This window comes from Homo sapiens, chromosome 11 (genome assembly GCF_000001405.40).
Source record: "Homo sapiens chromosome 11, GRCh38.p14 Primary Assembly".
NCBI lineage: Eukaryota > Metazoa > Chordata > Mammalia > Primates > Hominidae > Homo > Homo sapiens.
The window spans coordinates 106,566,365-106,628,224 of record NC_000011.10 but is presented as its reverse complement, the minus strand read 5'-3'; the positions used below and the strand labels follow the sequence as shown (position 1 = coordinate 106,628,224).

The 61,860-nt window shown below is 36.7% G+C and overlaps 1 long non-coding RNA gene across 1 annotated transcript, besides 1 other annotated feature; it reads left to right on the top strand.

Moving 5' to 3' along the window:
• Nucleotides 1-23,829: 23,829 nt before the first annotated feature.
• Nucleotides 23,830-48,731, top strand: LOC124902744 (uncharacterized). The gene is made up of 2 exons (XR_007062874.1): nucleotides 23,830-24,052; nucleotides 48,578-48,731. It is a non-coding gene; the product is annotated as an uncharacterized LOC124902744 (long non-coding RNA).
• Nucleotides 49,563-50,762: an enhancer, noted in NCBI's record as "MED14-independent group 3 enhancer chr11:106448190-106449389 (GRCh37/hg19 assembly coordinates)". NCBI's record gives its function as "activates an origin of replication core promoter dependent on BRD2, BRD4, P300/CBP and CDK7 cofactors, and independent of MED14, by STARR-seq in HCT116 cells {active_cell/tissue: HCT116}" and the evidence as "EXISTENCE:reporter gene assay evidence [ECO:0000049][PMID:35650434]".

Here is a 61,860-nt window from a genome sequence, read left to right as displayed (position 1 = left end):
AAACATTCCAAGCCTGTGATAAGCCCACTCGCCCTGAACACTTAAATACTCTTAGTCTGTAAGAGAGAATGCTCCTGAAGCCCCTCTCAGGTTTATCCTCCAAAACAAACGTGTCTTTGACTGTTCAGCTACTTTTCATGTTTCTTTCCTCTTTAACTCTTACAACGTCCACCCGTAAAAAATGAAAGATTTGTATAAGAATGCTCACGGAAATTTAATTAGTACTAACCAAACACTAGAAACAGCTCAGGTGTCCAACAACCCAACGTTTGAACAAACTGTGGTATAATTACTCATACAAAGGATTATTATTGTGCAATAAGAAGGAACATGCTAATGATACGCACAACACAGATGAATCTCAAAAACATTATACTGAGTGGAACACACTTTGCACAAAGAGTATATATTGCATAATATCATTTATATAAATTCCTAGAGTAGCCCAAACTAATAGTCAAAAAAATATCAAGGCAGTGTTTGTCTCCGGGGCAGAACATAGAGAATGACTGGGCAGTGGAATGAGAGAATTTTCTGGAGTGACGAAAGGTTTTCTATCGTCATACAAGTCAAACAGGTATAGGCATTTGTCAAAATGTAGCTAATGTACATTTAAGATTTGTGCATTTTATTGTACATAAATGATACTACAAAAGATAAAATCGCATACAAATATTAAGCTCCGGGGAATAATATGAATGCTGATGTATGCAGTGAAAAGTCAAGAGATGCTTTCAATTTACTTTGTGATAGATAAAAAATAAAATTAATAGGTGGTTGGCTACAGTAATAGATGAATGGATGGATACATGATAAAGCAAGTTTAGGAAAATGTTAATAGTAATGTCTAGATGATGTTTATATGTGTGTTCACTTTAAAATTCTTTTAATTTTGCTGCTTGTTTCTAAAATTTTAGAAAAATTATTAGACACCCGTAGTTAAGGCCCTTTTTGTTAGCCATTTTGATTTTATTCCAGGCTCTTATCTGATATCCTTATCACAGATATCTATCTTCTATCTTCTCTGATCCATGTTCATATTGGTGCTAGAGTCTTCTAACTAAAAAGAAAATATGATCACGTCATTCATTTTAGCCTTCAAAATCTAACTCCTTTTAACTCCTAGGTTTGTCAAGTAGTCCTTACTCTACCCAGACACACACAATGTAGATCAGCCATGTTGAACTTCAACAATTTCAAAGCATTATCAAGATTCTAAGGACAACCTAAGAAAGTCCCTTACCCATCCAGGTGCACATCACCTTGGATGTAAAGCCTGTATAATTTTCCCAATAACTGCCTTACTGTGTTTCCATATCGCATATGCAACATCATTATTAAAACATTGATTACATTGTGTTGTAATATATTTCTATTTCTAGCTCACTTATGAGCCCAGTAGTCTCAAGCTACCATGCATTTGAATCACCTGAAGGACTTACTGAAACAAAAATGGCTGGGCTTTATCCCCAGAGTTTCTGACTCTGTAGGTCTTGAATGAGGTGCAGAATTTGCATTTTTCTTAACTTTTCAGGTGATGCTGATTAGTTCATTAAAAACCACTGCATTGAACAATACCTTCTTTTAAGATAGGTACTATGCCTGATTCACTTTTTTATCCTAGAATATAGGTCAATGTCTGAGAGTCAACATTTAATAAATTCATGTTGAGTTCCTGAATAGTTCTTTGTGCTTAAAAGATTTTGTTTAAAAAACATGATACTGCATATAGAATGTGCGGTGAGCTTTAGGATACATGAATTCTTTCTTGACAGCTCTGAGTGTTCAGCATGTAATATAGGCACTCAGGCTGTGCCTAGTTAAGAAAGTCTGCAATCTCTTTTGACAGACTTTTTTTTTTTTTGCTATCACCTCAGTTGTCTACAGAAGACATTCATTTTTGAATAGTCATACCCAACTCTTTCCAGGTTTTGCAGAGTAGAATAGGAGCAATCTCAAACCCCCTAGAAAATGTGACAAAGACAAATAAAACTTACAGATGGGAATTGCTGATTTAACTTTACAGGTTAAACTTTAGGTGACATTTCTTAGAAATAGCTCTTTCATTATGAGATTACAGAATGAATGGCGGTGGGGAAACACATGTGAACTGCTTCCATCTTCCCCTATATCAGTAATTACAGCACGTATTTGTTAGGAAGTGACTCAGGCCAAGGCATAAAATTGATAGACTTATAGTATTCTTATGTGATAGGCAGCATAATGGCTCTCGAAAGATGTTCACATCCTAATCCCTAGCATTTGTAAATATGCTATCTTTCATTACAGAATGGGGGATTTTGTGATTAAATTTAAGGTCTTGAGATGGGGAGATAATCTTGGATCATATAAGTGGGCACAAAGTAATCATAAGGTTCTTATAAGAGGAAGGCAGGAGGATGAGAGTCAGAGGAGAAAATGTGGCAGCAGCAGAAGAGACTGGAGTGATGCCAGGCCATAAGCTAAGGAATGCAGCGGGCCTCTAGGAGCTGGAAAAGCCAAGGGAATGGTTTCTCCCACAGACCTTCAAAATCTGCTGATTTTAGCCCACTGTAACTTATTTTAGGCTTTTTAACCACGAGAACGTCAAAAAATAATTTTTTTTTAATACACTGTGTTTGTGGTAACTTGTTACAGTAGCAACAGGAAACTAATATTCCTTGTTGGATAAAGCTGTTCATGGTACACTTTTCTTCTTAAGAGATTTAGTGACCATCACTGGTTTATACTTTGGCAGGTTTTAGAATCAATCCCAGGCCTGGGGCAAGCTACGAGGAATTCAAGCTTAAAATCCGGGAGTCTTCCGTATTTTTCATTCAAGCTATAAAACACATGTATGTAAAAAGAATCAATACGGGGTCATGGTAAGAGCTTGGAATAAGGTTCAGGTGAGAGAGAGCTCAGTTATACTCCTGGCTCTATCACTAACTTGTGTATTTGGGCAATTATGTTTCTTGACTTGTTTGGAAAATGTGGGGGTTAGATTACAAGTAAATTGTTTTTAATGGTAATTCCAGTACATTTCTTTCTTTATCAAAAATAAAACAGAGATTATTTGCCAATATTTATGTCAGCTGTTTGGAAGAATAATAAATGCCATATTTTATATAGCTCCTAGCTCTACAGCTCAATGAGAAATAAACTGTATAGAATTTAAAGTCCATGAGGAGTGGTAATAAGAGAAGATATTCATTATGCTACTCATTATTATTTTAATAAAAATAGAGTTACAGAATCTCAAGGAGAACAGTTAAATTAATTTGGACATTGCCACCAACATAATTAAAACTATCTTAGATGAAAGAAGAAAAAAAAATCAGACATTTCATTAGAATAAATCTCAATATGCACTGTCCTACATAATATAAATTATATACTTCTTCTGATGCTAGTTAAATCATTCCATCTGTGCTACACTATAGCTTAATTTTTCAAGTACAATCATGTGGAATATTAACCTAATTTTAGTTTGCTAGGTAAGGGAAGAATTACTCTTGCAGTTAATATAGCAAGCACAGAAATCTAATTGCAATGTAGATAACAATTTTTCTCCATTTAGTCTCATTCTTCTCCTTCATTGCTTTCACAGATGTGTAGTTGTTCTAAGTGGGATCCACTTCCAGGAGAAGCCAATTGTATCAGGTTACAGCAATGAAACCTGATACAACAGGAGAAACTCGTATTTTTTTTTTTTTTTTGTCAGCCTGGCCCCTTCCCTCTTTTAGTGTTTCCATTTCTGTGTTTCTGACGCATACAAATAGTAGTCGGAGAAATTTTTCCAGAAGAAGAAAATAAGTAGAAAAGGACAGAGGGATGTGTGAGGGTATAAAAAGGAAAGACAGGGGCATTTGAAAGACATTTAAGGCCGGGCATGGTGGCTCACGCCTGAAAATCCCAGCACTTTGGGAGGCCAAGGCGGGCAGATCACAAGGTCAGGAGTTCGAGACCAGCCTGACCAACATGGTGAAACCCCTTCTCTACTAAAAATACAAAAGTTAGGCGGACATCATGGCACACGCCTGCAATCCCAGCTACTCAGGAGGCTGAGGCAGGAGAGTCACTTGAACTCGGGAGGCAGAGGTTGCAGTGACCCAAGATAGCGCCAGTGCACTCCAGCCTGGGTGACACAGCAAGACTCAGTCTCAAAAAAACCCAAAAGATATTTACACATATTTATTGTGGTTGTTATGGGGAAACAGAATGAACATGACAGCACTGGGTCCATCTGCCCCCTGACTTCCAATAACTATAACAATGGCAAATGTGTCTTGATTAGAGACTGTGTCAGGTGCTTTGCCTGCCATGTGCACTGAGAAACTCTGACACACAGACCATTTATTCTGACTCTGTGAGCTAAGTATTAATATTTTCTACCTTTTACAGATTAGAATACCAAGGGCCAGAGGTAATATTAAGTAATTAATATTTCACAGTTACCTACTGCTTAACAATTCCAACCTGTGTCCATCTGACTCTGAAGTCAAAGCTCTTGCCACTACAAAGGTACCTCCAAACTGTTTCTCACAGGTGCACCACTTCACTCATTTCCAGAAGTTTCATGGATCTTTTAGCTTTTCCCATTCCCTCAATTCTAAACCTCTAGCATTTTCCTCATATTTCTATTGTACTAAAAGTGAAATATTTTAAATATTTGGCATGGATAGGTAATTGCCTATATTTGCCACAAATTGTTTCATATTCTCGCAACCAAAAGTTCAGAAAATTAAATGAACTGCATAGGTTATGACTCTCAGCACTCAAATTTATATTTACATTATCACTCATACTGCTTATTCCTGTTAGAATTATCTTTACAAGAACCAGGGCCAGCATGAGGCAGGTAAAGGGTGCAGTTCCATCTCTATCTGGCAGACTAAGTACTCTATTCTATTCTCTTTGACCATCCCTTTTCTTAACTGTGCTTCTGACTCATGGACAAATTGTTAGGGATTGATTGCAGATTAAATTGATGTTCAGAGAAGTCAATGAATGATGCAACTGCTAGACTTTCTCTTAAGACTGTGGAATAGAGGGTTTCCAGTTATCACATAGATGACCTACACAACCTAGGCATCACTGTGTATCAATCTATACAGGCAAAGAAGGGAAGAAGAAGGGAAAGGGTGGGAGCTAACATTGAGTAAGCAACCAAGATGTGCTAATGTTTCTTAGATACTCTATCATTGAATCCCCAAAACAATCTTGAGAGGTAAATATAATTTCTGGATTTATTGAAAATTATTTGTTGACTATATACTATATATCAGGCACTGTTCTATGTACTAGAGATAGAGCAATAAACAAGACAGATCAGATCCCACCTCTTCCAGATCTTATATTCTCGTAAGGTGGAGGCATACAATAGAAAAGCAAAAACAAAACCAAACAAAGGGATGGATGGTGATTTTGAGGAAGTAACATTTTAATCTCAAACTCAAATGACAAGGAGGGACTGGCCAGGAGCCAATCTTGGAACTGGATATTTTAGGCAGAGAGCAAAGGCCCTGAGCCTCTTGCATTCTCGGACAGAAGAAGAGCACACGCAGTGTAATGAATGAGAGGTTGAGTAGTTGAAGATGAAGTAAGACTCATGGGAAAGTTAGAAGGGCCTTTATAGGCCACTGCTTCTCAAACTTTAATGTACACATGAATTACATAAGGATATTGTTAAAAAAAAGCAATAACTGCCTCAGAAGGTCTGTAGAAGAGCCTGCAATTCTGCTTCCAGGTGATCCTGCAGATCACAGTTCGAATACTGAGGCTTTGGGTTTTGATATGATGTTTGTATAAAATTCTAGTGTTACTGAAGCCACAGAAGGGTCTTAAGTGGGCAGTGATGTGATTTGCTTTTGCTTTTCAAAAAATGTACTCTGAATGATGGATTTTACAAAGGGAAGAGTAAAGCATGAAACCGGTTAAAGATTGCAGAAGAAACTGATGTTTAGAGAAGTTCAATGATTTGCTAAAATCTTTCTGTAGATTCATAATGCATGTCCAGGCCTATCTGACCCAACGTCTGAGCTCCTTTATCCATCATTAGATAGATAAGAAAAAGCTTGTCTTAGAAGATGGACATTCTTGTGATAGAAATAGCCTAAGGCAAGACAAATGGATCACTGGCTTCACCATGAGTCTTTTAAAGGTGATCTGCAAAAAGCTACCATTTACTAGGTGCTAGGAGCATTGTTAATTCTGCAATTGTTAGTGACAAGCATATATTACTCACCAGGCAAGTTCGAGAGGAGGACAGCTTCCTTAACTTGGGAAGCCCACTCTTTTCATCTGTGTCTTGGTAGAGGTGAATCGTATTCCAACTCCCAAATGTGCCTTTGATAGCTGAGTTGTTTACTTCCAAGGGGAAATCAGTTTTATTGCATTATTACACAGCAGGAATGAACCCCAAACAGATCCAGAGAGTGCATTCGCAACTATCTAACAGCTGCATCAGGTAACAAGAGGCTTTGCTCAAGTACCCTCTGAGCAGCTGAGACATTAAAACAAGGAAACATCAACAGCTGTTGATGTTTATCACATGTGCCGTCACTAGAAATGAGCCCCATGTTTCTAGTGTAAAAGAGCCTCCCAGCTGTTTCACTTCTTGAGCAGCATAGTACATGGCTCATCACAAGGCCTGCTCATGGGCTACAAATCTAACCATTTATCCCAGGAATCCATCTTCAGGAAAATGCCACGCCTTTTCACAAGTAAAAGAACCTGGTAACTTTTTCAATTATGCCTATATTCTATTCCATTTTCCCTTCTTTTTAACTCTCTCACTGATATTTTTTCTCACCCCAAATACATCGATGGAGGGTAAAATAACATAACTTTTTTCATTCCAATTTGGGTTCCTCAAAATGGTCTTCCATCTGGGATGATTAATAGTTAACATGTATGTAGCTATCACTGTGTGCCAAGCACGGTGCTATATGCTCCACAGATCTTACTCGTGAATCATAATCGTGAGGTTAAACTTGTGTAGGTCCCATTGCTGTCCATTCTATAGCTGAGGAAGCCAAGATTCAGTAGAGTTCAATCAGCTACCCAAGTTCTCATAGATGGTTAGTGACAGGGTAAGGATCCAGATCTACTCTACTCCAAAGCTGCATTCCACTACTAGCCCAGTGATTCTCCAAGTGTGGTTCCTGCATACACAGCATCAGTATCAACTAGGAACTTGTTAAAAATGCAACTTTTCAGGCCCCATCCCAGACCTTCTGAATCAAAAGCTCTCTAAATGGCAATCTGTGTCAGAAAGCCCTCCAGGAAGCCCTTATGCATGCTGAAATTTGACAACCACTAGTGCAAGCCAGGGGTCTGCAAACCGCAAGCCGAGAGACAAATCCAGCCCACAACCTCTTACTGCCTGAATTAGTCCGCTTTCACGCTGCTGATAAAGACATACCCGAAACTGGGTAATTTATAAAGAAAAAGAGGTTTAATGGACTCACAGTTCCACGTGGCTGGGGAGGCCTCACAATCATGGTGAAAGGTGAAAGGTTCCTCTTACATGGTAGCAGGCAAGAGCGAAAACATGCGCAGGGGAACTGCCCTTTATAAAACCATCAGATCTCGTGAGACTTACTCACTAACAAAAGAACAGCACAGGAAAAACCTATCCCCATGATTCAATTACCTCCCACCGCATCACTCCCATGACACGTGGGGATTATTACAATTCAAGGTGAGTTTGGGTGGGGATACAGAGCCAAACCATATCACTGCCCCAAGCTAAGAATGGTTTTTACAACTTTAAAAAGTGGTCAAAATAAAAACAAGAAAAATATCTAACAGAGAACGTATGTGGACGGCAAAGCTTAAACTATTTATCATCTGGCCCTTCACAAACAAAGTTTTCTAAGCCCTACTCAAGACTATATTTCTTAAGGAACTGTGATAACTAGACTTGTTCCTATTGTTTATTCCTTACTGATTGATAACAAGTAATTATTATTTCCCCACACTGCCTGTTTCTTTCAAGATTTCTGCCTCAATATTTTTTCACCCTGATATTTTTAGCAAAGTATCAGCGCTCTGTTTTATACACGATTGCCCCTTTATATGGGCATATCTTTACAGAGCTGAGTTTGCAAAAAGTGCTTTAGGGCACTTTGTCTTCAAACACTAAAATCCCCCGGTGGCTCAGAATGCATTTTTGTGGCTCTCTCCCTTGTACATCCAAGCTCCCAGAGTACTCATTAGTATACTTATAAAATATATGCCTTTTTCTTTATGTGAATATATACCATTATAAATAAATTCTCTTTTCATTATTTTAAGACACATTTCTTTTCGGTTATGTTTATAAATCTCCAAAATAAGAATGCATCTTAAAATTTATGGTGCTTATAGTTGTTTTTGACCAGACAACAATCATGTCATATTTTTCATTCCTACATGAATGAGCTGGGTCATAGGTATTCATATTTCTGGCTTTTGTCATCATAGTCAATACTACCCTCGTTGAGTAGTGTGTAGCTATTTAAAATACATTAAAGATCACATGGCATTTCAGTGTAGAAACAAAAGTTTTTCTTTATGTGGAAAAACATAGAGACAGAAGAGAGGGAAGCAAATATTCATTGTTGTAAGGACAACCTAAATTCCATATTTTCTTGCAAAACACCCAAGTACTTTAGGAGATCAAAGAAAGGAAGATGCTTGTGAATATATAAGGCTCTGTTACATTCTATTTGTGCAGAATGTGTAAAGGGATTGCCTGACTCATGCTAGGCAACTCAATAAAAGTCAAGAGAAACTATCAAAATTCTTAAAATAGATGGATATAATTTCCAAGCAATAAGAGGCTTGTGTGAAAAATTCATACATAACACAACATTTTCTTTAATGCCTTGTGTCATATTTTATTTGGCAGAGTTTCTGTCTTTCTTAATGGTTTGTAAAATTATAATGGGTCTTGCAATCAATATTGTCTTACATTTTATGAGAGTCTTAAAAACTATTAATGAGTGTTGCTAAATATTATGTAATTATTGCTAATTAAAGTAACATGAATTTATTAATTTCTATATTTGAAATGCAATGTTCAGAGGCCACTTACTATATATGCATACTGATATAATCAAGGTTGTTCACAAGTACAGATGTGGTCCAAAGTTGCTTAATTAACTGCTTTTATCCTAGCTTAATTAGATGTTTTTTCTGAAATCCTAAATTGATGAAACAAAACTCAACTTTTTTTTCCTGAGATTAGAAAAAAAAAAAAAGGTGAAGATGCTCTTAGCCAGGCTTGTGTCAAACTTGCAGATTGCTTCTTGTTTTTGTTTTGTTTCACATCTTTTTTCAAGGAAGACTTCTAATGACCTGTCTACAATTCATCTGAAGAAAGGCTTATTTTTTCAGAGTAACCATTTTCAACTCCAGCTTCATCAGAGAAAGCAGAAACCAAAAAATAAAGAAGATAATTTACCATCATGAAAGCACTGGCTTACATCAATGCCCATGATTATTTATTTCAAATTAAATATAAAGGCAATTTCCCACTTTCACTGTCTGATATGGTTTGGCTTTGTGTCCCCACCCAAATCTCCTGTCTAATTGGAATCCCCACGTGTTGACAGTGGGGCCTAGTGGGAGGTGATTAAATCATTGGGGAGGTTTCTAATGGTTTAGCACCATCCCCCTAGCGCTGTCTCCTGATAAGAATTCTCATGAGATCTGGTGTTTAGAAGTGTGTGGCACTTCCCCCTGGTGCACCCTCTCTCTCTCTTTCCTAACACCATGTGAAGAAGGCCCATGCTTTGTCTTCCACCATGATTGTAAGTTTCCTGAGGTCTCTCAGTCATGCTTCCTGTTAAGCCGATGCAGCTGTGAATCAACTAAACATCTTTTCTTCATAAATTACCCAGTTTTGGGTAGTTATTTAAGGCGGTGTGAAAAGGGACTAATACACTGTCAATCTTCTTTGTTGAAAATACTTGCTTTCTTTTTCCATTTGATGCCTGTCCTCTTGCCAATCATAACATGATGGTCTCTGAAAGCTGCTTACCATTTTCTAAAAACCAAAACCAAAAAAAAAAAGATAGTCAAAACTGAATAATTTATTTATATTCAAATGAAGTATGCCTTTAAAAAAAATCATAGCGTATTTATCTTTGTAGAAAGAACAGTAAGATTTGAACTCTCTTTTATGCAGTCAACTTGAATAAAGAGAAACCCAAAATCTATTTCCTACTTGACCTCCTCACCAAATTACTATATAACAAATTGTACAGTTAATATGGATCAGTTATCATTTAAGATTCAAATGCTCTCTTGCCTGATAATAATCTAGTACCATGGGAGTGCTTCTAAGTGAGGGAAGATATATCCCTATGCTTGCAATTACAAAGACAAGTGGCACTTGAATTTTGTGAGCAGAAGATTGGCCCTGGCAAACCAACAGCATGTTAGGTTTAGCTCATTTCCCCTGAATTTCATTTGAGACTGCTTTGCAATAAAAGATGTCCTGATGAAATCATAACCTTCAGTACTAGTGATGCAAAAGCAGTAGCTTAACACTGCTTAAAGCATAGCTTGAGTGGAGAGAAATACAGCATTTCAATGTCAGCATCTCCATTATGAAAATAATAGAAAAATAAGTTTCTCCCTGATTAAGGTACCTCTTTACTGCCTAATAAAAGCTGTGTGAGGCAAGTCATTTTCTCTGTTTAGTTTCCTTGTTTCCTTAACAGGAACCCTATAATTTGGAAAAAAAAAATGTGACTTTTTGAGAATATGCCACTTTCTGAAATATGGGCATGAATCTACTTTACAATGGAAAAAAATCTTGAAATATTCTTTATTTTACTTACTGGATAAAATCAATAAACCAAGCATTTGTTCATTGCTTTAAAATATAATTTTAAGGTCTCTTTTACCAGGTTTTACTGAATAAGCTAAATTGACTGGTCAATAGGCCAGTAGGATTACGAATTTCCTCATGAGATCTTGTCTTATCATTTATTTATGTTTATGTAGCATTTCACACAACACACATGATAAAGTGCAGACAGGAAGACAGGCAGAAAGGGTAAGAAAGAAGAAATGGGAGAAAGAAAGAGGGGAAAGAGAAAAAGAAGAAAGAAAAAGGAGGGAGGAAAGGAAGAAAGAACATTTTTAAAGCAATGAACAAATATTTGGTGTATTGGTTTTATACAAGAAAGAAAGAATATTTCAAGATTTTTTTCTTCATTGTAAAGGAGATTCATGCCCATATTTCAGAGAGAGAAAAAGGGGGAAAGGGAGAAGGAAGGAAGGATAAAAGAAGGGAAGGTACTTCTGGAGGGTAAAAGAGCCTTTCAGTATAACTTTAAATAGAAGTTCTAACTTCAATTAATATTATGTTCCCTACTAGTAGGATGTTGAGTAGCCATCAAGAAGAATACATATCTTTGATTGATGGGGGTAAACTAAGCCCAAAATTATACATGAATTGAGGCTTAACTTATTTCACTCCTTGAGCAAGGTGTAAACTTAAATAAGGCTTGTTTTTTATTTGTCTCATGGGAAAGTCTGTGGGTGGAACAGGCCAGTAGAGGTAGGGCTGAAGAGACAGGCTTCTAAATGGAAAGGCTAGGTATTGGCCATGAGAGGCCAGCTCTGAGGGAGTGGTAGCACCAGCCATGAAGTGGACTGAACCCATCCAATGCCCTGCACCTCTGCTCCTCTCTATTAGTTTGGATAATTTCGCAGTGATTCAACCTGAGGACTTAGAGTTTGGGGAATGGCTTATTTATCATCACAGTTCTTTGAACTCTTTATTAAAAATACATCAGTTTAGTTACTTCTTTTCGATTTCTGAAGTCAAACACAGCAATCCTAGTAGTTACTTGCCATTTGAAATATGTAGAGCAGATTGCACCTCATTTGGCATAGTTTGATGTGTTTGAAAATGTTATGTTCTTTGCTTTCATGTAAAGCGCTCTTTGACTTCACCTAAAGGAGAACTGGTAAAAATTAAAACAAAAAGAAGAATAAAATGGTCAGTTAGAAGGCAGGTAATGCAGGGAGTATTGAGTTTAACAAAACATTGAGAACGTACTTTGATTTTTTATTGAATAAAAAGGCGTTTTTAAAAGAACACAAATTCTTTGTTGATTAAAATTCTAACTGAACTGTGAGGTATTCTGTATTTCACACACAGACCCACAAACATTGGGTAAAATTGGCCGTTTGGTAGAAATCTAAACATTAGATACTGCCCATTATTTGTAAATATCTAAATGGTGGCTCTACCAGTTTTTCCCTATTGAAAACCAGAAGCTTCACTGCATATGACATTCTTGCAATTTCTCAGTACTGATTCTGTCCATGTTATGCATTTTATTGCCAGATAATTTGGAAATCTATGAATATATTATAAGTTTCAAAATATCAGGGTTTTTTTCCATTTTAAATTACTGTGGTTCACATGAATGAGAATTAAAAATCACTAACATTTATGGAACATTCACTGTGTGAAAATGACATATGTTATCACCAGTCTTCATAATAACTCTTCAAAATAAGTTTCTTTAGTTTCATTTTACTGACAGAAAGGTTGCCACAGCACATAACTTGGAGTGAAGAGTGTGAGTTTTGTAGTCTCACAAACCTGGGTTCAAATCTCACAAACCTGGGTTCACATCCTCACAGACCTGGGTTCAAATGTATTCCCTACTGGCAATGTTGGGCAAATGATGTTTGCTTCTATCCCTTTCTGCATTTAGTTCTCATAAAATGGAATTATTAGTACTTATTTCAGGTGTGTATTATAAGAATCAAGTTAGGAATGCACTAGTATATACTAAATGCTCAGTACACCTTAGAGCTTATTAGTTTGGAGTCTCTTGCATGAGGCCATATAATAAGTAGCAGTTTCAGGAATCAGACCCAGCCTATCTAACCTCAAAGTGAAACTAGCATTTTCTAATATACTGAGACAAATCACAGTGATATTCCAAATACATCTAATGTGAGTAATAATACATAAATTCACTACATTTTGAGTATAAAGTCACAGAAAACAGAAGATTTTCTATAGCCAGTTAGTGTTTTGTTATTTAATAAAAAAAATAATATTTATAGCCAAAAGGATTTCAGATAGCTTACCATGAGTAATATTTATTAAAATTCAGGATTATCTTTAACTGAGCACCTAAAAAAATTATATTGAGTTTATGGAAGAGCAAAACTTGTCAGATAAAATTATGAAAAGATAAATTATTAAAATAATAATAAAATAAATCTAGCTTTCTTTCCCCTTTAAGGTCCTTAATTTCTGCATGACTTTATGCTAAGGCCTTTAAATACTATCTCTCAATGGAACTTCCAAGGAACACTCAGGAGGTAATTCACATACTCTTTTCAATTTGTGGTAGTACAGTGAAGGCTTGGATAAATCCTATAACCTAACCAAGTGACAAAACCAGGATCTGAGCCCAGATCGACCTGATGCCAACGCCTAGTTCTTAACCTTTAAAGCAAAAGTGAATTCAATGGGACATTTGAATTAGCACAGCAGAGGCCATTTACAGGAAATAATAGCTCTGGACAGAGCCAGACGTGAAAATATTTAGATATTCATCCCTAGAAATGTCCTTATAGGACAGAAGTTTTTAATTATCTGTGAAACTCTCAAAAGACAATTATTTTATTTAAGCACTCTTTTACCCTGGCTGCTTCTAGCCTCACAGCCACTGGGGCCCTCTCCCCCAGATGCTCTAAGCTTCTTTGTTGCCTGCTATGAAGCTGTAACAGGCCACTCACTTGGGCTGCACTGGTTTGAGCTGAAGGTCAACCTGCTCCCCAGCAACTTCCTATGCAAAGTTCCCTTCCGAGCCTGAGAATGATGACTAAACAACTTCCAGTCTACATATGGCTTAAAGGCAACCTAATATCTCATTTTGTGTCTCAGGCTACCTGAGACTTAAGCTCCCATGACGATCAACCACCTTGTGGCACTGTCGTTTACCAACATTGCCCAGGATGCCTGTCATTCTTCAACTCACTAAACACTGTGAGAGGTAACCATGATCTCATAATAGTCAAATCTCTTCCCAGGTCTCTGATGGCTGATCTTTCCTGTACTATTTCATACTGTTGCCTATTCAAACTTTCTTTCTTTTCCTTTTTTTTTTTTTTTTTTTTTTAAGACAGAGTCTTGCTCTGTCACCCAGGCTAGAGTACAGTGGTGTGATCTTGGCTCACTGCAACCTCCGCCTCCCAGGTTCAAGTGATTCTCCTGCCTCAGCCTCCCGAGTGGCTGGGATTACAGGTGTGCACCACCACACCTGGCTAATTTTTGTATTTCTAATAAAGACGGGGTTTCACCATGTTGGCCAGGCTGGTCTCGAACTCCTGACCTCAAGTGATCTGCCCGTCTTGGCCTTGCAAAGTGCTGGGATTACAGGTGTGAGCCACTGTGCCCGGCCTCAACCTTTCTCAAAAGTTTGTCTCAATTTCCTCACCATCATCTGCAATGACAAAGGTCATAGCACAATATTTAACACTCAACATGGTTCACTAAATTTTGTATTTGCTTATGATTACCTCTGTCATCAACTTTGCCGTGGATAAAGTTGATGAGATTGGGGCACAATCCCTGCATTGTGCCCCAGATATTTGGCTGACTAGAGTAGGTATAGAGGACCAGTTGCAGATCCTCTAACATTCTAAAATGTTTCATAGCTCTAGTTCTCTCTTCCTTGAGATGTTTGGCTTCCTTGCTCCCTTTCTTATCATCCAGTTTTCAAAACTTAGCTCATGTGTTACTTCCCCTTAAAAAGTTATTTCTGATCATTCCATATGAAAATGAACACTCCCTTCTTTATATCCTCGTCTAACTCTATGCTTATTTCTGTTATAGCACCTAGAATGCATTATTTCACTTATTTTTACTCATCTCCTTTGTAACTAGACTGAATTAATTAACCCTGTCATGGACCACCTATAAATGGTATTTAGTGAAATTAACTCAATCTCTCCTCCCTACCTCCAGTCCCAATTCTGCACTCCAGATGTAATCAGTAACAAGTTTGTGTGTGTGCTACCAGAAACTTTTTCTGTATACATTTAAATTTATAAAATTTAGAGTTTTATAAACATTTATACACTCGAAATAGTATACAAATTGGTCTGAAACTTGCTTTTTAATATATTTAAAACCATCATAAACATTTTACCATGTCAATAAATTGGTTTAAATAACATTATGATATTCTACAATATGCGTGTACCTGAATTGATTAAAACAGAGAGGATATATCTTTCTCATTCTACATCCCTTCTATGTAGTACGGTGTTTGGCATAGAGGACACACATCATAAATGCTAGAGGAATAAATGTTATTATTCAAACGGAAACACACGGCCTTTCCAATTTCAAAGAGGTGGGCTTTGATTTGAAGGAAGTCAAAGCAATTTACCACTGTTCTCCCTCCGTGCTGCCTTTCAAATACTGACTTTTTCTGTGCATAGCTTTGGACTGAATAGCAATAACTGTATCCTAAGAATACCTGATATTGCTTGGATTTTTTTTAAGAGAAGCCCCACCTAAACACAAACAGAATGCCTTATTTAGAAACAGATCTTCAAGATGTTTTCATTCCAATTCTAGAGCCACTTCAGTGGTATTCCTCTGAAATTAGGACATGTCAGGCAGCAGCCAGCAAAATTAGCCTGATTCACATTTGTTCTACTCAGTTTGTAGCTCTAGTCAAAGAAATGAAGATTTTGACTTTGTGATTGTCTTAGTCAGCTTAGTCTTGGTCTGCCATAACAGAATGTACGGAATGGGTGCTCTGAACAACAGAAATGTATTTTCTCACATTTCTGGAAGCTGAAAGTCAAAGATCAAGATGCTGTCCTGACTTGGTTTCTGGTGAGGCCTCTCCTCCCAACTTGTAGACAGCTGCCTTTTCACTGTGTCACCATAAAGCCTGTTCTTTGTCACATATGGAGAGGAGGATCTCTGGTCTCTCTTCCTTTCCTTATAAGCACGCCAGTTCTATTGGATTACAATCCCACCCTTAAGAATTTCTACCTTTATGAACTCGTTTAATCTTACTTACCATTTTTAAACAGCTCTGTCTCCAAATATATTCACACTAAGTGGTAGGGCTTCAATATGTGAGTTTTGGGGGGATGCAATTCAGTCCATAACAGTGATACAACATCCCAGGGTAAGGGTTTGCTCTAATTTGCCCAAGACAGTTACAAATTATGTCTATTATCTGGTGTCCCATTGTTAGCAATTCCTTGCAGTCTCAATAAATTATATGGTTACCCTAAGCATCCTCTCTCTCCAACAGGCTTTGCTTTCTTACTATCCAGTTGGACAAGTCATAGCTTGAACTGCAGCAGAAGCATTATTGTGGCCCTGCTCAGCTGCCTTTCTGGTAGTAGGCTTATCATTGAAATCTATAAAAATGGCTTTTGTAGTACACATTTTAATGCTGTTGTCTATGCATGGCCTACTATCTCCCTTTGTTTCAGATGAACTTCCAATTAATTTTTACCCCTATGCCCTTTGGTCTTGAGAACTGGTGTGGCTTTTCAGTGTCTTTGTCAAGTCCCTCTCAAGAAGAGATCTTTGGTGTAACAACATGTACAAGTGGGTCTTTGTGAGTCCTAGGAATTGAACCAAGAGTAGGATAAGAAGTCTGGCTTCTTTTCAGATTCTTCCAGCCCCTGATCACTAACATCTCTGTTAAAAGTTTGCTTCTGGCTTGGACTACTCATTTGCTGATACTGTCTCCTGGTCTTCTGAGGGGGCTGGCTTGCTCTCTCTCTCTCTCTCTCTCTCTCTCTCTCTCTCTCTCTGATGGCATATTTGCTTTCTAAGCTTGAGCAATGCTTCCCCCTTTCCCTCACTCCAAACGCTCTCTCAGCCCTTCGTTTTTGGTCTAAACACTGGACTGACCCCTAGGTCTTCTTTCCTCACTGTGTTCTTCTTGACCTTTGCTTTATATGAATTGCCTTGAGGTTTTCCTCTACTTTTACCACTGAATCTGAGCCTGACTGTAAGGCAGAAATATGATTTCTGCTCTCAATGATAGAATTAGACACCTGCTAGGCAGACCCTTGCTATTATTCAATGTGTTCCTTTATCTGGACTATAAACTGACTCTATGGGCTGAAAGCAGCTACTCAAAATAGAGTTTCCTCAACACTGATAAAACTCAATGAAAAGAGAAAAATTCAACTAGATTCCGGGTCTCAATTCAATATAGACATGACCGTCCTAAGTTCAGTTCAGTACTGTCACACTAAGTACCATATATACCATATGAAACTAACCTTTTGCTTTGACCATGTGCTATCTCAAGAGTACATGTGGGAATGATACTATTTTGGAAACACTGGGTTAAATAAAATATATTATAAAAAATAATTTCATCTTTTTTTAACATTTAAAAACGTGGCTATACCCCTACATACCTATTAAAATGGCAAACAAGTGAAAACTGACCATACCAAATGCTGGCAACAATGAGAAGCAACTGGAACCTTCATACACTACTGGTGAGACTTTAACATGGTAGAGCCATTTTGGAAAATAGTTTGACAATTTCTCATGAAGTTAAATACAATACTTTCCTTATGAGCCACGAATCCTACTCTAGGTATTTACCTAAGAAGAATTAAAAGTTGTGTTTACATTAAAACTTGTACAAGAATATCTATAGCAACTTTATTAATGACATCTGAACTGAAAATAACCCAATGTCCATCAACAGATGAGTAAGTAACTGTAATGTATCCATACAGTGGAATACTTCTTAATAAAGGAGCACTCCTGATACTCACCACTACACTCATGAATCACAAATGCATTGTGCTAGTTAAAGTAGCTATATTCAAAAGGCTACATGCTGCCATTGACTACCTGGAACCACAAAAGAGAATATTCAGAATAGGAGAATAGGCAAATCTGTAGAGACAGAAAATAGATTAGTGATTGCCTAGGGCTGGGCAAGACATTGGGAGGTAAGTGGGGAATGACTGCTAAATGGCAAAGAGTTTCTTTTTGGTATAATAAAAATGTTCCAAAATTGACTGCAGTGATAGTTGCACAACTCTGCAAACATACTAGAAACCATTAAATTGTACACTTTAAATAAATTATATGACAATTGTCTCAATAAAGCTGATAAAAATAAAACAATATAGTGAATAAAAAAGTGAATATAAAATGATTTATTTAAAAATGTGACTACTAGATAATTTAAAATCACAGATGTGGCTTGCATTATGTTGCTATTGGACAGAGCTCTCCTCATACTGACTTAGTACTAGAGTGAAGTAGTGAGTGTGGAAGTAGTGGGAAGAAGGCAAGGATACAATGTGGCACTTGTTTCTGAGTTTCTGGGAGGACTTGATCATATTACTTATTCTTTCATCAGTGCTCTTCCCTATATTGTATTTTAGGGAATGTGATTTTTCTTCAGTCCAGAAGGGCCACTTGGATTAACTAACTAAATGGCCAATGAGCTATGTGTAAAGATTATTTTCTCCTATTTGCAAAAACAGACAAACAAACAAAAACAGTTAAGCCACAAAACAATCAAAGGGCAGACTGTTGTTTAGTGTTATAGACTGCTTAAAGTTATTAATTTCTAAAATAAAGTAAGGAAAACAGTTTTAAAAATCATTTGTATTAATTAGACTTCAACAGGCTTAAAATATTCATGGACAATATTTCATTTTGTATTTTCAGCAACCCAAAAGGTAGGGATATTATCTCCTTCCTCCAGGAAAAGGATCCTGGGCTTAGAGAACTAAATATGACCAAGGACTCATAGCTGTTAGGTAGTACGAATGGTCTTCACATCCACATCTCTTATTCCAAGAGGTTGAGCTCTTAAACACCATACATATAGCCCATAGATGGCATGGATGCCAGGTGGCCAAAAGAGGGCAAATGCCAACTAATGAGACATAATTCAGGAAGTCAAGTTGTCATCATGGAGGTTTAGAGTATGCAGAAAACAAGTTCCTGAAGGTGATATAAAATCCATATACAGAAATTCTGGAAGCTGATAAGAGACAAAGAGGTAGAGAGGCAGGTGGGCTGCTCTGAGAGTCTGAAAGTAAGTAACAAACCCAAATACAGTAGGTGGGATTCAGGGCCACAGGCAAATTCCTGGAGGGACTGTGGAGAACATATCAAAGGATTCCATTTTCAAAGAAATGAAAATGTAGACAACCCTGGCCATAGCTATGAAGTTCATTTTTTTGGAAAACCTAACCCTAAAATGAGTATCTCAGAAGTAATTTTTCCATAAGAGGTGGTAGTGAGAAACTTTGTTGTATCATTTATAGAGTACTAAGTATATAGGCATGTTCATTGCCTAAGGAGCAACTGTGACTCATCCTAGGCCAGAACCAGGGGAGTCATTAGCACACATTAGATTCAATTACCTTCCTATTACTTTGCTTCCTGCAACCGTCAAATATCACACATGCACACACACACGCACACACACGTCTCTAAAAGATGCCTCCCCTTCTTTACCTTTAATTCAGTCTTTGACCCAAATATGGATTCTACTATACCACTACACAAACACTGTTTTCCCAAAGCTCACTACTCTCATATTGCCAAATCCACTAGAAGCTTCTTTATCTTCTTCTTATTGTTTCAGTAATATTCAGCATATTTGACTAGTACTCTTCTGCTTTCTTGTCTTGACTTCCCAAACACCACAAACTCCTGATAATAAATCTCTCACCTTCTCAATTTACTTGGCTGGCTACTTTTCTAGTAGCAAACTATAATGGAAGGAGTCCTCAGGATCTGGTTCTTGCTCTTTATCTACATATTTGCTTTAGATGATCTCATTCACTTGTAACTTCAAATGTCTTTTAAATAATAATATCTAGATTTTGGTTTGCCACCTAGACTGCACTCTGAGCTCCAGACCCATTATATCAATTAGTCCACATACGTTTCAAACTCTAAACATCCTCCAAAGCCCCTCTGTCTTAGTCAGCTAGGGCTACCATAACAAAATACTACAGGCTCAGTGGCTTCAACAACATAAATTTATTTCTCACAGTTCTGGAGGCCAGAAGTCCAAGACCAAGGTCCAGCCAATTTGGATTCAATGAGGGTTCTTTTTCTGGCTTGCAGGCAATTAGTTACCTTCTTGCTGTGTCCTCACATGGAAGAGAAAGAGACTGACCTCTCAAGTCTTCTTCTTGTAAGGGCACTGGTCCTATGGGATTAGGGCCCAACTCTTGTGACTTCATTTAATGTTTATCACCCCTTTGCAGGCCTTTCTCCAAATACAGTCACACTGGATGTTCAGGCTTCAACATACAATATTTTGGAAAGGAGGACAAAATCCAGCTCACAGCACCCTTTTACTTCAATCTTCCCCATCTTAGCAAAGGGGACTACCATCCACTCAACTGCTTAATTCCAAATCATGGGGCTCACTCTTATTACCTGAATGCCCATAAGTAAACAAACATGCTGTTAGATTGGGTATTTCTTCTCAAGATATCTTGAATCAACCCACTTTGCTTATTTCCACTGCCTCCATTCTAATTTAAAGTCATTTTACTGAATGTCTGTTTACTCTTGATCTCTGACCCTTTCCATTCCATTTCAGCATTATTTTTTAAATTAATGAGATAATTTCACCCTTGGCTCTGAACACATGGATGGTTTTCCATTGTACTTAGGATCAAGTCCCAATGGTTAACATTGATTATGAGCCCAGGATATTTTGACCTGTGTCCACAGCCCCAGTCTTATTTCGAGCCATTTTAGCTAGTGTTTTCTATGGGATAGGTGCTTTGACTTTTCTGTTCTCCAAATATAAAATTTTCCTCTGTGTCTCATAACCTTACTACCTGATTACCTCCTACGTAACGTTCATTTCTTTGCCTAAATGCTGTTTCTACATACAAAGGCATTCTTTGATCCACAATGTCAATTATTCTATCTTCCTATACTCTCTCACAGATCCTTGTAACCCTTCACAGAAAAATTATCTATGTGACTGTATTCCCTACTGACCTTAAGCAGGGATCATATCTCTTTTGTTTACTTCTTTATTCCCAGTCCTAGCAGAGTACTTGGTATATAGTAGCAGTTCAATAAACACTTGTTAAAAAAATAGTTGCTTAATTGGTTGAATGATTGAATCAATAAAATAGTAAATAAACCCACAGTCTGCTTCCAACTCAAAAAGGTAACCACTTTTACCAGTTGACATCTCCTCCACTGTTATCTCCCAAAGATATTCATCAAGTGACTGGTTGTCTTAGTCCACTTCCTACTGCTATAACAGAATACCACGGACAGTAACTTATAAGCAACAGAAGTTTATTTGGCTCACATTTATGGAGGCTGGGAACTCCAAGATCAAGGGGCTGCTTCTGTGTGCTTTCTCACTGTGTGATGCCCTCTGTGTCAAAACACAGCAGAAGTCATCACACGGTGAGAAAGCACACATGTGTATGTGAGAGAAAAAATCAGCTTGAACTCACTCCTTTCATCAGGAACCCACTGCTGCCATAACTAACCTGCTCCTGAGATAATAGTATTAACCTTTTCATGAAGACAGACCTAATCACTTCCTAAAGGTCCCATCTCTTAATACAGTTAAAATGGAAATTAAATTTCAACATGAGTTTTAGTGGGGACATTCAAACCATAGCATAGGTGTACTATGACTTAGCCAGGAGAAACAGTGGCCACAGTTACTGCTAGAAGGGCAAACTGCTTTCACGGCCAGAACTGAGTTAGCAGAGCTTGGCCACAGGTACCATCTTCTGGCTAGAGATTAAGTAACTGAAAGATCTTGCCACCTTCCTCCCTCATCCCAGATCATAAGTTTTGAGGCATAAGTCAAGCTGGTTAACAGCAAATAAATAAATGTCTATAATAAGTTTCATTACCACCCCTAGATGATGATAATTAAAACTTGAAAAATCTAAAAAACTTAAAAGGGAATTGTGTACATTAAGATATTGATAAAAGCACCCCAAGCTTTCAGATTCTTCATATTAACACCAAAAAATATGTCACATAAAAAGTAGTTTATTATTCCTGGAGATGGGTCAGATATGCCCTTTGTAATCTTCTAGCAGGAATAGTAGATTGCAATATGTAACTTTTGCAAAAACTCACTTTGAAGGGATTGAAACAAATAACCAATACTTATTTTCCTTTTAAGAGAAAATACACCAAATTGTCTAACTTTAGGGAACAAATTAGCTAAAATATGAGATCAAAACAATAGAAAATTAGGACAACAAAAGCTTGATTAAGATTTTACTCCATTGGTTCCTAAAATTTATTCTGAGAGGCTCAGGAGCACCTAAGTGTATCATCTTTTGAAAATCTTGGCATTTGCTAGGAAAATTAAACTATATTTTTATTATTAAAGTAATATTAAAAACAACTCTTCACTTTAGATGTAGAGGGTGAATATTAAACAGAAACGTGTTAGAAATGCATGAGTCTTCATTAAGAGAATGGCAAGAGGCCTTTTGAGGAAAGAAAGCCTTGGACTTTGAAAACATCATTCATTTGTGTGTGTGTGGGTGTGTGTGTGTGTGTGTGTGTGTGTGTGTGTGAATATATTTGCACTGCAGGACACTGAAGACTCTAACTGAATCTTTCACATTGTCATTTGAAATAACAATTGTCATTTGTGGGTTATCACTTTCCTAAATTTCATATTGACCTGGAAGACAAGGAAAGAAGGGCCAGCACTTTGGGCATCTATACACGGCTCCATCCAGGGTATAGCACATTTAAATAATTTGTATTAATTTATTATAGTGGACATTTTGGGATAACCCACCCAATCTATTCTGCCTTTCTGAGAATGTACCCCATTCACAGCCCCTCTGTAGGAAGCAACTCCTCACCACTAGCTGAGTCAGCTTGGGTTGAATGCCAACATAAGAAGCAACAGTGGGTAGACTGGGTTGAACTAATCGATTCTTTCTCTTGAGAAGTTGCCCTTGAGGGCACAGGGACTATTTGTTAGATGATAGTGGACAATTGAATTGAAAAGGAAAATATCAGGGCAAGTAGAGGAATGTGGAACCATGTGAAGCCAAACAAGAGAAAAAAGAAGGGGGCAAGGTGAGGAGGATACCTCATGCTTTAGAAGCACAGAAAGAATAATCTTATAACTGATTTTTCTGTCCTAGTGTCTGTCCCCATGTGGCTTGGCTTTATTTCATTTCTCATCCTTAAATGCTGGTGAGGTTGCTTTAGCCTAAAATAAATTCTCCTTAACTTAAGCTAGCTTAAACAGGCTTTTCTTCCTTACCACTTGATCCTGGGCTGATATATTATTTTATAAAAAGGTCTGTCTGGGCCAAGCGCAAGTGGCTCATGCCTGTAATCCCAGCACTTTGGGAGGCCAAGGTAGGTGGATCATCTGGGCTCAGGAGTTCAAGACCATCCTGGCCAACATGGTGCAACCCCCGCCTCTACTAAAAATATAAAAATTAGCCGGGTGTGGTGGCACGTGCCTATAATCCCAGCTAGTTGGGAGGCTGAGGAGGTAGGGGTTGCAGTGAGCCAAGATTGCACCACTGCACTCCAGCCTGGGAGACAGGGCAAGACTCTGTCTCAAAAAAAAAAAAAAAAAAAAAAAAATGTCTGTCTCAAGTTAACTCACTCTCCCTCCTCAAATCAGTCTGTACATGCAAACACAGCTTGTATGTGCATAAATTGACTCTTGGCACTTTAATCAAAAACATCATTTCTATTGGCCAGTGCTCACAATCTTAACTGGACAATGGCCACAAATGAGCAGCCTCTAGAGTCAAGCAAACTTTCTTACTATTTCCCCGTTACAGATAACAAAATTCAAGCAGCATCTTTCACCACCAGGAGGGAGTCATCGCATCTGAGGGTTCAGGTTCTCAATGCCAATTTCTCAGCAGTGGTAGGTCAGGTCTTTGAAGCTCCATCCTAAAATTGCAGGGCTCTAAATAACCCAGATGAAACCTATTGGGATGAATTCACAACTGTCTGCAAGAGAAAGCTCCCGCTGACGTCAATAGGAGTTTATCCTGAGGGCCTAAGAATTAGGTGAGTACTAATAAATTTTGCTGAGTTATTTCAATCTGATCTGAAGGCTTTAGCTTTTTCCTTTTCAAGAGTGGGTTGGAAAAGAGGGGGAGGTGACTATGTGGGAACACTTTGATGTTCCCAATGTTGTACTTGGAGATTTTACTTAGAAAGTTTAAGTTAGAAGAAACTTAACACCGATTTTTATTTCTTTTTGTGCGTTGACATCTCATCTCGCTTCTTAACCCCTTCTAGTCTCCTTGCAGTTCTCTTGCATGATGTCAATTTTCAATGATGATGAGAATTACTTCTGCAAATGACACTTAGATTTAAAAGCATGGGGCATTGGCTGTAGCCTATTAATTATTGTTTTGGGGTCTGGGCATAAATTTATGTCGTTTGTTCATTGTTCTTAAGAAATCAGCTTATTTTTTGACAGGGTGAGTATAAGCATGCAAAGTGATTAATTTTAGCAGAACCATTACATTAGGCAAAATCTTTTAGATCAAGAGAAAGGAAAAGAAGTTTGTAATACAAATGAAATGCTATGGCTTTGGAAATGCATAATATTTTTTCAAAACCATAAACATATGAAGAAGCCATTCTGCATTCACTCAGTTGGAAATTATTGTACAGACTAAAATTCATCATTGAAAAAATTTTTTTTCCAATAAAACTTACAACTCATTGTCTAAATGAGAACACTCTGACAATGAGAGGACACTATTAATAATTATACTGGAACAATATGTACAAACCAGTATACCTCACAAACAAGGCCCTAGTTATCACCATTTTCTCACAAAAGATCAAAATTGAAAATAGTTTTTCTCTAGTTTTCCAAACAAAATAATTAAAATGTTCCCCATTTACTTCATAGAATTGACTTCAAACATTACATTTCCCTTAATATAGACAACTTGAGATTCATCCGGTGTCAGCTTTGAAGTTAGTGTTTGATTCTCTGTAATATCTTCTAGTTACTTGGCCTTACTAATTTTATTGTTTTACGTTTGATTATTTTATGGTGAAATATTATAGATATATAAAAACATATGTAAAACAAGTCTATTTTAATTATTGTAAAGAAAACATCTATATAACAACCTCCTGGGTAAAGAGATGGAATACTCTTATTACCCCAATGACCCTGTGAGGCATTTCCCAATAGCAATATTTTCTCATCCCTGAAAGGAAACCACTACTCATATTAAGGGAATTTACTTAATTTTTAAACTAGACTTACCCCGAAGTATGAATTCCTAACCAATATGGTTTAGTCTTGCTCATTTTACTTAAAATTTATATAAGTGAAATCATATTGTATGTGTTTTGTGTATGTGTCTGGCTTTTTCTGTTCCATATTACGTTTTAAATAATCATCCATACTGTGTAGGCTGGGTGCGGTGACTCACGCCTGTAATCCCTGCACTTTGGGAGGCCGAGGCAGGTGGATCCCATGAGGTCAGGCATTCGAGACCCGCCTGACCAACATGGTGAAATCCTGTCTCCACTAAAAATACAAAAAACTAGCTGGGTGTGGTGGTGCACGCCTATAATCCCAGCTACTCGGAAGGCTGAGGCAGGAGAATCGCTTGAACCTGGGAGGTAGAGGTTGCAGTGAGCCGAGATGGTGCCACTGCACTCCAGCCTGGTCAACAGAGCCAGGCTCTTTCTCAAAAATAACTAAAATAAAATAAAATATAGAATCATCCATACTGTGTATATAGGTGTATTTATTCATTGTTATTGCTATATGTCATTTTATTGTCTGAACAAATTGTTTTTATTCTATTGCTGGTAGATATTTGGATTGTTTCCCGGTTGGGGTCATTAAAAATAATACTGCTAAGAAACATTCTTATCCATGTCTCCTGTTGCATTAAAACATGAATTCTGTAATAAATTTACTGAGCACATAAATTGCTAGGTAGGGTATGCATAACTTTAATTTTAGCACCTAAGGCTAAGGAGTTTTGCAAAGTGATCCTATGGAATGGTTCCCACACTTGTATTATCAGCTTCACCTGGGAACTTGTTAGAAATGCAAATCACCCTGCCAGCAGAATCAGAAACTCTGGGGGTGGAGCCTAGCAATCTGTGTTTTAATAAGCCTTCTAGATTATCCTGATGTAAGTTCAAGAGCAGTGGTTCCTAAACATTCCTGCACATTAGAATTATCTGGGGATCTTTTAAAAAATACCGATGCCTAGCTCCCTCGTTCCAGCTATTCTACTTTAATTGGTATGAGGTATGACCGGGGCATCAGGATTGAGAGAGTAGTTCTCAGTCTCAGTTGTTCAATTAAAATCACCTTGTGAGCCTTCAAAAGAAAAAATTAAACACCCTGCCCCTGACAAAGATTCAGATATAATTGTCCTTAGGGGATGAGGAGCTCAGGCATTGATCTTTGCTTGCTTGTTTGAGTTTGTTTTGTTTCCTATTAAAATAGTTCCCTAGGCAGTTTTAATATGCAACCAGGATGCATACCACTGCCTTAGAGTAGGGTAGCCAGATAATATCATTATAAATATCCTAGTCTTTTCCAATTATCTCTCTCCTCTCTACTCCCCTTTCATCAACCTCTATCACTTTCTTCAATACAGTTCAGTTCAGTTAAAGCAAAAGAGAGAGAAATATGATTCAACTAAATCATACAAATGTGTGAACAATGTATAGCCTCAGAGTCCCAGAGTTATTTCCTATTTCATACTGAATTGTTATTGAAAATGAATCTCTAATTGGCAGAATTTCAGGTAGAATAAAAAACAGGAATAAAGAATGATTTGCAGCAAAAAGAGCTATTCAGCACTACTTAAATGGCATAAAGCATGTTCAATTTGAGAATGTGATAACGTTTCTTTTTTCCTTTCAGGTCTCCAGTTCTAATTTGTTTTGTAATCTGGTAGACATTATTTTACCTCTCCGTTATCTATTTCCCACTGAAAGATGTCCCTATTCTCTGCAAAATGGCATTTGATGAAACATTTTGATAATGTTATAAAGTACTTTGGACATCTTAGTAGAAAAATTATATAAATTAAATCTATTTCAGAAAGATACATGAGTATCCATTTTTGCCATTTAAATCTTATTTCTGAGTAATTATTTAAAGAATGAATTAAAAGAAAAACAACCAGGCTGATTTTCAGAAAAGTCAAAAAATTGTTTTTACCTGTTACTTAGGGTATCTCTTAAATTCAAAATAGCTTATCCTATTTCTGACCACTCTGTGATCCGTGTAATGTCTGAAGCCAAAGATACAGAGTTCTATTTTCAGTATGTTTGTCCCAAGAACCTTCCATGTGTTCTACGTCACCTCACAGCAACGGTGAGAAATATATTCAATCATTTTTAAAATGCTTGTTTCACAGTCCCTGAATTAACCAGTACCTATCTACATGAGACAGCACCCAAGATTCTCAACCACATTAAACTAAGTAAGCAGGAGGTCATGAACTACAACCTAACTCAGTACATGAACAAACTGAAACCTAACTTCAGAGTTTATTTTGTGTAATGGATAGCAGGGTCTTAGACATTCACAAACAGCTTCAGCTAGTTACAGGCAGCCAACTGTTCAGAACATGTCCAAATGAGGCAAACAGCTAGCTGTAACCAATCAATCAAATTATTCCTGTACTTTACTTCTAGTGTTCAACCTATACTGTACTGTTCATGCTGAGGAGTGGAGGCTCTCTGAACCCCAATTTCTCTACATCCTTATTAACACATGCTATTCTGGTTTTATGTTTGTTGGTTGGTTTGTTTTTGATAATAGCTATCCTAATGGATGTGAAGTGGTTTTCATTTGCATTTTTCTAATGGCTAGCAATACTGGACATCTTTTCATGTATTTATTGGCCATTTGTATATCTCTTTTGAAGAAATGTCTACTCAAATTATCTACCCATTAAAAAATTGAGTTGCTTTTGTTGCTGAATTGTAAGACTTTTAGAAAATATATTCTACATATTAATTATTTGTCAAATACGTAATTTGCAAACATTTTCTCCCATTCCATGGTTGCCTTTTCACTCTGTTGGTTTTGTCGTTTGATGCACAGAAGTTATAAATTTTCGTGTAGTCCTATGTAATCATTTTTTGTCGTTGCCTATGCTTTTAGTGTTACATCCACCAAATCATTGCCAAATCTAATGTCACGAAGCCTTTCTCCTAGGTTTTCATCTAAGAGTTTTGCAGTTTTAGCTCTTACATTTAGGTATTAAATTCATTTTGAGTTAATGTTTATGTATCATGAAAGATAAGGGTCCAAATTCATTTTTTCACACGATTTTCAATACCCAGTTTTCCCAGAACCACTTTTTGAAAAGACTGCTTTACCCCCATTAAATGATCTTGGCATCGTCATTGAAAACTATTTGATTATATGTGCAAGGATTTATTTTTGGGCTTCCTATTTTATTCCATTTGCTTATATGTCAATACTTATGCCAGTATCACTACTTTAATTACTGTAGCTTTGTAGTTGTTGGAGTTCAAAAACACTATCCCAAAATGAAGGCCTCAGCAGTAGCCTCAGAAACAAAAGATTTTTATCTGACCTACCCCTACCCTCCTCTCAGTCCCATCCTCCCCCAAGGCTGGCCATAGAAACTAGAACCCCTCTTTTTCAAGCTGGGTTGTAGAAACCAGAACCCCTTTTCCTGAAAAGCAGCCATAAAACCTAAACATATTCCATGTAAAAATTGACCATAAAGAAATTATTTGACCTGCCTTGTTTGAATGTAGATCTTAAGACCCCCATTCCAGAGAGGACTCTGCCCTCACACCCAGAAGGAAGACATACATGCTCACAGAGGCCAAAAGAATCTAGATGGACAGGCTTTGCTGGATTTCCCCACTCAGTCTATTCACATTAAATCATGGACTTTTTGTCCAATCATAGTTCTACATGGCTGTCCATACTTTGTTGAATGTAAGCATAACAATGAACAATTTCCCCTGTATCTTTATGTCTTCATTCTGAAGACACCTGTGTATGCACATTAAATAAATCTGTATGCCTTTTCTCCTACTAATCAATCTGTTTCATGTCAGCGATTTTCAGTGAACCTTTAGTGGAACAAGGGCCTTGGTGCCCACATAGTAGATACAGATATCAGAAAGTGTGAGCCCTCTGACTTTCTTCTTTCTCAATATTGTTTTAGCTATTTGGGATCCCTTGAGATCACATATGACTTTGAGGATAAGTTTATCTACTTATGCCAAAAACATTGTTGGAATTTTGATAGGGATTACTTTGAATTTGTGGATCTCCTTGGGTAGTATTGACAGCTTAACAATATTAAGTCTTCCAATATATGAACATGAGATACCTTTCCATTTATTTATGTCTTTAATTTCTTTCAGCAGTATTTTGTAGTTTTTGGCGTATAACCCTGGTGCCCCCTTAGTTAAGTTTATTCCTATTTTATTCTTTTTGATGCTAGTGTAAATGTAATTGTTTTCTTAATTTTCTTTTTGGATTGTTCATTGTCTGTGTATAGAAATAAAACTAATTTTTGTGTGTTGAGTTTGCATCCTGAACTTTCCTAAATTCATGCATTATTTCTAACAGTTTTGCTAACTGTTTTTGTGTCTATGTCAAATATTTAAGGTTGACTACATGTAGGATTTTGTTCTCTGTGAATGTAGATAACTTCCCTTCTTTCTTTCCAATTTGGGTGAATTTTGTTTATTTTTCTTGCCTAATTGCTGTGGTTAGAACTTTCAATATTAGGTTACATAGAAGTGGCAAAAGCAGGCATCTGTATCTTATTCCTAATTTTAGTGGAAACGTTTTTAGTCTTACACCATTAAGCATGATGCTGTATGAGTAGCGTCAGAAAACGTAAAACACACAAGTAAATTTAACAAAATGCATGAAAAGTTGCAAAACATTTTTGAGAGAAATTTTAAAAGACACAAACAAATGTAGAGCCATATCATGGTCATGGATTGAAAGACATTTAAAACTTTTGTATTTCAAGTTTATATCAAAAGAGAATGTAAACAGATACTGAGCTCTAATTAATGGTATACATACCAAAGTATTTAGAGGGCTGTATAGTAATGTCTGCAATTTACTTTGAAATGCATTAAAAAAGAGAGATGATTAAAGAAATAGTGCTATGGCTTGGATATAGTTTGTCCCCACCAAAACTCATGTTGAAATTACATCCCCAATGTGGTCATATTAGAAGGTGGCATCTAGTGGGAGGTGTTTGGGTCATGGGGCAGATCCCTCACGAATGGCTTGGTAGTGAGTTCTCACTCTCATGAGACTGGATTAGTTCTTGAGGGAATGTTTCCCCGGAGAGTTGGTTGTTAAAAAGCCAAGACACTCCTGGGATTTTGTCTCTTTACATGTGTCACTTTCCTTTCGAACTTCTCTGCCATGTTCTGATGCACCATAGAAGCCCTCTCCAGAAGCTAGTGCCATGCCTCCGAACTTTCCAACCTGCAGAACCAGAGCCAAATAAACCTCTTCTCTTTATAAATTACCCAGTCTCAAGTATTCTGTTACAGCAGCACAAAATGGTCCAAGACAGGTGGATAAATAGATAGATAAATGCTAAAACAAGTACTATTAAATGTTAGTGGTAGAATCGAAGTGGTGAGTATATGGATGTTTACTGTAAAATGCATTCAACATTACCACATATTTGAAAGTTTTCATAATAAAATGTTTTATATGCATGAGCATATAAGTTAATTTATGCTTGAATATGCGTAGAATATCTTTGGAAGGATATCTGAAAAACCACTAACTGTGGTTGCCTCCTAGGGATATACTGGGTGGCTGGAATGCCAGGGTTGCACACACGGGCTTCTTTTAAACTGTATACCTCTTTGTACTTCTGAATATATACCACATGTAAGTGTGACATGTATAAATGGAAGAAAGAATATCTCTGAGACCTCTGTACCCTCACACACTCTTTCTTCTACCCTATATTTTCTTCATTTATGAAATTCTACTATATAGAGAATTCTACTATATATATAGAATTCTATATATAGTAGAATTCTACTGTATTTTACATATATGTTAGAATTTCATATATTACTTTTTCTTCATAATATATGAAATTCTATATACTATATATAAAATCTATAATATATAAAAATAATATAGTCGAAATAATATATGAAATACTATAGTATCTATATTTTATATATATACACATATATATATAGAGAGAGAGAGACAGAGAGAGAGAGGGGGTCATTTTTCACTGTAAGTTTTGTGAAGGCAGGGACTTTGTCTTGTTCACCATTGTATCATCAGTCTTGAGTACAGGGTATGGAGGAGCTCAGTTATAACAAAAAACAAAACCAAAACTTGACCAGTTGGGATTCTCAGGCAGGCAGGAGGAAGTATGCAGTCACTGAGTGGGCAGGCCAAGGCAGGGCAGCCAAAGGGTACTGGCCATCAGGGTGACTGTTGAAATGCGAGAGAGGGCCATGGAGGAGGAAAGTGAGAAGAAAACAAACATAGGATGGTGTATTAGTCTGTTCTCACGCTGCTAATAAAGATATACCAGAGACTGGGTAATTTATAAAGGAAAGAGGTTTAATTGACTCACAGTTCCACATGGCTGGGGAGGCTTCACAGTCATGGCGGAAAGTGAAAAGCGCATATTACATGGCGGCCAGCAAAGAAGAGAAATGAGAGCCAAGTGAAAGGGGTTTCCCCTTAAAACTCATCAGATCTCGTAAGACTTAGTAACTAACAGGAGCACAGTATGGAGGAAACTTCCCCCATGATTCATTTATCTCCCACTGGGTCCCTCCAACAACACAAGGGAATTATGGGAGCTACAATTTAAGATGAGATTTGGGTGGGGGCACCGCCACATTATATTAGATGGTTTTACTATCTCTAAAGTTAGAATTCAATTTTTATTTCCTTTTGATCTTCACATTATGTCTACATTAGGGCACATATTGAGCATAGCTTGAGATCCTAAATATCCTACTGAGGGCTTTGGCATTTTTTTCTCCCTCAGAACTCAGATCACTATTGATGCTCATTATCACATGTTAACTCTCTGGGCTGCTGACAAAGCTACATTTAAAATCTGCACAATGGAAATCTTGGGGTTCAGAAAACGACAGCCCCAAATATAATGCTTTGACATGCTGAACTGAAGAAGCAGCCTCAAGCTCTCTCGCCAACATTTCCCTGCCTCCCTGTCTCTCTGATTCTCTTTCTTGAAGCACTGAGAGGAAATCTACCTGGAATTTCTTTATCTGAGAAAGTTCCTTTCCAAAAGAAATACAATTGGCTTAGGACCCCCTCCCTAAGATCTCATTCAATAACCGGGAAAGATTAACCACTGGAGAACTGGAGAACAGAAGTTCTCCAAGAGTTGTCACCTTGCCTAGATAGGCTTTTTATCTATTCTTCTGAGAGATTCTTCTCAGAGACTATTCTAATCTCTGCAAGATTACCAGGGAGGATTTATCTGCATAATAAGATAATTTTTGTTCACAGTAAAGTTATGCACTGCCCCTGCCCCCGCCACCTTTCTTCCACCTCCCCCAGAGCACAGAAGAACTTTGTCCCAGGCCATTATTCTTTGGGCTCATTAATTTCCTACATCCCCATCCCCCACCCCTCTACAAAAAAAGGGTATATAAACATCTGGAACTCATTTGAGTTATTGGGTAGCCATTCTACTGAAATTCCCTCCATGCTATGTACCTTAAATTTGGTATGCCTTTTTTCTCCTATTAACCTGTCTGTTGTCAGTTCACTTTCCATGAACCTTCAGAGTGAAAGAGAAGCTTTCCCTTGGCCACTACAGATAGTATTCCCTTAGGATTCCTATCTCGGGCCTCAGTTGAAATAGTCAAATAATTTTTCTCCTTCTTTCCTACAGGACGTTTTTGAGTTGAATATAGCCAAAATCCAAAGTTCTTTTTGCTTCACAGTTTCATTCATTCCAACCCCATACTGCCCTCAAAATCTGGGATTACTTCAAGCAGCTCCACAGCCCATGGGTGGGAAGACTCTTGTTCTCTTGCTGGCTAAGCGTGAAGGCAAAGTTTTGATTTCTTTGACAACCTGAGTTTATTTTTAGAGATATCAGGATGACTCACCTGTCTTGACATTTGTTTCTATAAAAACTAACTTTAAAATATCACATTTCCAACTCTGCACAAAGAGCAAGAGGAAAGCTATAAAAGCAATTGAACCTGAAGAAGACTCCACTTGAGAGTTGCTTTCATCCTGCCTTGTCTGTCCTCCCGCCCTTTCACATCCTGAGATTGATATGCCTTTTCTGACCACCCCCCACAGAGCCACATCCTGCAGGTGTTTGTGTATGTGTGATCTGACAACAGACATCTAGGGGAGGGAGACCAGTTACATAAGCCGAAGTAAAAGAAACTAGTGTTTGCATTGCCGCCTCCACCCATGAATTGGTGGCTACAATATTAGTAACAGTTAAATTACACAAATAATGTATAAAATACCAAAGAAATATTAAAAATACTTCTTTCAAGGATATACAATACAGAAAAAATAATATTTCTAATATAATATTTAGTACACCATACCTTCTTTTTATTTCATTTAATCTTCTCAGGGGAAGTTGACAGGTTCAAAACAAAGAGGATAACATAAAGAATATGAGGTAACTGATAAGCATATGATAACTGATTTCTATATGAAGCAGAAGAAGAAAAATGCAGGCTCCAAAGTGAATTGTCCAGATTGTGTGCATTTGGACAGAAATGTACAAAAATGCCAACATATTTACAAAATGTGAAGTTTATTGTGAAGTTGGGATTATAAGGATTTTCTTTTCTCTGTCAAACATTTATAATTTCCATGTATTTAAAAAAATTAAAAAGTACAATAATCTTGAAAAATGCTATTTTATTAGTATTCTTTAAATGAATATGTGTTTGGGTATATATATTTAAGATGTATTTACTTTTAAAGTTTCAGAATTCCTATATTGGTTGCATTAAAGGACACAAGGCAGCCAATAACCCAAATGGTATAAATAGAAATCCACCAGCAGGGATAAGTGTGCCAAAGTGATATTATAGGACCCATTTGGGGGAGCACAAGAATGGGTTCTGGCTGGCAGACAAATGCAATAAGTCTATAACTGCTGAGAAAGATCTCTTCATATATACAAATTAACTAGAGAATAAGAGGAATAACTCAACTAGAATTCTAATCTGGGAACAATGACCCCACGGGAACCAGCCAATATGTTTGAAATATGTACCAAGCATTTATCACGCACTAAGTATGCATGTCTGAGCTAAGTTCAATGTGAGAAACACACCAGACATAATAAAATGTGCCAGTCTTTAAGAAATAATACAGATAGCCACTCTTCACATTTTAAAAGATGTGAGGCAATCGTATATGCTAATGGAGCTCAGATAAAGGGAAACCAGCAGGGAACTTGAAAAACTCTAGATGAAAGAAGGACTTGGACTGAATCTTGAGTGATGAGCAAAAGAAGGAAGAGTATGAGAAGTGAGAAGGTCAATCTGTCTTGTTACAGATGAACAGCCAGAGGCTTTGAAGTAAATTGCATTTTAGTGTATTTTAATGTTTCCAAAGAATATTCACAAATTCTCAAAAAATGTTATAAATGAATGGATGAATAAGTGAGTGAGTGAACAGGTACATTTTGAAGTGAATTGTGTGCATTTAACATGGTGGTGAGGGTTTGAAACGTGTGGACCCTCTGCTTCTGACACTACTTACTTCCAGAAGGGTCAAGTCATGAGTATTAAAGTTTATCACTCTATCTACTCTTAGGATCAGAAATTTTTAAAGTCCCAGTTCTTCAGCATCTGATTCTAAAGATCTTTTCCCAGGTTGCTTTTATTCTTTATTTTAATTGCCTCCTTATCTTTCTATTCTTTCTCTATTCCTGCTTGGTTGGGTAACTCATTTTCAGTTTCTGTTCCTGGCTCTGGCCAGGAACTCCCTATGGACACTGCATTCAGTAATACTCCCATTGCCTCTTGTGCTGCAAAAGTGGAGCAGGGACAATACCATCAGTCTTCTCAAAGACCTCCAGGACCCAGTCCTCAGGGTATTATCTGGAAAGGAATTCCCTGAATTGGGCTCTGAATCTAGTACAGTGACCCTGTGGTGAGTCTGCTGCGATAGAAAGCTGGCTTGCAGTTTGATTGGCCCATTATTTAATTCTAGGTTTTAGAATTCGGTGGCATACAAGAAAGTTACAGTCTCTGCCCTCACGAAATTAACTTCAAAATAGGAAAATAGGTAGACGATAATAATGAGATTGGAGTAAAATGAAAGAAGTCATTAATGGATTTATTTATTTATTTATTTTACTGTATTTTTTTTTTTGAGATGCTGTCTCATTCTGTCAGTACAGTGGCATGATCTCAGCTCACTGCAACCTCTGCCACATGGGTTCATGTGATTCTCCTGCCTCAGCCCCCGAGTAGCTGGGATTACAGGCACCTGGCACTATGCCTAGCTAATTTTTATATTTTTAGTAAAGACAGGTTTCACCACATTGGCAAGGCTGGTCTCGAACTTCTGACCTCAAATGGTCCGCCTGCCTTGGCCTCACAAAGTGCTGGGATTACAGGCGTTTACGACCACAGATTTTAGGTTTGACAGTAATATCACATTTTTGTGTTAAGAGACTATTCTTGCAACTGTATGGAGATGACTTCAGGGAGGTAGGAGTAAACACTGAGTGGTCAGTTAGGAGACATTAAAGTAGACCAGAGGAGAAAAGATGGTAGTTAAGACAGACATAGTGAACATGGAGAAGTGGGTGTCTTCAAGATGTACGTGGAAAGTACATTTGACAGGACTTGTTAATGCAACGGATGTAGGTGAAAGACAGCAAGGAAGCTGATTCGCACTGGAGAATCTTGGGAATCAGTGGAGTTCTAGGGATCCACTGGCTTTGTATTGAATTTGACTCACAGCAGAGAGGCAAGAGGACCTGAATATTAATATTGAAACCAGTTACCTTCAACTTAGCAAGTTTTTGAGTGTAACTTGTTGCCCTAATCTAGGTAAGCCAGATCTCGCCTGTTGATTGGTGGTATTTCCAATTAGAAGTTTGTTCAAAGCTGTGAACATAGAGTGCACAGATTCAAGACCACCTGTTGGGTGGAATGCAACTCCTTTATAAGGTCTTATAGATTTTGCTGCAGCCAGCAGCCAAACACAGATGAGACAATTATACATCAAAGGAAGTGGTTGGTGTTTCTCCGAAAGAGGTAATTCTTCAGGAAAGGTTATGGCAATTCCTGTTCTTTGAATTATTTCCACTAATGACTTAAAAATAGAAGTGGCTGGGTACAGTGGCTCATGCCTCTAATTCCGGCACTACAGGAGGCCAAGGTGGGTGGATCACTTGAGGCCTGGAGTTAGAGACCAGCCTGGCCAACATGGTGAAACCTCATCTCTACTAAAAATACGGAAATTAGCTGGGTGTGGTGGCGTGTGCCTGTAGTCCCAGCTACTGAGGAGGCTGAGGCAGGAGAATAGCTTGAACTAAGGAAGCAGAGGTTGCAGTGAGCCGAGATTATGCCACTGAACTCCAGCCTGGGCAACAGAGAGAGACCCTGCCTCAAAAACAAACAAACACCAAGAATTACAGGAAGCCCCTTGAAAGGGCAGGATAAATACCATCTATCTTGGTCTATGAAAATGATTTGGCACCCTAACTGACTTTACTCATTTGTTCTGCCAGGGTATTATGTCCAACCCATCATTTCTGCTGAGAGATCATAGCTAAACTTACAGATATTGGTATACTGGTGTCCATTACAGATCCTTACCCTTTGGGCCTTGACAAACCTACAACAAAATTCTCTTATGTGTACTTGGGATACTGCATTGTGTCAGAAAGACCCCAAATATTTAATAGCTAATGGAAGTTCCTGCCTTACAAGTTTCATGTAACTAGCCCAGTATATAAGGGCACTGAGACTTGATTCCTGAACTCATTTATGTTCAAACTTAACTTTCTTCTTAAGAACTGAAGACATAACCAGTGTGCTTTTTAAAGGGCATATTACTCTTAAAATAATTATCTCTGCAAATATACTGCAATGAAGACTAATCTGTGGGGCTCCAAATTAAATATATCCTTGTTCCGTTGGAACTTAGTTAGTGATTCTGGAGAATGGATGCTGCCTTTGGAGGATAATCAGCAGGGAAGCCATTTTAGGTTTGGAAACCAGGAGAAGAGGAGGAGAAAGAAAAAAAGAATCATTAAGAAACTCAGATTTATCTTAGGCAAGGTGATCCAGTTTCCAGGGCTTTTCCTCCAATGATCTATGACATAGGAAGATAATAGTCATAGGACAGGTGATCCTGCTAAAAAAAGCCTTTTCTGTCTTGTGATTTTGTATTCTGCCAGGAAAAATGTGATTGTCTTTGATACTGCTGAAGCCTTGGAGACCTATCTGTGCTGTCATGGATTTCTAGCCTCACTGAAACATGACTTATTGTTCTTCTCTCTCTGTTCAAGCAGGACCAAGAGTTTCCTTCAACAAATATTTATCAACTATTATCAAAGCCAAATAGAAAAATCAGTGCCAAAGCTAAAATGATCCATAAGGCATAGGCATATCAACTATTATCAAAGCCAAACAGAAAAATCAGTGCCAAAGCTAAAATGATCCATAAGGCATAGGCCCTGTCTTTGAGGAAATCAGTTGATTCAATCTGATACTCAAGGTTTTCCTCATGCCTAAGAACTATAAATATTTTTTCTCAATTTATATTTTTAGTGTTGTAGTGGCAGCCAGAGTAAGTTTATTTTCACTTGGATACTTCACCTGCAGTTAGGATGTATGGCCAGTGGGTCAGTGGTGGTACCATGGCTATTTTATGCATGGAGTGAGTAACAAAATCTGAGCTCTTGTCTGCTATACATCAATGCTAGCCTCCAACAGTGGCCCTGAATCCAGGGTCTTCCAGCTTGCGAATCTCTGGATTAGTTTCTATTAAATGCAATGGTGAGGCTCCAGTGAGTAGGAGCAGGAAACTGGTCATTTCTGTCCATCATATTGTATCAATAAAGATATAGGTAGAACATTATATTTTATGGATATAAGATTGAAAGTAAAGGATCTGCATTACAAGCTATTGGTTTTAGCACCTAATTTCTTCAGGTACCATTTTTTGTCAAGGAGGTTTATAAAATAAATTATTGATACAAGAAGACATGTACAGCTCTACATTTACAGTGGAAAACTTCAGCACATTTCTCTCAGTAACACAAAGAACAAGACCAAAAAAGTCACTAAGACTATAGAATGCTTCAATATAATACTTAACAAATTTGACCTAATTGACTACATACAATATAATAACCACATACAAAGCTCTAGAACACTCATTCTTATTAAATGTATGTAAAATATTTACTGAAATTAAAAATATTGTAGGCTATAAAGCAAGTCGCAGCAGATTTAGAAGGGCTCAAATCACACTAAATATGTTTCCTGACCACAGTGGAATAATGTTAGAAATAATAAAAAAGATAACTGAAAAATTCTCTTATATTTGGAAATTTTAAAATGCACTTTTAAATAACCCATGAGTCAATGAAGAAATCATAATGAAAAGTAGAAAATATTTTGAACCAAATAATAATGAAAATACTACATATGAAAATTTATGGAATATAGCTAAATACATGCCCAAAGAGAAAATTATACACTTAGGTTTATATATTATAAATGACAATCAATAATCTCAGCATCTGAATCAAGTAGTTCGACAAAGAACAGAATATTAACCCAAAGAAAATAAGAGAAATAATAAAGAAAAGAAATTTAGAAATTGAAAACAATACTACAAGGAAAAGGTGAAAACTTTATGGCTATACATTTGGTTGGCATGGAGAAAAATCCTATAAAGAATACAACTCATCAAACTTACCTTTCCCCACAGAAAAAAGAAAATCAGATTAGTTTTATCTATGAAAGAAATTGTATACATTATTCAAAACCTTCCCCAAAAGAAACTCCATGCTCAGATGTTTTCTACTAGAAGTTTGGTGATTTCTAACAGCTAAAGACATGACATTAATCTTGCAAAAATTATTCTAGAGAAAAAATTGGAATGGAATACTTACCATGATGTTTTGTGAGATCTGTGTAATCTTGATATCAAAACCTAGCAGATACATTTCAAAAGGACAATTACAGGTAGTATTTCCCATGCAAACAGCTTTAACAATCTTAAACAAAACATGAACAAGCCAAATCTAAGGATATATTAAAAGTCTAAAACATTTTTAAGAGATTTATAGAAGACCTAAATAAATTGAGATTATACAGTATTCATTGATGAGAATGGTCAATATAATAGATTCGATATAATCTTTTCAAAATCTCAGGTATATGTGTGTAAATTGGCAAGCTATTTCTAATATATACATGTAAACTAAGCATCCAGCAATAACTAAGACGATGTTAAAGATGAGCGCATAGAGAAGACACCGTATGTCATCAATCAAGACTTACTATAAACTACATTAATTAAGTCATGATATTAGTGTTAGGATACACAAATAGACCAACGATTTAGAATAGATATACTAGAAACAGGTCCATACATGTACAAACTTTTGAACTATAAAAAAGTACATACTTCAGGGTTATAGGGTAAGATTATCCATTCAAAAAACAGTGCTGGAACACCTAGTTATCTGTGGGTGTGTGTGTGTGTGTGTGTGTGTGTGTGTGTATGTGTGTGTGTGTGCGCATGCACTCACGCGCATGCACATATGTGTGGCAGGTGATGAGGAACTGACCTGACTCCTAGTTCATACATAAATGTAAATTCCAGATGAAATTAGATCCAAACAAGAAAGATAAAAAAGTTTCCAGAAGCTATTAGAAGATAACATAAAATATAATTTTTATGAACTTGGTTTAGGTTAAGATTTTGTAGTATAAAAGCATTGATTTAACTGTGATAAAATTGAAATAATTCTGTTAATAAAATTGAAATAATTCTGTTAATAAAAATATTCCATTAAAAGAGTGAAAAGACAAATCCACAGATTGGAATATGATTTCATACTTCCATCCAACTGAAGGCTCATTTTCAAAATATATAAAGAATTTCTAGAAATCTATAGAAAAAATAGTGAAATCTTGGCAAAACAAAACAAAAACAAAACTTGAAGAGGAATTCCAAAAAAGAAGCACATCCTAAGAGCCAATGAGTATTGAAAAAGTACTTACCCTCCTTAATCATTGGAGGAAAACAAATTAACACCTAATGAGACTCCACTATACATACATCAAAATGACTACAATTAAAAAGACTGGCAATGTCAAGTGTTTATGAAAATGTGGAGTATCTCAAACCTCATACATTGCGGATGGGAATATAAATTTTTACAGCCACTTTGGAAAACTTTTCAGTAGTATTTGATGAAATTGAACATATACATATTCTTTGACCCAGATATTTCAGTCTTAGGAATCTTGAATAGAAATGCATATATATGTGCAATCATAATATCCTCAAATAGGATATAATTAATATGTCTATAAATAGTAAATAAAAAATAAATTATAGCATATTAGGGAGTATATTTTATAACAATGAAAATGAATAAATTTCAGTTTCATGCAACAGTATAAATTTCACATTTAACAAAAGATGCCACACATAAAATAATATATAGTAAATGAGTCAATTTATATAGTGTTCAGAAATAGACAGTCCATGGAGTTAGAAGAACTAAGGGGGTTACTGCAGTATTATATCCAGGAAAACTATTAAGATCTTTTTCAGAATGATAGCAACTGAGAAAAAAAAAAAGACTGGTAATGAAAAAGACTATAAAAATTAAACAATTTTTAGGTTTACTTGAATTTATATTTTTCCTGCACTGCATTTTTTATAGATCTTCACCAATACATTCATCAGGAATGTCCAATGATATGTTAATAAACCATATCTCAAAAAAAAAAAAGACCCTGAATTGTAGCATTCATTAATTTCCCATGCTCCCATTATGACCAATTTTTACCAATGGGATTGCTGAACCCAGAGTTGGGAAGAGCTACACAAAACTGGTGCTCCTGAACATGTAGAAACTGCTAACCACTGAATAGAACCCAGAATTAATAATATATGTAAGAACTCACAAGTGATATATTTTAATTTAAAATTAATATGTTTTCAATGCAACTAGGTTAGAATATATTTTGTGCTGTTTGTAACAAAAGAGTTTGTCAAGAAAATTCAGTTAAACAATATTGAGGGAATATTCCATGGTACAGTGAAAAAGGCAAAGTACTGGTAGATAAAACCATAAGGCAAGTGCTACTTTTCAAGTGAAGGTAACATTCTCCATGTTTATAATATTTCTAGGAACATACCTGCAAGTTTTTCCCATTCACTGCCAGGTAATTTTTGCAGGCATGACTTAATTAACAATAACTATATGTTCTGTTAACAACTTATTTCCTTTTTGGGTTTTAATTCATTGTATATAATGTTTCATGTACCCTTTCTGTTAGTGTGTATTATGCTTTTTTTTTTTTTTTTTGAGACGGAGTCTCACCCTGTCACCCAGACTGGAGTGCAGTGACGCCATCTCCGCTCACTACAAACTCTGCCTCCCTGATTCATGCCATTCTCCTCCCTCAGCCTCCCAAGTAGCTGGGTCTACAGGTGCCCGCCACCACACCTGGCTAATTTTTTGTATTTTTAGTAGACACGGGGTTTCACCATGTTAGCCAGGATGGTCTCGATCTCCTGACCTCGTGATCTGCCCGCCTCGGCCTCCCAACATGCTGGGATTACAGGTGTGAGCCACTGTGACCAGCCGTGTGTATTATTCTTAATGGCAGAGAAGAGAGAAGTAAAATAAGGACTACTTTATTTCTCCACAATGTTTTTCTTTGTAAAATTATAGCTTTACTCAAGCAATGGCCCTGTCTCATCTCATTGATCTGAATGTAGCTCTAAGAATTTGCATGCAAAAAGATTCAGAATAGCCAAAGCTATCCTGAGCAAAAAGAACAAACTGGAAGAATCACACTACCTGACTTCTAATTACACTACAGAGCTATAGTAACCAAAACAGCATGGTACTGGCAGAAAAACAGATCCATAGACCAACTGAACAGAACAGATAACCCAGAAGCAAATTTATACACTTACAGTGAACTCGTTTTTGACAAAGGTGCCAAGAACATACACTGGAGAAAGGGCAGTCTCTTCAGTAGATGGTGCTGGAAAAACTGGAAATCTGTATGAAGAAGAATAGAACTTTACCCTTATGTCTCACCATATACAAAAATCAAAACAGATTACAGACTTAAATCTAAGACCTCAAACTGTGAAACTACTACAAGATAACACTGGGGAAGCTCTCCAGGACACTGACCTGGGCAAAAATTTCTTGAGTAATATCCCACAAGTACAGGAAACCAAGCAAAAATGAACAAATGGAATCACATCAAGTTAAAAAGCTTCTGCACATCACAGGAATAATCAACACAGTGAGATGAAGTCCCATGGAATGGGGGAAAATATTTGCAAATAACCCATCTGACAAGGGATTAATAACCTGAATATATAAAGAGCTCAAACAACTCTATAGGAAAAAATCTAATAATCTGATCAAAAAACAGGCTAAAGATTTGAACAGACATTTCTCAAAAAGAAGATATACAAATGGCAAACAGGCATATGAAAAGGTGCTCAACATCACTGATCGCTAGAGAAATGCAAATCAAAACTACAGTGAAATGTCATCTCACCCCAGTTAAAATGGCTTTTATCCAAAAATTCAAGCAATAACAAATGCTGGCAAGGGTGTGGAGAAAAGAGAACTCTAGTACCCTGTTGGTGAAAATCTAAATTAGTACAACCATGCGGCTTCTTCTCTTTCATTGTTCAGCCAGCAGGAGGGAGTGTTACAGCTCTTTTACTCCTGCTGCCAGCAGCTCAGTGAGCAGGAGCACTACAGTTCTTTTACTGTCACAGTTCTGCGAGTTCTGGGTTCTTGTCCTGCAACCAAGAGGAATAAGGTATGTGGACATGGGAGACTGAGTAAGGCAGAGAATTTTATTGAGCGACATAAAGAAAGCTCTCAGCATCGAGAGAGAACCTGAAAGTGGGTCGCCATCTGTGAAACTGAGTCCAGGATTTTTATAGGTTTAGAATGGGGGAGTGCAGGCCGGGTGTAGTGGCTCACGCCTGTAATCCCAACACTTTGGGTGGCTGAGGTGGTAGGTCACCTGAGGTCAGGAGTTCGAGACCAGCCTGGCCAACATGGTGAAACCTTGTCTCTACTAAAAATACAAAAAAATAGCCGGGTGTGGTGGTGGTTGCCTGTAATCCCAGCTACTCTGGAGGCTGAGGCAGGAGAGTCACTTGAATCTGGGAGGCAGAGGTTGTAGTGAGCTGAGATCGTGCCATTGCACTCCAGCCTGGGCAACAAGAGCAAAACTTGGTCTCAAAAACAAACAAACAGAAAAACAGAATGGGGGAGTGCATGCTGATTGGTCGATGGGTGGTCTTGGAAAAAGCACCATTTGGTTGGTTAAAAGCCATCACTCAGAAGGAACCAATAGAGAGAGAGTGGGTAAGATGGGGATGGAAGTTCTCCCTCTGGTCATGGGCTTTATCTGGAACTGGCAGCTTGGTTTTCAGATTTTAAACTGTCCTTGGTTTGAAAGTTGGGTTTCACTGGGGATCCATCCCTGTCTGCGTAGGAATTTTCCTGTCTCCTGTCGCTATCACAACCACTATGGAGAAGTTTGGGGGTTCCTCAAAAATTAAAAATAGAACCACGATTCAGTGACCCCACTGCTGGTACCTACCAAAAGAAAGGTAATCAATATATGGAAGAGATACCTGAATTCTTATGTTTGTTGCACCACTGTTTACAATAGCTAAGATTTTGAAGCAACCTAAGTGTTCATCGATAGACAGATGGAGACAGACAACCTCTAATTTACATGTGGTACACATACACAGTGGAGGATTTTGCAGACATAAAAAAATGTGATACTTTCATTTGCAATAACGTGGATGGAACCGTATGTAGTTCATTATGTTAAGTGAAATAAGTCAGGCACAGAAAGATAAATATCACATGTTAACACTTATTTGTGGGATCTAAAATTCAAAACAATTGAACTCAGGGAGATAGAGAATAGACGGTTGGCTACCAGAGGCTAGAAAGGGTAGTGAGGTTACAAGGGGGAAGTGGGGGATGATTAATGAGTACAAATATATGTATACTTAGAAAGAATAAATAAGACAGTATTTGATAGCACAACAGGGTGACTATAGCCAATAATAATTTAATTGTACATTTGAAAATAACTAAAAGAGTATAATTAGACTGTGTGTAACACAAAGAACAAATGCTTGCGGGGACAGATCCCCATTTTCCATGATGTGATTATTACTTATTGCTGGTATCAAAGTATCTCATGTACTCCATAAATATATAAACCTACTATGTACTCAAAAATTTTTTTTAAAAAATTAATTTAAAAAGCATGTGTTTGTACATCATCTTTATACTTTTTATAGCTCAGCTTATATCAGTGTCTGCCACAGAGGTACATACTTAGTATGCATTCAATAAAATAAAATATTTATCAGAATAAATACATAAAAAATGATGAATAAATAAATGGATTCTAGGTTTTAGTTTTCATATTATTACAATATAATAATACACTTATGACACTTTGCTGTACATTTTCTTAGCCAGCTCTAACCCATCTTCTATATATGGTATATTAAAATCTGAGCACTTTGGACTCCTTACTACTCAGCAACTCTCCTTTCCAAAAAGGCTATTAATATGCAACTGTTTATAGAAATATGGACTTTAGAGACCCTTCCAGTATACTGAGATATTTTCCATTTTTGAATTTTTGCCTCTGAGAACACATAGAATCTATCCTCTTTATTTTGTCAAAATCTACTTTTCTAAAGTGCAGACAAGTGGTTTAGCAAATTAGGGGTCAGAGGAAGTCACTCTGTTACAGCATTAAAGAATTCCCTTAGATCTCCAGTCCTGGCTTTTTATGAACATCACCTGTAAAAATCTTTACCAAGTCCTGGGACTCACCTTCAGAGATTTGCATTCAGTAAATCTGGCCCAGAAGCTTGGCAATTGCGTTTTTAAAAGGTGATTGAAATGTACATCCTGGGCTAGAGCAGAGCTTCTCAAATTGTACGTGCATTTATTTGCATCATGTGGAGTTCTTGTTAAAGTGCAAATTCTGATTCAGGGGTTCTAGGGTGGAGCCCAAGATTCTAAATTTCTAGCAAGATCCTGAGTGATACAGCTACTGCTTCCATGAACTGCACTTTGCAAGCAAAGGTCTAAATTAAATATACGTCATCTTATTGGCTTGAATTGGTGGGATATGATTGCATGTGTTGTGACTGCTGAGAGAATTGCTATTTAAAATTTACATGTAAGACTACTTGGGAGTTTTTGTGCATATATAGCAATGTCTGAAGGCAGAGCATTTGAGCAAATAAGTATATCTCTGTTTTATTTTAATCACTTTTCAAGAAAAAACAACAACAGATGCATGGAGAGATAAATATATGCATGTCAAACTAATACATTTAGTTATTATGAATGTAAATAAATATTTATTAAATATTTCAGTGTCCTTTCTTTGTTAAGATATAATTGCTACCACCCTGTAGTCTCAGTGGTTTCACTAAGGTAGTTTGTTTTTTTCCTTCAGAATATTAGTCTTACTTACTGCATGCAATTCATTGACTAACAAGCAAGCTTTTGAGAGCAGAGCACTTAACAATTTTGGTTGGAGGAGAAAGAAGGAAATTATTATAAGCAGCCAAAATTAATAAAGCTTCTTAGAATTTAAATAGCATCAACAAAAATCATGAAAAAAGAATTTGTATTTATTTACTAATTGTCTTAGTTGGAGATACAATTACAGGTAATTGCTGGAAGTAACAGAATGGAGAGTGTTGAAAGAGTTTCCCAGTTATCTCCCAGAAACTTGCAGACAATGAATTGTAAGAAGGACTGGGGAATAAACCTCTAATTTACATGCGTTACAGCATACCAATTAGATAAGCGGTAGAAATACTTCATACCTGGACCCTCTCCTTGCAGAAAAGGTGGGTAGGGGGAAGAGGTGGGGCAGAAATTCATCTTTTATCCTTGGCATTTGGAACATTGATTTATATACATGGATTTATAATACATTTCTAGAAAAACTGACTAGTAATTAATTATCAGATTTGTCTTGTTTCAGTCTGTTTCCCATATCCATGCATTAAATAAGGTCCTGTGCTGGGTCTGCATACTTATTGACAACACATTTCTTGTTCAGCTACAGCAAGGAAAAGAATGAAAAAAAAAGCAAAAGCAGGTAACAATTATTGAGAGCTCACTGTATACCAAGCTCTGTACTGTTAAATTAAGTTTGGCCTAAAGGTTTCTCCATACATGGTGAACTGTGACTTAATTGGATGTGTAAGGTGACTGGAACCTATTTGTGTAAAAAGTATCTGAGTCTCAGCCAACCAAGGGCTGCCAACTGTTCAAAGCAGTTCAAATAAGGCAAACGCCCAGCTGTAACCAGTCCAGCTGTTTCTGTCCCTCACTTAAAGTTTCTGTGTCGCTTTCCTTTTTGTCCAGCGATGTTATACGACCACATAGCTGACCTGGAGTCACTCTGAACCTGTCTGGTTCTCGGGGCTGTCAGATTCGCAAATTGTTCTTCTCTCAGTTAAACTCTGTTAAATTTAATTTGTCTAAAGTTTTTCTTTTAATGCTATTAATGCTTTACATTCATTGTAATTTCTAGTACTTATAACAACCCTAATAAGATAGTGAGGAGTAGAGTATCAGAAGATCCATGAGTAAAAGGTAAGTATTAGATCAGAGAAAGGGGCTCTACTGTGGGGACAGTTGGAGGCAGACATTTAGTTTTGCCAGAAAAACAACATTAATTCTGTTTTCTTCCCCAGAAAAGCATGTCACTTTGTTGATACTCATCGTGGCTCACAAACACATTGGGTTTGGAATACCTGTAAATATTTTAATTTCTAACCACTCTTTTCCCTGGACATTTACATCAGTCTGTTAAGTCATGACAGATTTGAACTTTATCTAATCCCTGTAATCCCAGGAAACAGCAACAGTTAAAAAAATATATATCTTCCTAACCTTTGTGTTCCTGGAAAAAAACTTACTGCCAGGATCCAGTCCTCCCGATGTGACTTAGGTAAATTAAGACTTCTTAATAGCCCCTTGCTTCCTTAGGACAAGGCCAGACACAGATCCTCCAAATTTCCATTTTTGGCCTCATAAGTGATTAGCTAAATTGTTTTTCTCCATTGGTCAAACAAAATGTTAGTTTACTTGACTTGGCCAAACTTAAACTTGTTTCCTCCCCATAGGACCTGAACATTGACTCTAGCCTGATCCAGCAGCATAAAGCAGAACTGTTCCTCCTGAAGCACCTCCCAAGCATCATAGCTGATCTCAGGAAAACCATTCTCTGTCCTACTCCCTGAACCTGGTTCTTTCTAGCCTTGTTTACCCTGCCATATAAGAGAAAGGCCTTTTTCTGTCTGACCTTTAAGATACTTGCAGATCTTATAGTCAGAGTTCTCTCTATTGCAAGAGAGAGAACTATCTCCATATCTTTTCAAATAAACTTCCTACTTATTTCGGTCTGGATTTGTTTTCATTTAACATTAGTCTCCCTGTCTCCATGAACACCTCTTAGAACTATCTTCCATGCTTCCACTAGCAGGACTGCCTGTTACACAACTTCAGAGGGCATTATTTACACAGCAGTAGAGGTAAATGGTATCCCCTAGAATTGTACAAGGTATAATGTCTGTAGCTACACATGACAACACTAGCTGTAGGGGTAGAGTCTTTAAATCTCAAAACTGACCACTTTACTCCTCTACTTAAAATACATTAATACTCTCAAGTTCCAGTAGAAAAACCTCCAAACTCCCTGATTTTACATGCAGGGACTTTTCCCATTTGGTTCTTTCTTTTTTCTATAATCTTCCACCACACACATTCTATATCTTCTAACAATGTCAGAATCCACCATTCCTGGTCAATTCTTTCTATCATTGAACAGACTGTTCCTTCAAGCTAAAATGGCTATTCCCTTCATTGTAACTGGTACATCCTATTTGTCACTCAAGTTGAAATCCAAGCGTCACCACCACTGAGAAGCCTTTCTCTAATCCTCTCTTGGACTTAGAGCTGGATACTCCTAACTCTGACATTTCACCTCTGAAAATATGTAATTTAGCAATTACATTGCCTAACACTGACTTATTTTCAAGATCATCTGCTATGGCTTGACTGTGTCCCCTACATAATTCAGATGTTGAAACTTAATGGCCAATGTGATGGTATTAAGAGATGGGTTCTTTAAGAGATGATTAGGTCATGAGGACTCCTCCCCTTATGAATGGAATTAAGGCCCCTATAACAGAGGCTTCATTCAACTCTCTTGCTCTTCTGCCTTCTGCCATTTAAGGACACATCATTGCTCCCTTCTGGAGGATGCAGCCACAAGCTCCCATCTTGGAAGCAGAGAGAAGCCTTCACCAGACAATGAGCCTGCCAGTGCCTGTATCTTGGATTTCCCAGCCTTCAACTCTGAGAAATAAATTTCGGTTCTTTATAAATTACCCAGTCTCAAGTATTTTGTTACAACAGCACAAACAGACTCTCCCTCAAGTTACTGCAAACTTGTTAAAGACAGCGAGTGAGTTAGGAGATAAAGTATCTATGTAGAGGCAGCAGATGTGAATGTGGACTGGCTGGGTTACACAAAGTTCAACAGTTTGTCACGAGACTCCACAAAGCATACGCATATTAGACTTTAATAAAGGTAAAGGATCTGGTACCTAAGGCGAAAGAAAATGCAGCCAAGTAATGGAGATGCAATAGATTTAGAAATACAGCTCTCCAAGTTCTTTCTTAGTTGTGGCAAATGTATTTCACCTCTAGATAATGGACTACCAAGAAATTGTTATATTTAACCCAAGTTGAATTGGGTATAATTCATCAGTCTCTTCATCCATAAACAATATAAACAAATTGACTATGGGTGCCACCAGGACAATTTTAAAATTAAATAGCACATAATAAATTATTAGCTAGCTCCCTCCCTCCCCTTATTGTGGGGCAGAAGTCAGTATTGGACTTCCATGCATCCCCAAAAAGAAGCAAAAAGCTGCCCTATTCCAGTTCTAATGTATCTCTGTTTTAAACACCTAGATATATTTCTTTCTTGCCATGTCATCTTTGAAAAGTCAAACTTTCTGCTACAGTTTTCTTGTCTATAGCATTTATACAAAAATAGGCTGGGCTCAGTGGTTCACACCTGTAATCCCAGCACTTTGGGAGGCCAAGGCGGGTGGATCACCTGAGGCCACGAGCTCAAGACCAGCCTGGCCAACATGGCAGAACCCCGTCTCTACTAAAAATACAAAAATTAGCCAAGCATGGTGGTGTGTGCCTGTAATCCCCAGCTACTTGGGAGGTTGAGACAGGAGAATCACTTGAACCCAGGGAGGCAGAGGTTGCAGTGAGCCGAGGTCACGCCACTGCACTCTAGCCTGGGAGACAGAGTGAGACTCTGTCACACGAAAAAATAAAAGACAGAGGGAAGATCATGTAAAGGCCCAGAGAGAACATGACCATCTGCAAGCCAAGGAGAGAGACCTCAGGTGAAACCCCTCTGCTAACATCTTGATCCCAGACTTTCAACAGCTAGAACTGGCTGCTCAGATCCCATTATGGATGGTCTGTGGAGTAGCTGAAACAGAGTTATTGGACACCTCCAGATTGACTGCAAGAACAAACTAGCTACCCTGACAGGACCAACAGACCCTCTGAAGGAAGCAGACTGCTCCTGCAGGACCTGGGAGACACTCCAAATACTCTGGGAGGCATAAAGCCTCAGGCAAGTTTTCAAGACCTTCTCACCTTCCACCTGGAAACAGACTCGGGGCTGTTGCGGGAGGCATGGTGGGAGTGAGACCAGCCCTTCAGTTTGCTTGGATGCTGGGTGAGTCCTGTGACTGCCAGCTTTCCCCCACTTCCCTGACAACCTGCATGACTCAGCAGAGGCAGCCATAATCCTCCCAGGGACACAACTCCAGTGACCTGGGAATCTCACTCCCATACCCATAGCAACTGTAGCAAGACCCGCCCAAGGAGAGTCTGAGGTCAGACATACCTAGCCCCGCTCCCACCTGATGGTCCTTCCCTATCCTCCATGGTAGTGGAAGACAAAGGGCATATAATCCTGGGAGTTCTAGGGCCATGCCCACCGCTGGTCCCTTTCCACGATACTACAGCTAATGCTTTCTAGAAAGTGCCACCTCCTGGCAGGAGGCCAACCAGCACAAAAATAGAGCGTTAAACCACCAAAGCTAAGGACCCTCACAGAGTCCATTGCACCCTCTGCCACCTCCACTGGAACAGGTGCTGGTAGCCGTGACTGAGAGACCTGTGCGTGTTCACATCACAGGACTCTGTGCAGACAACACCCAGTACCATCCCAGAGCCGAGTGGATTCTCTGGGTGGCTAGACCAAGAAGAGAGACAACCATCACTGCAGTTTGGCTCACAGGAAGCCACAACCACAGGAAAATGGGGAGGGCACTACATCAAGGGAACACCCCGTGGGACAAAAGAATCTGAACAACAGCCTTCAGCTCTAGACATTTCCTCTGACACAGCCTACCCAAATGAGAAGGAACCAGAAAACCAATTCTGGTAATATGACAAACCAAGGTTCTTAAACACCCCCCCAAAATGAAACTAGTTCACCAGCAGTGGATCTACACCAAAAAGAAATCCCTGATTTACCTGAAAAAGAATTCAGGGGGTTAGTTATTAAGCTAATCAGGGAGGGACAAGAGAAAGGCGAAGCCCAGTGCAAGGAAACCCAAAAAATGATACAAGAAGTGAAGGGAGAAATATTGAAGGAAATAGATAGCTTAAAGAAAAAACAATAAAAAATTCTAGAAACTTTAGATACACTTTTAGAAATGCGAAATGCTCTAGAAAGTCTAAGCAATAGAATTGAACAAGTAGAAGAAAAAATTTGGAGCTCAAAGACAAGGTCTTTGAATTCATCCAATCCAACAAAGACAAAGAAAAAAGAATAAGAAAATATGAACAAAGCTTCCAAGAAGTCTGGGATTATGTTATAATAATCAGTGTTCCTGAGGAAGAAGACCATTCTAAAAGCCTGGAAAACATATTTGGGAGAATAATCAAGGAAAACTTCCCCAGCCTTGCTCTAGACCTAGACATCCAAATTCAAGAAGCACAAAGGATACCTGTGAAATTCATCGCAAAAAGATCTTTGCCTAGGCACATTGTCATCAGGTTATCTAAAGTTAAGACGAAGGAAAGAATCCTAAGAGCTGTGAGACAGAAGCACCAGGTAACCAATAAAGGAAAACCCATCAGATCAACAGCAGATTTCTCAGCAGATCCCTATAAGCTAAAAGGGACTGGGGCCCTATATTCAGCTTCCTCAAACAAAACATTTATCAGCCAAGAATTTTGTATCCAACAAAACTAAGCATCATATATGAAGGAAAGATACAGTCATTTTCAGACAAACAAATGCTGAGAGAATTTGCCATTACCAAGCCACCACTATGAGAACTGCTAAAAGGAGCTCTAAATCTTGAAACAAATCTTGGAAATACATCAAGACAAAACCTTTTAAAGCCTAAATCACATAGGATCTATAAGATAAAAATACAAGTTAAAAAGCAAAAGCAAAAAACAAAAAAAACATGATTAAAAAAAGGCAAAAAAGAGCATGATGAATGCAAGGGTACCTCACACTTCAATACTAACATTGAATGTAAATGGCCTAAATGCTCCACTTAAAAGTTACAGAACCACAGAATGGATGAGAACTCACCAACCAACTATCTGCTGCCTTCAGGAGACTCACCTAACACATAAGGACTCACATAAACTTAAAGTAAAGGGGTGGAAAAAGGCATTTCATGCAAATGGACACCAAAAGTGAGCAGGGTAACTATTCTTATATCAGACCAAACAAACTTTAAAGCAAGAGCAGTTAAAAGAGAAAAAGAGGGACATTATATAATGGTAAAAGGCCTTGTCTATCAGGAAAATGTCACAATTCTAAACATATATAAACCTAACACTGGAGTTCTCAAAATTACAAGACAATTACTAGTAGACCAAAGAAATGAGATAGACCACAACACATTAATAGTGGGGGACTTCAATACTCCACTGACAGCAGTAGATAGGTCATGAAGACAGAAAGTCAACAAAGAAACAATGGATTTAAACTATGCCTTGGAACAAATGGACTTAACAAATATAAATATATACAGAACAATTCATCCAACATCCACAGATACACATTCTATTCAACAGTGCATGGAACTTTCTCCAAGATAGACCATCTAATAGGCCATAAAATAAGCCTCAATAAATTTAAGAAAATTGAAATTATATCAAACACTCTCTCAGACCACAGTGGAATAAAACTGGAAATCAACTCCAAAAGGAACCTTCAAAGCCACACAAATATGTGGAAATTAAATAACCTGCTCCTGAATGAGCATTGGGTCAAAAATGAAATCAAGATGGAAATTTAAAAATTATTCAAACTGAATGACAATAATGACACAACCTATCAAAACCTCTGGGATACAGCTAAGATGGTGCTAAGAAGAAAGTTCATAGCCCTAAATATATACATCAAAAAGTCTGAAAGAGCACAAACAAACAATCTAAAGTCACACCTCAAGGAACTAGAGAAGAACAAACCAAACCCAAATACAGCAGAAGAAAGGAAATAATCAAGATCAGAGCAGAACTAAATGAAATTGAAAAAGCAAACAAACCAACAAAAAAATACAAAAGATAAATGAAATATATATATATATATATATATATATATATATATATATATATATATATATATATTCATTCCTTTTTATGGCTGTATACTATTCCATAATATATATATTATTCCTTTTTATGGCTGTGTAGTATTCCATCACGAATATATATATATGATGGATGAATTAACAGCATTTGCAGTGACCTGGATGAAACTGGAGACTATTATTCTAAGTGAAGTAACTCAGGAATGGAAAACCAAATGTTGTATGTTCTCACTGATATGTGGGAGCTAAGCTGTGAGGATGCAAAGGAATAAAAATGATACATGGACTTTGGGGACTTGGGAGGAAGAGTGGGTTGGGGACAAGGGATAAAAGACTACAAATATGGTGCAGTGTATACAGCTCGGGAGATAGGTGCACCAAAATCTCACAAATCACCACTAAAGAACTTACCCATGTAACCAAATACCAACTATACCCCAATAACTTATGGAAAAATAAATAAATAAATAAATAATTTTTTAAATGTCAAAAACAATAAGTATTTGAGGGAATGCATCTGTTAATTAGTTCAATTAGCCATTCTACAGTGTATACATATTTCAAAATAACATATTGTGCACCATCAATATATACAATTATTGTCAAGTAAAATATAAATCAATGTTAGAAACTATACAATAATAGAAGCACTTACAAGAGCGAGCAGTACTTAATAAACACCAAATGCAACTATTATAAGATCTGAATCACTAGTGCTTACCCAATGCCTACTGATCATGAAGAGAGGAAATCTGTATGACACTTGGTTGATTTGGTAACTGGCAGCAAATTTCTTGTTTTTATTTTTTTCTTCTTCCTTTATATCCCTTCTCACTCTCTTCCCCAGGTACTTTGTGTCTTCAGATCATTTCTAATCTGCCTTTTTCCTATATTTGCTTTCAATAAAATTAAGTTAATTCATACTATGGCATATGGGCATAATGTGAGTGTTGCCCATTGCAGTTTAACAAAGACAACAATTCATATTTAAAAAAAAATCTCAAATGGTGAAACTTTGAGTACTAATAAGTAAATAGAGGAGATTATTTTAGGGTTTAAGAAATTACTTTGCTGGGTTCTAGGATTGATTGTGCCTTGTGTATTTCTAGAGAAAACATGTTTTCTACAGAAATTGTCCCAAGTTCCTCTTTTTAGCACATCATATTTGAACATGTAGAAGTTACAAAGAGATATCCACTTCCAAACAACATGTAGTTGTGCACAACAAGCCAATGTTCTTGCTGTAACAAATTTTAAAATCTGGGAAATTAGTTTCAGAAGTATCTTTTAAAGATATCAGATTTCTGTGGAGAAAATGAGAATTAGATGAATTAAATTTTTATGAGGAAAGAAAATAATCCTTTGAGGTAAACTGACATGGCTACCTGTTTTATCTCTTTCTTTTTTTTTTTTTTTGAGAATTTGAAAATTCTGTTACTGGCTAAGGATCTAGGTTGGCCCAGATAGAGGAAAGATACATAATTTTAAAACTAGCAATTTTGAGAAGCTAATTTTTAAAACGTTAAATTTCTCATTGGAAATTTGCACAGGAGCCTGCAAAACTATACTGAAAGCTTCTAAAGGCAGAGTTACAGACTTGCCATGCTTACAGGAAAAAAAAGAAAAGAAAGAAAAAAAAGACCAGCCTGCAAGACTATGTAGGCTGTCTCAAGCACACGACTTGTCTCCTTATAAAGAATTTTACCATATTTTGAAGGAGTAAAGCTGGAGATCTGGGCTGAGAGTCTTTGAAGCACAAAGTTAAATCTCCTATGGTCTTTTGGAAATGAGAAGATCTGCCAGGACCTCAGTCAAAAGTCCAGCAGTGTCACACTTTAGAAATGGAGGTAAAGAGAGGTAAGCAAAGTCTCAACAAAACTGAAGCCCAGCCCTAGACAAGCAGAACGTCTACATGTATTAAAATTAGTCACTCACCCTATCTCTCCAACAGAGAAAATAGGATGTTCTTTTTGAAATATAAAACCATGAAGACCCTCTGTAGTTTTTTAATACACAGTGCCTAGTTCTTTTATACACAGTCAAAAATTACTGTACATACAAAAAGGTGAAAAATATGACTAATGAAGATGTGAAAAAACATTCAATAGAAACAGACTCACAGATGATCTAGATATTGAAGTTCTCAGTAAGGTAATTTGAAACAACTATGATTACTGTATAAAGAAAAAGATGAAAAAATAATTAAAATAAAATTGGAATTGTTTTTGAAAAAATCAAATATATATTCTAGAACTGAAAAGTACAATATCTGAAATTAAGAACTTGCTGGATAGGTTAAATGCAAGATGAGACATAGAAGAACAAAATAATAGTAAAATAAAGAGAGAATGGCCTAAAATTTTCCAAAGTTGTTGAAAAGTATCAGTCTAAAGATGCAAAAAGTTTGATGAAACTGAAGAAGAAAATTAATATAAAGAAAATCACACTAGGAACATTGTGGTAAAACTGCTAGAAACTACAGACATTTTTCAAAGCAGCCAAAGGAATTAGTCAGAATGCCTTCATTGGGGCAATTGTGGAATGTACAGCTGATTTGTCAACTAAAGCCGTGGGAGTCAAAAGACAATGAAAGACAATTTTATGATGCTTCCAGGGAAAAAAAAAAATCCCACATTGTCACCTACAATTCTATATCAAATGAAAATATCTTCCAAAAATAAAGGCGAGTAAAGACATTTTCAGCAAAGCAAAAGCTAAGATAATTGGTTGACAGAAAATCTGCACTACAAGAAATACTAGAGAGAGCTTTTAAGGCTTAAGTTCTTAGATTTGTGAGGAAAATTATCTCAACTGTGGTAGAAAACTGCCACAAGAAAAAAATGCATCAGGAAAAGTACATGAGTAGGTAAAAAAGGGAATACTGATTAAATAAAATGATATTTGCAATGCATTATGTTGTCTAAAATATATATAGAACTAAAATGCAAGAAAGATGATACAATAGGTGAGAGGGAGTAAATGGGTTTAAAGGGTTCTAAGGTCCTAAAAGTTTTCAATGTTATAATTTGTATAAAATTTTAGAGTCAAGGATGCATATTTTAGTCTCTAAATAACCACTAATAGAATATCACCAACATGTTCTTGGAAGAAAAAATGAAATAATAAGAAAACACAAACTTTATTAGTTAAATATATGAAAGAGAAAAATATAACCCAATTATCTCTGTAATTATATTTAATATAAATGAACTAAACACTTCAATTAAAGGACTAGGATAACCAGATTGAATTAAAAACAAGACAAAAACACTTCTATGAATCTCTCAAGAGACACAGAAAGTTGAAACTAAAAAGAGGAGAAAATATATGTTACAGAAACACTAATTATGAAAAGGCTGAGGTAGCTATGGCAACAACAATGTATACTTTAAACATTGCTAGGAATAAAGTCATTTCATAATATCGAGAGGCCCAATGTAATAGGATATATAACCACTGAATTTGTTTGTCCTTAATAGCTTCACAACATAAAACATAAAGTTTAACAGAACTAAAACAAGTAATAGATAAATCCAAAACCTAGTGAAGACTTCGGCCTACTTCTCTCTATTGCTGGTACAACAAGCAGATAATCAATAAGGATTTAGAAGATCTGCAGAGAATAATTATAAACTCAATCAAATTGATATTTAGGGCAACAGAGTACTGTTTCTATTAACCACAATTACATTATTTTCATTTATACATGGAACATACCATAGGCTGTGCTATTAAAAAAATACAAACAAAAGAACTTAAGTAAATGTAGAAGATCGGAGAGTATATTCTGTGACCACAGGGGAATAAGCTAAAATTCAATAAGAAAAAGATAACTAGGAAAATCCAACTGCCTGGAAATTAGCAATGACTTTTAAATAGCCCATTGGTTTTAAAAAAAGAATTCAGAGTAGAAATTTAAAAAATATTTTTAAGGAAAAGGAATTGAAGATATGATATTTTCATATCATAACTTAGTGGAAACTTTGTAGCCTCAATACATATATTAGAAAAGAAGAAAGACTGAAAATCATTAATTTAGACTTCTAGCTTGAGAATCTAGAAATAGGACAGAGCAAATATTGCCCAAAGAAATTAGACTAAAAGACATAAAAGTAAAACCAAACTGATGAAATACAAAACACAATATAGAAAATTAAAGAAAGCAAAAATTCGATCTTTAAAAATATATCTCATATTGACAACCCCCCAAATTGCAAATAACCAATGTTAATATTGCAAAAGCAACAGAAGTATTTGTTGTACAGATTTTAAAAAGATAAGGCAATATTAGAGATAACTTTAGACATGAATGGACTATTTGAATTGAATAGATAAATTTCTCAAAAACTACGTTTTACAAAGCTAAACAAATTTAAAAATCCAAGTACTTCTACAGTTATTAAAGAAGGTAAATCTCTTACTGAAACCTTTCCGGCAAGGGGCTGGTAAAAAGCCAGTTCCATATGGCTTTACTATCAGACTCTTATAAACCACATCAGTCAGGTGTAGGTTTTTCCGAAGGGTAGACAAAAGAGGGATGATTTCTAATTCTTTCTTAAAAGCAAAAACCACCAACTTTGATTCCAAAGTCTTCATTGACATTACAAGGCAGAAATATTACAGATTAATATTTCTCAAGAATATACATGAAAAAGTTCCTGAAAAATAAGCAACTTGAATTGTATAAAGTGGATGCTGTCACACCACAAGTGTGGTTTATTTTAGGTTTGCAAATGTATTTTAGCATTTAAAAGTAAATCATTTGATAGAAAACATTAAGAGAAATGAAGAATAAAAATTGATGCGGAAAAAGCATTGAAAAAAATCAGCCCTCTTTATGGTAAACTCTTAACAAACAAGGAATACAAGGAAACTTCCTTAATTTTCTAAATAATGTCTACCCATTTAAACACTTAGTGAAAACATTTTAACAATGAAATATCCAATGCTTTCCCCTGAGAGTAGTAATGAGACAAGAATTCTCACTATTCAATGCCAATTCTATATAACATTATACTTGATATTCTAGTCACCATAATAGTGCAAGAAAAGAAACAAGAAACAAAGGATTGGAAATGAAGAAATAAAAATGTCATTATTTGAACACAACATGACTGCACACTGAGACAATAAAAAATAATCTTCAGATATATCATTAAAATTAATAACCAAATTCAACAAGGTTGCTGGAGATCAGGTTAATATTTTAAAATCAATCTATTTTTATATGGCAGCAAAATATAAAAGAAAATATTTTAAAAGATACAATTTACAACAACATTAAAAACCATAAAATATCTAGGAATAAATACATTCCATACGAGAACCCTACATAGAAAGCTTTAAAACATTTTGAGAGAAAATAAAGACAAAATAAAGAAAGGGACTGATTTCTAGCTTTAGTAGATTGCCTGTTTTTGCTCCCCTACTATAAACAGCTAGAAAACTGGAAATAATATATGAAACAAATATTGGACAATAGACAGTACAGAATTCCCCGAGGGAAAAAAAACTAATAAAAGAGTTTCTTATGGTGTATAGTTTAAAGATAAATTTGCATATATTAGCAGCTTACTTACATCCTTGCAATAACCATATAGTAAAACACTTTGTCCAATCAAATGCACTATTTGTAATAAGAAATAAAATTAGAACATTGACAGTATCTTCCAAAGTTAAGTACAGGTGGATCCATATGCTGGCAATTCTATTCTTTGATATATATTTTAAAGAATTGTGTATGTATTTGTTCACCAAAAAACATGCACTAGAATGTTAGTAGCAGTAAAATTGCCCAAAACTGTAAATACTCAAATGCCCTCTAATAGTAGAACACAGAAAGGAACTATTGAATACTACAAAACAATGAGAATAAGCAGTCTACAACTACAATCAACAACACGAACGCATGTCACAAATACAATCATTGAGCAAAAGAAACCTGACACCAACAGTAAAACATAATTTGATTGAATTTAGAGAAAATGGAAAAATAGGCAAAACTAATCAGGAGGAAGTCTGAATAGTGGTTATCAGCGAGGATGGATAGCGAGTAGAAGAGAACATAAAGGAGACTTAAATGTTTGCCATGTTTTGCTTTTGGATCTGGGCAAGGTTTACATTGGCGTATTCAATTTATGAATATTCATTGAGCTTTATGATATGTGCCACTTTCTGTATTTAAATTTTACTTCAATAACATCAAAAAGATACATAGAGTTCTCCACACAAGTTGCTAGTTAAAATTTGCTCTAGTGAATTCAACAACAATTTAAATAATTGGACTCTAAAATCTCTCAGCCTTGTCAAAAGTATGAAATCAACAACGATCTGCCTGACAAGGACCCGCTGTCAGTGCTTACTGAAGAACAAGAGAAATAATTCAGCGCATGTCATAAATTCATTGAAATATTCTACCTTTTTATCTATTTGCCCTTCAGCTGAATGCTTAACCTAGAGATGTTTGGAATGGAATTGAGCTCATTTTATAGTTTTACTTTTGTAAGTTCTGTGAACAGTGGTATTTCCCCTGAAATCATGTGTAGTATTTGGTGCTTTTTGTTCCATAGCATATATTCCTTTTCCCAGAAACAACACCTTCCATCTTTTGGGGAGTTAATCCTCCCCCACCACCAAAATGACCAGAGAAAAAGGCTGACAATACCAAGTATTAGCAAGAACGTAATCAGTTGGAATTCTCATGCACTGTGGTCTGAATGGGAAGCTGAAGGGGGGATCAACTGTACTGGGAGAAGTCAAAAAAAGTTTCATAGTGAATACATCTGAATCATTATGCAGCTTCCATTTTGGTAAAAGATATAGACAGTACACAGAATGAGAAAATATAGAGTATGACAGATGATAATACATGCTATATTAAAAATGTAACATGGAAGAAGGAGAGGAAATCTTGGGGTTGGGGATGTGTGATTTTAAAATATGGATAGGGAAGGCTTTCCTGAGGTGCCACTGTACAAAAAACAAGGGAGATTAGGGAGTGGCTATGTGGATATCCTGGAGGAGTGTGTTTTGGTACAGAGAAGAATAAGGGTAAAGACCCTGAGGTAGAACAATGTCTGGTGTCAAAGACTAGGCAAAGAGGCCAGGGTTGCTAGATAGAATCAATGAATGGGCTGGTACTCCAACACAAGATCTTAGAGATAAGGAGGGGAATAATGGGAAAGTCAATGTTACAAGGCCTTATAGGTATTGTGAAGACTTCGTATTTTACTAAAAACAAGCTGAGTAGCCATTGGAGGAATCTGAGCAAAGGGGTGAGGTAATCTGCAAAATATATTTTAAAAGCCTGGCTACTGTGTTGAGAATAGACTGTCTTGGAGTCAGGGCAGGGAGAACAGTTAGAAGGCTCGTGCAGAAATTGAGATAAAAAAATTGGGAGATGATGGTGGTTTGGTGCAGAGGGCTAGCAGAGTGTTAGCTGTGGAAGTAATGTTAGATAAACAAATAATTGATATTTTGGGGGAAAAATGTGTTTTCTCTTTACCCACTGATATGGTTTGGCTCTGTGTCCCCACCCAAATCTCACTGTGAATTGTAATAATCCCCAAGTGTTGTGGGCGGAACCAGTGGGATGTAATTGAATCATGGGGGGTGGGTTTTTCCTGTGCTGTTTCGTGATAGTGAATAAGTCTCATGAGATCTGGTGGTTTTATAAAGGCGAGTTCCCCTGCACATGCCCTTTTACCTGCTGCCATGTAAGACGTGCCTTTGCTTCTCCTTTGACTTCTGCCATGATTGTGAGGCCTCCGCAGCCATGTGAAGCTGTGATTCCATTAAACCCCTTTGCTTTATAAATTACCCAGTCTCAGGCATATCTTTATTAGCAGCATGAGAAGAGACTAATACACCAACACATATAGCACATCTGGCAATCTTTATTTCTTTGTGTAGATCAAATTTCTGTCGGGTATAATTTTCCTTATGCCAAAGAACTTCTTTTATTGTTCCTTATAGTTCCAGTCTAGGAGAGATAAATTCTCTCAGCTCTTGTTTATTTAAAAAAAGTCTTTATCTCATAGTCAGCTGTAAAAGGTACTTTTGCATAATAGAGAATTCTAAGTTGACTTTATTTTTCTCTTTTGATAGTTTAAAGATATCTCTCCATCATTTTCTGGCAAGCAAGCTATGCAAGGGTTCTGACATCAACTCTGTAGTAATTTTTTTTATTACCTTCATCAAATTATGGTAGTTGTGAACTTTGGAGTTAAGGTGATAGAGTGCTTCCAATTACAATCTCTAATGTTACATAGAATTGCTGAATAATACTGTTCAGATCAACAGGATTTTACTATGTAGCTCAAACATCATTTTTCTTATTTGTAAAATGCATATATTATCTAGTTCATGGAGTTGTAATGAGGTATATTTTTAATTTATTTTAAGCCTATGGTAATTCTTAACTTTGTTCCATCGTATGCAACGTGTCTTTTTTCTTTTGCTTCTTTTATGATTTTCCCTTTACCACTGGTTTTCAGCAATTTTATTGCAACGTGGTTAACTAGTGTGGTGTGGTTTTTCTCTATGATGCTAGGAGTATGCTAAAACCATTGAGTCTTGGACTTATCATTTTAATTGAATTTAGAAAAAAATTTGTCCATTAATTTATCATTTTTTTTCTGTTTTTCCATTTTTCCTGGACTCAAACATATGTTAGATCACATAGGTCGATGCTGCTCTGCTAACATTTTCACACTTTCATTTTCTTTTCTGTGCTTTATTTTGGATGGTCTACTGGTACACCTTTATACTTCTTCTTTGGTGTCTAATCTGTTCTAAGCTTTTAATTTTCATATCCTGTAATATGACCTAATATGTTTTTTGTTGCAATTTCTAT